The sequence below is a fragment of the Anomaloglossus baeobatrachus genome, chromosome 6, assembly GCF_048569485.1.
Source record: "Anomaloglossus baeobatrachus isolate aAnoBae1 chromosome 6, aAnoBae1.hap1, whole genome shotgun sequence".
Lineage (NCBI taxonomy): Eukaryota > Metazoa > Chordata > Amphibia > Anura > Aromobatidae > Anomaloglossus > Anomaloglossus baeobatrachus.
Genome location: NC_134358.1, coordinates 317,590,439 through 317,662,527, shown reverse-complemented (window position 1 = coordinate 317,662,527; position 72,089 = coordinate 317,590,439).

Here is a 72,089-nt window from a genome sequence, read left to right as displayed (position 1 = left end):
ACATTAGACCAGTGGAAATCTGTGCTTTGGTCTGATGAGTCCAAATTTGAGATCTTTGGATCCAACCACCGTGTCTTTGTAGAAAAGGTGAACGGATGGACTCTACATGCCTGGTTCTAACCGCGAAGCATAGAGGAGGAGGTGTGATGGTGTGGGGGTGCTTTGCTGGTGACACTGTTGGGGATTTATTCAAAATTGAAGGCATACAGAACCAGCATGGCTACCACAGCATCTTGCAGCGGTGTGCTATTCCATCCGGTTTGCGTTTAGTTGGACCATCATTTATTTTTCAACAGAACATTGACCCCAAACACACCTCCAGGCTGTGTAAGGGCTACTTGACTAAGAAAGAGAGTGATTGGGTGCTACACCAGATGACCTGGTCTCCACGGTCACCAGACCTGAACCCAATCGAGATGGTTTGGTGTGAGCTGGACCACAGAGTGAAGGTAAAAGGGCCAACTAATGCTAAGCATCTCTGTGAACTCCTTCAAGACTGTTGGAAAACCATTTCCGGTGACTACCTGTTGAAGATCATCAAGAGAATGCCAAGAGTGTGCAAAGTAATAATGAAAACAAAAGGTGGCTACTTTGAAGAACCTAGAATATAAGACATATTTTCAGTTGTTTCACAGTTTTTTAGGTATATCATTCCACATGTTTTAATTCATAGTTTTGATGCCTTCAATGTGAATCTACAATTTTTAGAGCCACATTTTTAGATTCCTTAGACCACATCCAGCCGGGAGCGGACTCCTGAGTTTCAGACTAGGGAGTCCACCTTACACAAACAGTGCAGAGCAAAAGGATAGAGACCACCAGCCGGGTGGGGGACCCCAAATGCAACCGGCCGCGGCACCGGCCACCAGCACTTTGGTTTACCAGAGACTTGTGTGATTTATTAACTGTGAGTAAATAAACATTCCCTGTGGTCGCTATACCCTGCACTGAGGCACCGGGTCCTGGGGCAACCATCCCTACCCACAGAGGGGTTAACAACTAGCTGCCACAACATCTCCCCCGGGTGCCCCACAACAGCAGCGGTGGTGTCCCACCTCACCACACACCATAGGAGGCGTCACAAACTTACTATGGCCTAGCCCGTACATCTACTTCCCCCCTTTTTATTCGGCGTGTCTGCGAGACCCCCGGGTCTGGAGACCCTCGAGCCACCACTCCAGAAGGCCCTGATCCGATAGATATAGATATATATATATATTATAGATATATATATATATATATATATATATACACAGTACAGACCAAAAGTTTGGACACACCTTCTCATTCAAAGAGTTTTCTTTATTTTCAGGACTCTGAAAATTGTAGATTCACATTGCGGGCATCAAAACTATGAATTTAAACATGTGGAATGAAATACTTAAAAGTGTGAAACAACAGAAAATATGTCTTATATTCTAGGTTCTTCAAAGTAGCCACCTTTTGCTTTCATTACTACTTTGCACACTCTTGGCATTCTCTTGATGAGCTTCAAGAGGTAAAAAAATGGTTTTCCAACAGTCATGAAGGAGTTCCCAGAGATGCTTAGCACTTGTTGGCCCTTTTGCCTTCACTCTGCGGTCCTGCTCACCCCAAACCATCTCGATTGGGTTCAGGTCTGGTGACCGTGGAGACCAGGTCATCTGGCGTAGCACCCCATCACTCTCTTTCTTAGTCAAATAGCCCTTACACAGCCTGGAGGTGTGTTTGGGGTCATTGTCCTATTGAAAAATAAATGATGGTCCAACTACACGCAAACCGGATGGAATAGCACGCCGCTGCAAGATGCTGTGGTAGCCATGCTGGTTCTGTATGCCTTCAATTTTGAATAAATCCCCAACAGTGTCACCAGCAAAGTACCCCCACACCATCACACCTTCTCCTCCATGCTTCACGGTGAGAACCAGGCATGTAGAGTCCATCCGTTCACCTTTTCTACAAAGACACGGTGGTTGGATCCAAAGATCTCACATTTGGACTCATCAGACCAAAGCACAGATTTCCACTGGTCTAATGTCCATTCCTTGTGTTCTTTAGCCCAAACAAGTGTCTTCTGCTTGTTGCCTGTCCTTAGCAGTGGTTTCCTAGCAGCTATTTTACCATGAAGGCCTACTGCACAAAGTCTCCTCTTAACAGTTGTTCTAGAGATGAGAAGGTGTGTCCACACTTTTGGTCTGTACTGTATATATATATATATATATATATATATATATATATATACATACACACACACACATTATTTATATTATATATATATATATATATACTGTATATAAAATGTGTGTGTATATATACAACAAACCATGAACAAATTCCTGTTAAAAATATATATCTTTAATTAGTCAACTAGCTAAAATAACTGTCAGTACAGTCACATGAAAAAATAGCCACTAAAAGGTGGATGAATGGTGAGATAGGGACAAGTGCGCCAAATATCAATATTCGGGATATTGTTAGTTAGGCGCGGGTAGGCTAATGCTCTCCCTTTAGCTTCCCCCTACCTACCAGCGGAGTGTAAACACCCTAACACTCGGTGCCCCTGCTCCTCGGCGGCTGTCCCTCACTGACCCTCAAATCCACAATACACTACCACCATCACCATAAATCGTGTACGTGAGATGTGCAGGTCATATAGTTGTCAGGTAACTGCTTTCTAAGGTCAATGAATATCATTCAAACATATAGATGTCAGTTAAACCCACTGGAGAATTCCAAATACAATAACTCCTTTCAGGAGAAAATATTAATCAGTCCCAGCGAGTCTTACATCCCATAAATCATGCTAATGCAGATCTATTCAAAAACCTGCAGTACCTCAATGCCTGCACATATATAAATAATACAAAATAGTACTTATCCCATCCCAACACGTTTCTCCCTCAGGGTATCTCCGGGTTTATAAGGAGATGTTCATATCTTTGGTCATGTAACCGGCCACACAGTGGAAGTCCGGGTGTTGTGACTGGTGGCATCACACAGGACCGCACAGTCGAGATCCTATCTCATTGATGGTGTCAGGTATAATGCCTCACCATACCATATACTACCTTACTTAAATAGACTCTCTTTTGCCCCATACCGCCCCGCCTCCAGGAAGCTTACCGTCCATGTACTTTTGACGTTCGCGCCAATTCGCGTGAGCTTGCTCCTGGGGCGGGTATGCCTGACGTCACACAGGAAATCAATGTTACCCACAAGGCCACGCTCCCAGTCACGGACCTCGGACGTCATACCGGAAGTTACTTCATGTGGAGCGCACTTTGCGTTCCACAATGAAACTTCCTCCATACCAACCCTGAAATAATGTTCTGTGGGGCAGTCATTGCATTCCACTGTAAGCATACTAGCAAACCATCAAAATTAGATAAATATAAAGGGCCTGAGGAGTCTAATCGGGCTATTCATAGTAATAAACAAAAATAATACAGGCAATATGATTTAATCGCCGCACAATAACAAATGCTCGTCCTATCAGGACAATCAGCAAAAGAAGCATTCCTGCCCATACCAATTTATAAATCATCCTTTATTAGTATGTGTGAAAAGAGATGTCCCCAGCACCACCGAATATTCTTTTAAGGAGAATGTTCATAGATTATATAAAGCTCGTGAAATTAAGCTGTTCATTAATCTCATCTGGGCTCATACTTCGCAACAGATAAATCCACCTAGTCTCCCTCTGGAGAATTAGCCTGTTCCAATCACCCAACCTTTCATGTTTCTGGACAGTCTCGATTACCTTAAAGAGGAAGAGGACACTTTTTGTGTCCCCATTATGATGTTGGACTACATGTCAGGCTAACGTAGTATCTCTTTTATGTAAGATGTCCCCAATATGTCATGGTTGAAAGTTTTGTCATCCTTGAAATTGTTCCTAAAAATGAAGAATTTCGCCTGCAAAATTATTGCAATACTGTTTTGTCATACATTTATTTATTTCCTTCGTGTGTATTGGAACAACACTTTCGACCATGACTATATGTATATATTTATCTACAGTGGAACCTCGCTTAACGAGTAACCCAGTTAACGAGTAATTCGCCTATCGAGCAAAACTTTCTGTAAATTTGTAACTCCGTTTACGAGACAGCCTTGCTGTACAAGCAAAATACCGCACACAGTTCTGGTTCCGTACATCCACCGCGCTCTAACCTGCTCTTCAAGTCTACACAAACACACACAAGCACGCACAAACACGCACGAACGCATACACACATATTATGCTCACCTTACCTTCCGTTCCCTCGCCGGCTTCCTGGAACTTGCATGTATCAGGTAACCAAGGCGACTGATGCTGGACCTTCAGCTCCCACCGCACTGACGTCAAAGGCAGGAGCCGCTTGCCTCTGATTGGCCAGCGCGCTGCCTTTGAGTAGCGGCTGTCAGGAGAAGGTCCTCCCTCCACAGGATGTGTATCCGGTAACTTCCCCTGTCAGGCGCTACTCAAAGGCAGCGCGCTGGCCAATCAGAGGCAAGCGGCTCCTGTCTTTGACGTCAGCGCACTGAGTGTGGAATGTCCGGCATCGGTCGCCTTGGTTACCCGATACACGTCTTATACGGGCGAACTGCAAGTTCCAGGAGACCGGCGAGGGAACGGAAGGTAAGGTGAGCATAATATGTTTGTGCATGCGTGTTTGTGCGTGTTTGTGCATGTGTGGAATGGCACAATAGGGCACCAGGATGGGACATTTAACAAGTTGTGGAACGAATTGTCTGCATTGCAATGATTTCTTATGGGAAATCTTGCTTTGCTGAACGAGTAACTTGGTTAATAAGCACACTCCCAGAATGGATTGTTCTCTTTAACCAAGGTTCCACTGTATATATATGAAAGTTTTCATACACAGGGAAATTTTCCACAATTTTTCACATTATACCAACCACAAATTTAAATTTATTTCATTGTAATTTTATGTGATATATAGAGATGGGCGCGCCTTCAGATGTTCGGGTCTGGCAGGACTGGAAAAAAAAAGTCCGGTTCGGGACTAAACTTGAATCTGAACATTGTGCTGTAAAATGGCGGTAGAAAGGGCTAGGGGATTGGAGCAGGACAGTTATGCTTATCGAGTCTCCCTACACATTGCTTCCAGGTTCACTCATTAACTCTCATACATATTCACTGCTTTCTCTACCCACCATCAGTTCCAGCATCTGTGATTGGTTGCAGTCAAACCACATCCCCACCCTGTGTGGCAGCGTCAGTGGTTGATTGGAATCCCACACACTGTCTGCATCTTTATAGTGGGGAAAAATAAATAGAGAACTTGGCATAGGGTCCCCCCATATTGTGATACGCAGTGTAAATAAAGTATATGGCTACAGGCTGCAGACCCCAGCCGTGTGCTTATAATTGCTGTGTATCAAAATAAAAGGTACCCCATGTGGCTTTTTTTTAATTATTTAAATAGATAATTTCAAAAAACAGCATGCGGTCCACCCAATTTTGATACTCAGCCATAATAAATCCAACAGCTGGGGGCTGGGATTCTCAGGCTGGGGAAGCTCATGGTTTTTGAGCTCCCAGCCTAAAAATAGCAGACTCCAGCCACCCAGAGTTGCTGCATCCATTAGATGTGACAAATCACAAATCTTTACCAGGCTCATCCAATTTGACCTGATGTGGTGGCAATCAGGGTAATATAAGGGGTTAATGACAGCTCACAGGTGCCACTAATCCATAGATTAGTAATGAGTAGGTTCTATGAGACCCCTTTATACTAATCCTGTAAGTGAAAAGAAAAATACACAAACCCCGAAAAAATCCTTTGTTTGAAATAAAATACAAAAATTACATTTCTCCAATTTATTAATCCACCAAATACCCAGGTCCAACGTAATCCACACAAGGTCCCACGATGATCCCAGCTATGCTACATCCTGAAGTTATAGCACAAGGGCACTTTACAGAATATGACCGACCACTGCAGCTTCAATCAGACACTGACTGAGCCACAGCTATAAGCAATAACGTCATTGAGTTTATTTGCAGCTACAGGTGGAGGTTCCCATCGTACCCCATCTATGACCGCAGGTAACTGACCTTAGGTGACCTCATTGAGCTCAGTGACCTCACCTCAGGTGAGGTCACTGAGTTCACAGACCTCTATCTCTTGGCAGAAAATCGTGTTTTTTTGCCAAGAGATGCAAATTGGTGCTGAAATTTATACACCATATTCCTGCACAAAGTCTGCATCTCCTGGCAAAAAATACCATCAAAACCACATGTATTATGATGCGGTTTTGATGCAATTCTTTTGCCAGGAGATGCAGTTTGGGTGCAGGAATATGGTACATAAATGTCAGCACCATATCTGCATCTCTTGGCAAAAAAAGCGGTTTTCTGTCAGGAGATGCAGGTCTGTAAAATCAGTTGACTCACCTAAGGTGAGGTTCCTGAGGTAAATGAGATCACCTGAGGTCAGAATATCTGCGGTCGTACAAGGTCGTACGATGATGCTGGCTCTGCTACATCCTGAGGTTGCAGCGAGTGGGCACATTACAGAACATGATCCCCATCTGTGGCTTCAGACAGACACTGAGTGAGCCACAGATGTGAGCGGTGACATCACTGAGTTTATCTGCAGTCACAGCTGGAGGTTCCCACAGTCTCTCTCCTTTGACTGTAGGTAAACTCACCTAAGGGAACTCATTTAACTCAGTGACCTCACCTTCGTGAACTCACTCAGTTCAATGAGACCTGCATCTCCTGGTAGAAAAATGCATTTTTTGACAAGAGATGAAGATTTGGTGCTAGAATTTATATTCCAAACTCCTGCACACTGCATCTTCTGGCAAAAAAAAGCAAAACATCAAAACATGATGCGGTTTTGATTCTATTTTTTCCAGGTGATGCACATTTGGTGCTAAAATTTCTGCATCAAATTTGCTTCTCCTGGCAAAAAAAAAAAAGCATCAAAATGCGATGCGGTGTTGATGTGATTTTTTTTTTGCCAGGAGATGCAGATTTGGTGCTGAAATTTATTTACCAAATTCCCGCAACAATACTGCATCTCCTGGAAAAAATGCATCTAAACGCAATGCAGTTTTGATGCAATTTTTTTTCCCAGGAGATGCAGATATGGTGCTGAAATTTATACAGCAAATACAAAAAAATCAAAACGTGATGCAGTTTTGATGTGATTTTTTGCCTGAATATGCAGATTTGGTGCAGGAATTTGGTGTATAAAATTTCAGCATCAAATCTGAATGTCCTGGCAAGAAATAAACACAAACCCTGAAAAAATCTTTTATTTGAAATGAAATACAAAACAAAAAGAAACATGGATACTAAAGATCCTACAATGCACTGCACATGAGATAAGTGATGTAGTGAATCATTAAAACTATACTACATTTCTAATTGGAAGTATTTGAGCATTTGCTAATATTAGTATTATTGCACCTACTACATATTGGGATAAGATCTTGGAGATGGGAATACCGCTTCATGTCCACGTAAATCTACCATGGTATTGTCATTCCATCTCCTTGATATCCAGATGAAATCTTTCTCCTTGCTCTTCACTAACAGCACCAAGTGTTTCAGTAAAGTAGTCCAAATGGGAATGTAAAAAATGTAACTTCAAATTCTGCAGACAACACAAAGCTTTGAAACATTACAGCATGTTCTCCATCATGGACTTAAATTTTGGAACTTTGATGTTACCTAAAAATTTCTTCACAACTTTTTTAAAAGAATCCCAAGCCCTCTCCTCAACAGCTTTCAATTTTGTTTTTAACACGTTGTCCTTTATGAGTTTCCACATATCCGGACACACAAAAATGCCTTCCTTTTAGTTTTGCTTCAGAGAGTCCGTGAAAGTTGACACAAAAATGCTTAAAAGACTCTCCTTTCAGTATTGCTTTCACAAACTGCTTCATCAGTTCAAACTTAATGTGGAGTGGTGGCAGGAGAACTTTAGTGGGACCAACTAAACTTTCTGAAACAATGTTCTTGAGTACAGGTTGCAAAGATGTCCTTGTTTGAAAACATTTTTAACTCCAATGATGAGTGCTATACGGCTGTCCCATTCTCAAGTATGGAAGGAATTCCTTTTTCCTGCTTCTGTAACAGGTAACAGGAGCTAGCAGGTTCTGTTCCTTTAGTCTAGAGCCTAAACGTTCTGCAGAATGTTTACTACGGTCTAGTCCCTTTAATTTGAGCTGTGAAAAAACTGTGGTCCGTTGGGACTAGCGTGAATGTCTTGGTCAGAATCTTGCTCTTCATTTTTAAGTTTCTCCAGAAGTCAAGGGACAAGTATTATTGGACCATGAGTCACAGGGTAAGTTGCTAATGGGAGGGGAGGTCTGGGTATATAAGTTCCTTCTTATTTTTTAATTTTGAATCCCTCCAAGTTGCATGTACAAAAGTAATAGTGATCACTATGGTTTTGCAGTTCCCTCCTGATCATAGATACGCCGAAACAAAGCTATTGTTCTTCCCTTTAGACCATGGTTGTAGTTCTTGTACACAAACACAGCACACTGCATGTGGAGCCAACGACTTGTCCTGATCTCCTAGGTTTACACCTAAGTAAGCATAATACAATTTTCTAACGAAGTCCAAAATGTTCCTTCACTATAAAACAACCACAAACATAGCAAAGGACATACTATGGTGAATTATGACACCCCCTTTTAGTCATTTTGTTCATGTTGTTAGAAGCAGAAGCTTAATCCACCGCAACCACTGGATTCTGAAAGGAATCATGGTGAGCACATCACCACACTCTTATGAACTGTGGGTTAAAGAAAATATGCCTTTGCTCCCAAAAGCAAAGTATGGTCTAAACAAAGCCTATGGAGTCTCTTTGTGAAAAACTGTTCTTGATGGAATTTTTTTTATATTTATACTGAGTTCAGCAATCAAAAGTATGTAAAAGTCGCCTTTAACTTTGCAAATAATTTTACCCTTGCAGACCTGTGTTGTTTGTTGTATGCTGCATAAAGGTCTTCTGACTGCCTTTTCAGTTAACCAACTCTGTATCTTACCGACATGTCATTCTATGCAGTCAGTTGACCACCACGTCATCAAGCAGTCACCTAAGAGCTGCATCACGATGCGATCACCTGACTGTCGTATTTTTTAATGCACTACTATGTCAGACATTTCTGATTAATCTATGAAAGCATGAAATGGTGCGAACTTTGATTACATGAGATACGCCTACGATAATATGAAAAACTTTTATTGCACATGCGTTTATGCGTTGGCATGTAATGGCTGCTGCAGGTCTCGCTACACTATATGCAGTGAGTTCATTTTTGTTTAACTACATCTGTTCATGTTATGTGTACTTTCATGTCATTGGTCATTTGAACCTTAAATACTGCACAATCCTCTTCACCAACCCCTCCTCCTACCTCCCTTGATGAAGCATTTTGAAACGTGCATCAGATGTCTGGTTGGGGCGCTTGCTATTATTTCTAATTTTAAATATGTAATATATGTATGTATGTAATATATGTAAATATACTTTATACAGTATATCTGCTAATTCATACTTACCTTTCTCATATTTATTCATATATCACAAATGTATTTTACATCATTGGGGTTCCCACTGTTTCTCACCCACCATACTTTGTCTTGGTCTGTCTTGCTGGACTTGTGTGTATATGTAGTTACAGTATATGTTGTTTTTAATCATTTGTATTTATTAAAACCTGATTTGTTTATAACCAAGGTATGCATATTTTTGTCCTGGCACGTATTCTCCCTTTTCTGGCATTCTTATTTAAATAGTGCTTTTTTGGCACTCCCACTTTTCTCCAGGATTGCAAACCTTGGTAGGTTATAATTTATTTGTAACATAACTTACTTTTTGAGCACTATTTTACAATTTATTTATAGATAAAATATTCATAAACAATTACCTACATAAGTCTATTGTTTTACAGAATAAATTATAGCAATTCCTTCTTGTGATATCAGTGCCAGTGCATATCCCATTTCTGTCTGCAGAGAGACAATATGGTAGCCTTGTATTTCCCCTAGAACTTGTGGCTGGAGGTCTGGGTGCTATTTCTAGGCTTGTTCGTGTTCCTCACTGTCTCCACTGTGGGAGGGGTTCCTCTCAATGCAAACTCTTGAAAGTCAGTTTTCAGTGCCAATTTGTGTTTCCCCGAAAATAGACCTATCCCTAAAATAAGCCCTAGCAGGATTTTTTGACCTTTTTGGTGTATGCTTATAATATAAGCCCTACTCCAAAAAGAAGCCTTATTTGCAGCTTATCATAGCATCGTGAAATAGGGATTGCGCAGACCTTTTAGGAGATGAAACCTTTATTGGTGAATGCTTCCTTGTTGTGTTTGTGTAAGCATAGGAAGTTTAAAGTCACATGCTGGCTAGTTAATGTAATGAATATTCACCCAATCCCCTGCCCACCCCCTCTGCACCGGCATCAGTTAATGGAATGTGTGTTAATGAAAAATGAATATTCACCTCCTTCCCCTGCCCATATACTCATCCACTCCTCTGTGCTAGCGTCAGTTACTGGACTCTGCGTTAATTGCAAATAAATATTCCCCCCTTCTCCGCCCATATTCTTGCCCGTCCCTCTGTGCTGCATCAATGATTAACTCAGACGGCCGTATTACTGACTGAGGATTGCATTGCTCAGACTGGCTGATGGCTCTTCTGACCTGAGCATGACAGCATGTATCTCTAGGCAGCTGTCATGCTCAGGTCAGAAGAGCTACCATCCAGTCAGAGCATTGCACTGCAATAATCAGTTAGTAATATGGCCATCTTAGTGAATCACTGATGCGGCACAGAGGGTTGGGCGAAAATATGGGCAGGGAATGGGTGAATATTCATTTGCATTTTCATATGTTCCAATCACTACCACCAGTGCAGAGGGATGGGCGGGAGAAGAGAGCGAATATTCATTTTTCACCCAATCGATGACACAATATAAATTATAAGACATCCATTGAAAATAAGCCCTAGCACATTTTTTTTTAAGTAAAAAAATATGAGGCCCTGTCTTTTTTTTGGTGAAACACGGTACTCTGGTTTTCCACAATTTGTTTTGACTGTATTTACTGTGGTTTGACCTTGACTTCTGCCTAAAGATTCTGTCTCTTACTTTGACCTCCTTGTGCCAATTTCACATGATGATACTTTTTGCTTGCTGCAACAGCCAGAAGCCAAATTAATGGCCCCAAAACAGGTGCCCCTGTTTAAGTCCCGATCCGTGTACCCAGTTTAAGGTTGAAGGCCCTGACAACCTCTGAGATCTGGTAGACAGACTGGTTTACAATAAGTCTGTCCATAGAAACCCTATTAGTTGCCAAGCTGCCATATACAGTGCCCCCATAACACTTGATACACAGAACTTGCTACAGTGACATGCATTCTATGAATATTAATTTATACACCATGTATGGTCCAATAATAACATATAGGAATATACTGATATAGTGAAGAAAACTGAAGAAAAAGAAAAAGTTCAGCTCACCCACTCTGAAGGAGACTTCAATGTAGGACAGGTGCATGGGAGGTAAGCTGGCCAGGCTGAAGTTTCCAAACAGGGAAGAAAAAGTTCCAGCATCCACGTCCAGTTGAATAAAAAGGTCTTTATTAGATACGCATTAAAAAAGTGATAAGCTCACATCCTGAGCAATAAAAATCCCCATGAAATTGAGGGGTGTGGTAGATGGTACGCGTTTCGAGCGTTCACCGCTCTTAGTCCCAATCCATAATATAACAACACACAAGGTGGGGATTTAAAGGAAAAAAGGTGTGTAAAAAAAATATGACATCACATCAATGAAAAAAGTCAGACAGGTAATCATTAAGCGGTTCTCAATATAGAACAATGGTAAAATGTAATACAAACACACAGAAAAAAACATGGAAAAAAAAAAATAACGAAAAAAAAAACAAAACAAGAAATATATGCAGGGAAGGCAAGATATCCCAATAACATTTGCACACAAAAAAATATAGTGAAGAACTATGAATATTTCTTAATTAGTAAGTTTCCTTGGAAAGGGGCAAAAGTCTGGACTCAGTAAAGAGATTGCACATTAAGCAATATGCAATGTGCCATGTGCTAGTTAAAACTTCCCAAAAACATTTTGATCCCGAGTCATTTAGAGGGTGACGATTAGGGTTGCAGTGCGTAAATACTGGAATAGAACAGGGCATGGCCTTTAAAAGATGCATGTCCAGTGTGGACACCACTTTTGCCCTCCCAAAAAACAGTCTCAGAATGTTGAAATGTATGGGACATATTTATCAACAAAATGACTCCATAATTGTGAATGCACCTGTGTATTTTGACGCAAGCTTTAACTCAGGTTTAGGCCTGTTTCACACGTCAGTGATTCTGGTATGTTTGTGCTTTTTTTTCTATGTACCAGAATCACTGACATACCCAGACACATTATAATGAATGGGTCTGCTCACACATCAGTGATTTTTCACTGACCGTGTCTCCGTGCGGCGTACCCGTGTGTCCGTGATTGCCGCACGGAGACATGTCCATTTTTTTCTGGCATCACTGATGTCCCACGGACCACGCAGTGGTGTCATCCGTGAAACACGTGCATATAAAATAAAAATTATTTTTACTCACCCGGCTTCAGCCGCGCTCTCTGCAGCCTGTGCTGCCTGCTGCTTCTGAGCCAGCTCATTACTGTCGTGGATATTCATGAATGCAAGACACAGCCGACCTGGAAGCAGCTGCTGCGGGTGTCAGCGCCGGCCAGATGCTGCACCGCGGGAGCGTTCAGCACCATGGAGAGCGGGAGCGGGCGCAGATGAGTTGATCTCTATGTGCAATCACGGACCACAGAGAACGGAGCCTGGGTTGCACTTAGACAACCCACTATGAATCACGGCACACGGAGGGACATGTGTGTGTTTTACACGTCAGTGAAAAACGTTTGTGTTTTTCACTGACGCGTGAAACGGGCCTTATTGTAAGGAAAGTAATGTCATATATTTACCAGGACATTTAGGCTGAAAGTATGTTAAAATTGTCAAATTACATTTTAGGTTAAATGCCTCATCCATAAACTTAAAATTTTCCCAGAAATGAATTCAACCTGACACCCAAAATGTATGGAAATTTCAATGCTCCAACACAGATAAACATGACCATCTGGCTTCATGAGAACGCGGTATGAAAAGTCATATTACTGATTAATTCACTAGATCCTTTATTATTGTCCCTTCCTGATAATAAACGTTGCTGTGAAGATCCTATTTATTCTGTGTGATTTATAAGCAGAGATGTGTTTGTAATACATAATAGTGTTGTTACGTTGCCTTACATTTTAGCTTTACTGAAGTGTTATGCAAACTCCATTAACAGTTTATCATATTGCTGCACTCACCTCCTTCAAGAGGTATGCAACAGTGAAATACTTAGTTTGTGATGTACCAGATTAAAATCTGTGCTCTCTAACCCTTGGGAAATATTTCAATATGATTAATATCTAAACCCTTTGGTGAAAACAAAGTGGAGCAAAGTGAAGAAGGAATGAGAAGTCCTTGATTCCGAGCACAGCTGACAGGGCTTGAGTTTCACTTTGTTGATAAGTGTACTTTCAACATGCGGCTAAATAAGAGACAGCTGAAATACTTCTTTCACAATATTGTTTTATTGCGATTGTTCCTTTGTGGTGTAACTGTAACCTCCATTTTGATATTTGCAGGGTTCAGGAAGTGCTTATCGGAGCCGTCTGAGTGATAGCCGTAGGATCCATTTTAATCAGGAAAATATGTTTTGAGACCTCAATGAACAAGCGATAAGTGATACTGTTGGCAAACCAAACGTGACTTTATCAGTAAATATGGCAGGTTACAAATAGATTTTGTACAAAACACATTATTTTAGAAATCCATAACATCTTTATGATCTTAGAAAGGTTCCACACCTATTATAAATTGAGTTATATAAAAAGAAACCTCCAGTGAAAGTCACGTTATAAAAGTAATGATGTAGGTAAGTGCACACTACTCATCTATATACTTATCTAATGTATTTCACAGACCATGGCAATGCCATGCTAGTACTTACTGCGGCAATATTCAGAAGGTTTCTGGACTATCCTTTCGTACATATTTACAGCATATCCAAATATAGACTCCAGTGCAGAGTTGTAAGTGGGAAAATAAATGGCAGCATGGACTATTCTCTTCAGTATTTTAGATGAGACTCCTCTATTAAAGTGTATGGATGCACAAAAAAAATTGTATTCTGTACAACTCATCCATATTGCATCTGATTTTTACAGATACATAACCTAGAAATCTGTATTTCATGTACACTTTAAACTGTTGATGTAAAAATACAGATGTCCCATGAATACTATACAATTGTAAAAAAATGGACACAAGTATGGCACAGATGGAACATGGATGATAATAGGGATGACATATGTCTGAGATTTCTAGATGAAAATTGGAAGATTTTTAATACGCTCGTTTGAATCTGGCCAAACTCCCATACGCTTCAATAAAGAGAGCCAAACACAAGCTGCGATGTAAGTACAGATTTGCATTAGGTCAGACTGGATTCAATGTGGGCTTATGGTTATTATATTTTAGAATAAAGTGCTAATACTTGACTACCCGGGCAGATATATCAGACACTGGCTGCATGATCTCAGCCAGGGATACCAAAGATATGGCTGGATGATAACTATGACTGGACTGTTAATTTACAGGGCACTAGTCTGCTCAAGTATGACCATACAAATAACCAAGCAGGAGTGGTATGCTTATATGTAAAATCTTTCTTGAAACTCAACCTGTTTGATAATAAATGTGAGGCCCATTAAAATGTCGGTGGTGTGACACATGTAAAGGGTATGGTGCTAAATGGGAGATATATTCCTCCTATCAAGTGCCTTTTGCATTGGTGAGCAGCAGGAAAGAGGTTAAACTTTGGCCTGGACCTTCTCTGCTATTCCGGGTTTTTAGGGACAATGCCCAAATTGCACAGCTGCAGGATTAGCACAGCATAAATAGGCAGCCAGACCGTCTCATTATGGTGGGTGGTTGGACTGAAAAGGTGAAGCAGGTTTTGTGGGAAAAAAATACCAGGTATGTCCAGGACCTATGCTATGTTGTTTGACAAGCTGGATTTTTCCTTTGTCCACCTGTCTGAAGTAAGACTGTGTTTTTCTGTTTGTTATCAGTGTTTGTTGTCAGTGTGAATAAAACACTGACTTTTTGGGCTGAAAACCTGTGTGTGCCTCTTTACTGAGCCACTGTCATTGCCTACCAGAGCTGATTCTCTACACTGGAAATAAGTGGATAGAGAAAGAATAATAAAATAATGATAGGGGGATGTAATAAATCTCCAAGTACATGCAACAATAAGAAAATATCCTCATAAATCAAAGAAATGAGCAACTAAATCAGGGAGAAATCATAAATATAGTGGCCTCCAACTACCCTGATACAAATCGGGGAGAAGAAACCTGCAGGTCCAGCAAAGGAAACGGGTTTCTTGACAATAACAAAAGATAAATACCTCTAAAAATTGGTGCAGAACCCAAAAATAACTTCTAGGCCTAACTTTAGCCAATAAGCCGGATACAATATTAAATGTATGGTTTGGGGTTCACTTAATATATGGGGCACATTATGGTTAGGTAAAGTCACAAATTTTGAACTCTATTTCACCTTTTAACATTTAAAGAAGGAGGAAATTTGCAGCTAGTATTACATTTGATTAGTAAAAATGTACTTTTTTATTGCCATAACCCAATGTTATAAAGTTCTGTGAAGCACCCCTAGGTTCTAAATACTCATTACATGACTAGATAAATTCCTTCAGCAGTGTAGTTTCCAAAATAGGGTCACTTGTGAGCTGTTTTTTGCTATTACAGCACCTCAAAACTCTGAAAATGGTAACTGTTACGAGGGGGACCCGGGGAAGCGTGCCAAGATGGGAAATGGACAGCTTCCGCTGGTCAAGGTCCACTGTGCGGTGTAAGGGACCGCTGCTATGGTGGGTGAAGAGTGAGCGGGTTGCTGCTAGCGATCGTCTGGAATGTCACAGACGATCTATGTACACCGGTCTGCCCTAACCCGTGAGGGTTGTATGGCACAGATCTCACGGCTCGGTGTACCTGTTGCACGGGGAAGCACAGAGGTGCCCACGCACGTGTGCCAGTGGAAGTCACGAGAATATGGCACGAGGGTAGCACAGAGGTGCCCACGCACGTGTGCTTTCAATAACCAGGTGAGTCCGGTGGAGACTTGAGGAGCTCACCTGGGACAGGAACACGGCCTGTTGAAGAGGATACTGCCGGAGCAGCAAGGCAGGGACATGGCCTGCAAACCAGGTGCTGCCTAAGCAGCAAGGGCCAAGCCCACAAAAGACAGTAATGCCTGAGCAGTGGCGTGGCAGCACGCTGCCAGACATCCAAACATAGAAGGACGGTCGCGCACCGCCATGATGGCAGGGGGAGCTTTTAGAGAGGTGTAGCTCCACCCAAGGGCGGGCGCGAGGCAGAGATGACGGACTTGACCCAATCAGGGTCCACGACGTCCCAGCCTGGCCAGTCAGGATTCACCACGTCACCAGCCTTGTCATCAAGCCATGTGACGTCAGTGGGCGAATCAGGACCCACCACACATTGCACATGCTCACCCTCCTGCCCCTGGGAAATAGAGGCGGGATCCTCGGTCTCACAATGTGCAGAGATAACGGGAGTCTCACTGCTTCCCTGAGTAGCAAACCTCTGCACATTGCGCAACCTCGCAGACCTTCGGGGCTGCTGAGCAGGAGGACCCGCGGCAGGCCAGGAATGGGAGACTGCTTCACTCCTTGTAACAGGAGAACCACTAGGTGTCACCCTTCTGCTGCCTCTCTGAGAAGGTATCTCCTGCAGTCTGGCAGACCTTCGGCGCTGCTGAGCAGGAGCGCTCGTGGCAGGCAAGGAATGGGAGACTGCCTCAGGAGAGCCACGAGGTGTAACATTACCCCCCCCCCGTCTAGGCCCCCTCCCCTGTCCGTGCTCGAAGGCTGCTATTAAACCCGGGGTGCGGATATGATCCTCCAGTTCCCAGGATCTATGCTCCGGACCACGGCCGGCCCACTCCACGAGGTAGTACCTCCGGCCCCGTATGACTTTTGTCTCCACAAGCTTCGCCACCTCAGGGTCGTCGGACGGGGAGTCGGTTTGAGCCGGCAGGGACCCCGAGAACTTATTAAGTCGTACGGGTTTCAGGAGGGACACGTGAAAGGTGTTGGCTATAGCCCAGCGTGGAGGGAGCTGGAGTCGGTATGCCACCGGGTTTACCTGCTGTAGTACTTTAAACGGACCCAGGTACCTAGGGGCGAACTTGGCTGCCTGTACCCGTAGGTTAACATTCTTAGAGGACAGCCATACTAGGTCACCAGGGGCGAAGGATGGTGCAGGGCGGCGGCGAACATCAGCCGTTGTCACCATCTGGTCTTTAGCCCTCTTAAGAGCCTCTTGGGTGTTATCCCAGATCTCCCGGGCCTTGGTCGCCCAATCCTCCACTCTAGGATCGGGTGACGTAATGGGCATCGGAACCGGGATTCTGGGATGTTGTCCGTTATTGAGCAGGAACGGAGTCTGGCTAGAGGATTCATGGACCGAATTGTTAATGGCAAATTCGGCCCAAGGAAGGAGGTTAGCCCAGTTGTCGTGGTGCGCGGAGATAAAATGGCGGAGGTAAGTTACCAAGGTCTGATTGGTCCTCTCCACCAGTCCAATGGTCTCGGGATGGTATGCGGAGGAGATGTTCAGCTCTATCTGCAGGAGCTTACAGAGCTCTCTCCAGAAGCGAGACGCGAACTGGGGACCCCGGTCGCTCACCACCTTGTCAGGCATGCCATGCAACCTAAATACATGCCGAATGAACAAGGTGGCGAGAGCACGTGACGTCGGGAGTCGTGGGAGAGGCACCAAGTGGACCATTTTAGAGAAGTGATCCGTGATGACCCATACGACCCTGTGCCCTGCTGACTTGGGCAGATCTCCCAGGAAGTCCATCCCCACCACTTCCCAGGGACGATCCGGCACTGGCAGTGGGTGAAGAAGACCTGCCGGTCTCTGCCGGGACGGCTTATTCCAAGCACACGACATACAAGCTCCCACATACTCCTCTATGTCCTGGGGTAGTCTCGGCCACCAATAATGCCTGGTCACAAGGTCTCTGGTCCTTTTGACCCCGAAGTGACCCCCGACCTTGGAGGCATGGGCCCACGATAGCACCTCGTTCCGTAGTTCAGGGGGAACGAGGGTCTTGCCAGGTGGCACCTGGTCCAAAGAAGTGGGAGTGACCATCCTCAAGCTGTCCGGGGGTAGTATAAGACGAGGCTCCTCCTCCAACACAACCATACAACGTGACAAGGGATCGGCCTGTACGTTCTTCTCACCGGCCAGGTGGCGGATAATAAAGCGGAACCGGGAGAAGAATAAAGACCAACGGGCCTGCCTTGGGTTCAGGCGTTGTGCTGTCTGGAGGTATGTGAGGTTTTTATGGTCAGAAAACACCTCAAATGGATGCTTCGCACCCTCCAGGAGATGCCGCCATTCCTGGAATGCTAGTTTCATCGCCAGTAACTCCCTATCCCCTATGGAGTAGTTCCTCTCGGCCGGAGAAAAGGCCTTGGAGAAAAAGAAACACGGATGCTTCCTTCCTCGTTCATTTTGCTGGTACAGGACTGCACCTGCACCGACCGAAGAGGTGTCTACCTCCAGTAGGAAGGGTTTGGAGATGTCTGGACGATGAAGGATGGGAGCTCTGGAGAAGTAAGTTTTGAGAGTGTGAAATGCCTCTACCGTTTCCCGTGTCCATGCTTTGGGATTAGCGCCCTTGCGGGTAAGGGCAATGATGGGTGCTGCCACCATCGAGAAGTTGGGAATGAACTGGCGATAATAATTGATAAACCCCAAGAATCGCTGGATCGCCTTCAGCGAGCGGGGCTCAGGCCAGTTCATCACTGTCTCCAACTTCCCTGGATCCATTGCTAACCCCTGACTGGACACGATATACCCCAGGAACGGCAAGGATTCACGTTCAAAAATGCACTTTTCCAGCTTAGCATATAACGAATGGGTGCGGAGCCTCTTCAGTACTCGGATGACATCCCTCCGATGGGTGGCAAGATCGGGGGAGAAGATAAGAATGTCATCCAGGTATGCAACCACGGAAAGATACAAATCCCGGAAAATGTCATTCACAAAGTCTTGAAATACAGCGGGGGCATTGCAGAGTCCGAAGGGCATTACTAGATACTCGTAGTGACCGTCCCTGGTGTTAAAGGCGGTCTTCCACTCATCGTCCTCTCGGACTCGCACTAGATTATACGCCCCGCGTAGATCCAGCTTTGTGAAGACCTTTGCCCCGCGGAATCGATCAAATAGCTCCGTAATGAGGGACAAAGGGTATTTGTTCTTGATCGTGATTGCATTTAATCCCCCTGTAATCGATACAGGGGCGCAGATCCCCTTCCTTCTTCTGCACGAAAAAGAACCCTGCACCGGCGGCCGGTCAAATAGACTTGCGAATGAACCCCTTCGCCAGGCTGTCCTGAATATATCTGGATATAGCCTCCGTCTCTGGAGCAGAGAGTGGATACACTCTGCCCCTAGGGGGCTCGGAGCCTGGCTTCAGGTCTATTCGGCAATCATATGGCCGGTGGGGAGGAAGGGTATCTGCGGCCCTTTTGGAAAAGACATCCCTGTAGGCCTCATAAGGTGTCGGTAAACCCGGCCCCCCTGTATTCCCTGAGGACCCAACCGACCTAATGGTAGCGGGTGGTTCGGTAGTCACGAGGTGCTCTCTACAGGATCCTGCCCAGGATGAGATCTCCCCTGTTGCCCAGTTGAGTATAGGAGCATGCTGTCTCAACCAGGGAAGACCCAGTAGGATCTCATCCGTCCCCCCTGGAAGCACCAGGAAGGACACCTGCTCATGGTGTCCCGGTGGTACATCCATCCTGAGAGGGATGGTGATCTGGGTGATGGGATCGAGTAGTATGGACCCGTCGACTACCCGGACCCTGAGTGGCTTGGGCAACAGAACCAGGGGAACTGAGTATCGGGTTGCCAGGGAGGTTGAAATGAAATTGCCTTCAGCGCCTGAGTCCAAGCAAGCCAGGGCAGAGAAGAGAGTAGTGCCGAACTGCAACTGGGCGCTGATAGTCAACCTAGAGGGAGAGGTAGCATCTAGAGTCCCCCCTCTGATAGAAACTAGACGCTGTCTTTTCCCGACGGTTTGGGACATCGGGTAGCTATGTGTCCCCTCTGCCCACATGAAAAGCAGATCACACAAGACCGAGAACCTGGGGCAGAGGAGACCGCCTTGAACACCTCCATTGACTCCACGGAGTCACCTACAGGACTGGCTGGAAGACCTGTCTGATGGAAGACGGGAGTCAGACGCTGTTTAGGCCGAGAAGACGTGGGTGCTGAAGAGACCTCGAGCCTCCACTCCGCCTGGCGGATGTCTATGCGAGAGGCAACCTGAATCAAGGACTCTAAAGTGGCAGGCACCTCACGCGTGGCCAGTGCGTCTTTGACAAACCCTGCCAGGCCCTCCCAGAACACAGGGACAAGGACCTTATCCGGCCAGTCCAGCTCTGCGGCAAGTGTCCTAAAGTGTACAGCAAAGTCACCGACTGAAGCGGACCCTTGCCGAAGTCGTAGGAGGCGCAGCGCGGAGTCGTGGGTGACTTGAGGCCCAAGGAACACCATTCTCAAGGCCCCAAGATAAGCTGTTAAGTTATTCACCACCCGATCTCCGCGCTCCCACAACGGCGTGGACCACTTCAGCGCTCTCCCTGTGAGCAGAGACTGGACGAAGGCTACCTTCGCCTTCTCGGTAGCGTAAAGAGTCGCGGACAGCTCTAAGTAGGTGGTAACCTGGTTTATAAAACCACGGTACTCAGAGCTGTCGCCGCTAAAGCGCTCTGGAAGCGCAAGGCGAGGAGACCTTCCACTCAATAGCACAGCCTGGGTAGCCGCCTGGGTGGCGACTGTCGTCAGAGTAGTCTTATCGGAGGAAGACTGCTCCACTGCTGCCAATCGTGACTCCAACTGCTGCACATAACGCAGCAACTGCTGATGCTCTACAGCCATAGCCAGACCTTTGGCGCGACCGTAATGTTACGAGGGGGACCCGGGGAAGCGTGCCAAGATGGGAAATGGACAGCTTCCGCCGGTCAAGGTCCACTGTGCGGTGTAAGGGACCGCTGCTATGGTGGGTGAAGAGTAAGCGGGTTGCTGCTAGCGATCGTCTGGAATGTCACAGACGATCTATGTACACCGGTCTGCCCTAACCCGTGAGGGTTGTATGGCACAGATCTCACGGCTCGGTGTACCTGTTGCACGGGGAAGCACAGAGGTGCCCACGCACATGTGCCAGTGGAAGTCACGAGAATATGGCACGAGGGTAGCACAGAGGTGCCCACGCACGTGTGCTTTCAATAACCAGGTGAGTCCGGTGGAGACTTGAGGAGCTCACCTGGGACAGGAACACGGCCTGTTGAAGAGGATACTGCCGGAGCAGCAAGGCAGGGACACGGCCTGCAAACCAGGTGCTGCCTAAGTAGCAAGGGCCAAGCCCACAAAAGACAGTAATGCCTGAGCAGTGGCGTGGCAGCACGCTGCCAGACATCCAAACATAGAAGGACGGTCGCGCGCCACCATGATGGCAGGGGGAGCTTTTAGAGAGGTGTAGCTCCACCCAAGGGCGGGCGCGAGGTGGAGATGACGGACTTGACCCAATCAGGGTCCACGACGTCCCAGCCTGGCCAGTCAGGATTCACCACATCACCAGCCTTGTCATCAAGCCATGTGACGTCAGTGGGCAAATCAGAACCCACCACACATTGCACATGCTCACCCTCCTGCCTCTGGGGAATAGATCCTCGGTCTCACAATGTGCAGAGATAACGGGAGTCTCACTGCTTCCCTGAGTAGCAAACCTCTGCACATTGCACAACCTCGCAGACCTTCGGGGCCGCTGAGCAGGAGGACCCACGGCAGGCCAGTAATGGGAGACCGCTTCACTCCTTGCAACAGGAGAACCACTAGGTGTCACCCTTCTGCTGCCTCTCTGAGAAGGTATCTCCTGCACACTGCGCAGTCTGGCAGACCTTCGGCGCTGCTGAGCAGGAGCACTCGTGGCAGGCAAGGAATGGGAGACTGCCTCAGGAGAGCCACGAGGTGTAACAGGTAACTCCAATCTATTCAAACAAAATCTTGGTTTTAAAAGCCAAATGGCATTCCTTCACTTCCTAGGTCTATAGTTTGGCCAAACAGGACAACTACATATGGGGCATTGCCACGTTTGGTAAAAATGGCATGTGTTCCACCCCGCTGTTAGTCGGGCTGCTCGGATTCGGGATCGTGGCTCGAGGGGGTCGTCCGGACCCAGCTTGGTGGACACTTTGATTTGTATACAGGGGGTATTTACAGGGGATAAGTTCGAGACACCACCTGTGGGTTGCGGTAATGGGAGTACCGCAAATGCTGTAAGGAGTACCGGGGCAGATGTAGATAAGCAGCCTGATGTTAGTTCCTCCACAGGTAGGGATGGCCCCGGGCTCAGGGGTTTTGGTGGTTGTTTGGGAGAGCAGGGTGCAGGGGTAGTCGTGGTGCTGGATGAGGATTATAAAGGAGACACACACACTGCAAGTAAGCAAAATTCTCTGTGTACCACAGTCACTGCGAGGAGCCCGTCCAGGTATCCTCTCCCACCAGTGTCACTTGGTAGTCCAGAGCCTACCTCCGTGCACAATTTAATTGTCTGTTTGTGGCCCCGTGGCTTGAAGCTGTTAGGGCCCCACTCACTATGTGAAGTGTAGCTGTGCTCTTGAGGGCTGGCACTTGGGAGGGACTTCAGTGGGCTGCTTTTTGGCTGGAAAAACCTGTTCCCCACGTTGTGCTGATGCCCCCAATCTCTGAGCTCTGTGGGAAAGTCCCTGATGGTCTCCTTCCTCTGCAGGTTAATTGCCAGGACGTTGACTCGGCTTCTGACCTAGGGTCTTGTACCCCATCGTGCTCAGTACCGGTCAGTTCCTTTGGGCATGCTGGTGCCGACAGTTCTCCTAGGCTATGTCCATCGCACCCTTTTCTAATGTCACTGCTACCGATCCCCGACTCCTCTGGTCCTGAACCACCATCTGCGACCCAGCCTAAGTCTAGTTCCCCGGGAGCTAACTCTCCCCAGCTCCTCTCTCTTTGAGGGCTCTCACTGCTCTCCTGCTTCCTCCCTCCCACCAGTCTGCCTGACCCCTAGGTGGGTGGCCCTTTTTCAGCTAGACCAACCCACTGGTGTGTCTGACAGGTCATGATGTGAGTTGTTGATTGGGATTTGTGGTGCTGATGGTAGTGACACCGATTTCTTAGGAACCTGGAACCATGAGTGGTAGGCCCTGTGCCCTGGGTAAGGATGCAGTACCCTATGGCACCCTGATATTCTCAGGGGCGCCACACATGCAAAACACATTACTGTTCCATTTTCTTCCAATTACTCCATCCAGGTGAGAATAAAAAAAATTGAGGCTGAAGTAAAATATTTTTTCTATTCCACTGCTTACTCATATTACATTCTGTGAAATACCTGTGGGTTAAAAATTAAACCCTATATGAATTATATAACATCACTTTGGGTCAGTTTTCCAGAGATTTCTGCTTTTTTGGCACCTGTGGAGCTCTGCAAATGCAGCATGGTATTCGAAATCAATTCCAACCAAATTTGCACTCAAAATCCTTATAGAGCACTCTTTAATTTCCATGCCCTGCCATATACTTAAATATTAGTTTTTAACCACATTTGGGGTATCTCTGTGTTCTTGAAAAATTGCCTAACAAATATTGGGCCTAGTTTTTCCCAACAGCCCTTGAAAAATGATAGATTTACAGCTAAACGTAATTTTACTGTAAAAAAACATGATTTTCCATTTGCAAACTCCAATCTTATAAAGATCTAAAAAGCAACTCTGGGTTTAAAATGCTTAGTATACCCCTAGATTAACTCCTTATGGAGTCTAGTTTCCAAAATGGAGTAACTATTCCCAGGTTTTTGTTATATTGGCACTTCAGGTACACTGCAAATGCAACAAGGCATCCGCAATCTATTACAGACACATTTTCACTGCAAACATTAAATTGTGCTTATGCCATTCTGAGCACTGATGTGTTCAAACAGCAGTTTTTGACAACATAGAGAGAAGTTGTGTAAGAAACAGTGGATTCCATTTTCTGCTATTACCTGTCACGATGGCAGCTGGAGACCCACTACACCATGACTGGGATTACCCTGAAGGGGCGTGACTAAGTGTCTACTGTATCTTCACCAGAGCCTCTGATGAACATGATGGCTGCTGGAAGAAACCAGGTACCACTGCAGAGCAGTCCCTGTTACGGCAGCAGCTGACTAGAGGGTCAGGGATGCAGGTATGGGAGAACAGGTAGGATGAAGTACTGGAGGCTAGCAGAACAGAGTCAGAGCAACTAGCAGGAGTCGGTACTGGAGGCTGGCAGGACAGAGTCGGAACAGCAAGCAAGAGACTGTTATACTATTGTGAAGTAGACAAGCTAGGAACCTAATTGCTCAGGCACCTCCCCACAGAGAAAGGTGCCTTAAATAGTCAGAGACACTCAGGCATAGGTTGGGGACACATTAGGGTGCATGCTGTCCCTTGAAAAGGTGGGGAGTGTGCGTGTGCCATAAGTATTCTGCCAAGAGACTTGAGTGACTCACGCAAGACCTGAAACCTGGAGACCCAAAGGTGAGAGTGCTCCCCAAATACAGAAGGAGAGGAGAGCAGGGAGGACACAGATTGCAAGCTGTGGTGGTCAGCACGTCAGCATCCCTACCGGGAGGAGGTAATTTTTAATTCCACATTACAATAATTCCAGTGAAGCACCTGAAGGGTTAAGAAATTTCCTACAAGAGTTTTGAATAATTTGAGCAGTCCAATTTTTACAGGTGTTACTTTTGGAGGTTTTCCAATATGTAGACCTCTCAAAGTCACTTTAAATTTACATGGGTTCAAAACAATTAGGATTTGAAAATCTCTGTCAAAAATGAAAAAACTTTGCTAAATTTTAACCCTTTTAACAAAATAAAAGAACACTCAAAAATTATACTGACATAAAGTAGACATATGGAAAAGGGTGAGTAATAACTAAATTGCATGGTAGAACTATATTGTAGAAATGAGCAGATTATTTCCAAAAATTGAATTGGGAATAATTTACTGCAAAGCCTCTAATGAAACATAGAGGTCTCATAGGACTATATTGAATTCCTTTTGAGCTCCTTCATGCAAAATAATGTCCAAGTGACTTTACGCTAAAGGCCTAGGAGAAAATGGATGGTAACTTGTAGAAAAACAGCCTATTTAACAATACACTGCAGTATCAGACTTTATAGGTTAGTTAAATTGTAAACATGATCCAAAAATGATCCCTTTTTGGGGAAGAAGCCTGCTTTGTTGCTGATTATGCATTGGTGGTACAAAGGGAAGAAGTGGTAGAAGGGATAGAGGAATGGGAGCACGCGTGGTGAACTTACCAAGGCTCCAGCATGGCTGTACGCTGCTCCCAGGCCTTGCATTCACTGCCTGGGCTGCTGATTACAGTCAGACTCGCAGTCAGACACATCCCCTCCCTAAGTAGCAGCGTGTCAGCTGACTGCAACCAATCAAATGCTCCAAGACAGCCGATGAAAGGAGATAGCAGTGTAACTGAAGGAGCCTGTACACTCTAGCATCTACCATGAGCCTAGAATGTATAGGCTCATTCCAGGTTAGTGGGCATGGTGAAGTTTCCTCTCGCCCATCATAACCATGCAAAGGGGGCTTCACCCCTCCCCTGAACTCCCCTATCTGGGAGTCTCACCCCCAGACCCCTGCTTCTATTATAAACAAGGCCATGCCCATGTGGACTTATAAAAAGAATGTTTATTGTGGCTGTAAACATCGGATGTCATTTTGAACATGCCCCTATCATGTGATAGGGGGTGTGTTGAAATGACATCATACCTGGAAGGAGAAAGAACACTCTAGCATCTACCGTCAGTATCGTGGTATAAAAAAATTAAATAAAACAAAACAATTGGTGCAGGGTTCCCCCCGCTATTCTGATACCCAGCACAGATAAGCAGGCTGCAGCCACAGCCCTGTGCTTATCTTGGATGTGTATCAAAAGAAGAGGGACTGCATGCGGCTTTTTTTTTTTGTTTATTTAAATAAAAAAATTTAAAAAATGGCGCACAGTCCTCCCCAATATTGATACCCAACCAAGATAAAGCCCCACAGCTGGGAGCTGGTATTCTCAGTCTGGAGAGACCCAGCCTAAAAACATCAGCCTTCAGCTACACAGAAATGCCACATCATTTAGATGTGACAAGCCCGGTGGTTTACCGACTCTTCCCGAATGCCCTGGTGCGGTGACAATGAGGTAATGAGGGATTAATAGCAGTGCACAGCTGCTACTAAACCCTAGATTAATAATGGCAGGCACCTATGGGACACCCCCTCATCATTAATCTGTAAATGAAAGTAAACAAACACAAACACCGAAAAAATACTTTATTTGGAATAAAATACAAAAAACACCCTCTTTCACCACTTTATTAACCCCAACACAACTGTAGGTCTGATGTAATCCACACGAGGTCCCGCTCTGCTACATCTGAATATTGCAGGCACAGCCATAAATATATATCAATTCTTGATTTTTTTTAATATGGTCATTACTATAAATTTTATAATCATAAAGTCACTTTTTATATTTATATTGATATGGAATCACTATCAACTTCATTATTTATTGGTATAAATATGCCTTTAGAAATACCAGCTCTTTGTAGCTATAGCAATATCTTGATATTTGATTTTTTTGCAACATGTTATTATTAGTATTTTTACTTTATTTATTTATATGTATATATATATTCCCATCAGTGTGCACGTTCCCGACATTTGTTAGGATATTTATAATGAGATCTAGTGTTATCGTTTCTCCATTTTTCATTTTCTGTTACATAATAATAATAATTTTTTATGAACATACCTTTTTCCCATATGGCTGGAATTTACACTATACTTGTCCATTATACTACTTGCAGTTTATATAGATCTATGATATATTCCACACATGAATACTTTTTTTCTATGTGAATTTACATTCTGTCTTAATACTGGAGCACTACCATGTCAGTTCTGAGATTATTATCATTTCATCCCATTTCATCTGATGATAACAGATGATCACCCCCGCCCCGCTAGCAATTACCACATTTCCGCCCGATCTCTGATTCTTGCTAGCTTGTCTATATTAGCAGCTTTCCGTCCAGCATAGGACCCTTATGATTAAGGACTCTGTTGGTTTTAATTTTAAGTCCGAAACGCGTTAAGAACTCCTATGCGTTAATGTATGCCTTTTATTTTTCAGTCTTCACAGGTTTTTAATACATTAATAAAGGAAGAAAAAAACTTTTCATTTTAAAGAAGGAATTTGTGCTGGATCCCTCCTTTCCTTTTCTGCTGTCCATTGTATGCTGGTTTGGACCTACCAGCGGATCCGTGCACCCGGAGGATCAAACAGTTCGGGCGACAGGTGAGCTCAATATTTTTTCTTTTTTCCTACAGCCATAAAGCATGACTGCCCGCTGTGAGTGTAGAGAATGAATGAGCAGCAATAAGCGATTAATGCAAGCAGATGCCATCAGACAAACTGGAGGTGCGTCTGACTGCAATCAGTCACAGAAGCCAGGCCACCCGGTGGATGGGGAAAGCCGTGCATATGAAATGGATGAGAAACAGTGGAAAGAAAAGCGCAATAGGGTCTTACCCCAAAAAGGGGAGGAAGATATGTAATAAAAACACACTCACCTATAATGGTTGTGCCAGTCAAAACCACTATACAGGCATATATAAGATCCAGGTCCAGGCAGCAGTCCCAAAGTTGGCTGATACCAGAGAGTGATAGAAGAAGGGTCTTAATTCCGCGCCAAGGACTCAATGGATCCAGGCAGAGATTAATGCTTCTTTAATAACATGCAAAAGTCTACGCGTTTCTGGAGACACAGCTCCCTTCATCAGGACATTGGCAAGAGAACATCAAATCTGGTTTCAAGTGAGATGGTGAAGTATAAAAGCATACAATGATGTCATTGGAAACACCCATCCTGAAAAAAACACTAACTCCGTACTGCATTTCATTGAAGGTTCCACAATATACTCCACACATAGCCCTCGGCCATCCGCTCTCTTCTAGCAATTCTTTGACAGCAATTTGAGCTCCATCATTATACCCTTAGGCTGCCTGCCTAATAGGAAACCACTTTAGGATGATGATAAATTACGACTCGGGGCGGTAGTCCTGTGGTTGATGTCTCTGCTCCTCCATGACATCGTGCTGTTTTTCTTCCTTTTACACCAGGTTCTAACCCCGTATATGTCGTTCAGTATATCTATTATATATCTATTTTATTTTTTCTTTTGTCAGGATTATTGTACATATTTACTGTATGTTTGTAGAAGTGTATATAACTGTTTTTGATCATAATTCAATATTCAGGGAACTGTTGGAACATACAGATTTCTAGAATGATCAGGATCCCGCCCGCTTTCAAAGTTTTTTTTCAGGATGGGTGTTTCCTATGACATCATTGCATGCTTTTATACTTCACCATCTTACTTGAAGCCAGATTTGATGTTCTCTTGCCAATGTCCTGATGAAGGGAGCTGTGTCTCCAGAAACACGTAGACTTGTGCATGTTATTAAAGAAGCATTAATCTCTTCCTGGATCCATTGAGTCCTTGGCACGGAATTAAGACCCTTCTTCTATCACTCTCTGTGCATATGAAATGAGCAGCCCAGGGAGGCCACAGGAGCAGCGTACAGCAGCGCGGGAGCAGCGTACAGCCAGGCCGGAGCGTGGTAAGTATGAAGCACTCACTTCATTCTTATTTTATTTATTTTTCCTTTATTTATTTATTCCCCTATACTCTGCCCTGGTCAGACCCCACTTGGAATACTGTGTACAGTTCTGGGCTCCCTAATTCAAGAAAGACATCGATATATTGGAGCAAGTCCAGAGAAGAGCAACCAAGATGGTAGAAGGTCTGCAAACCATGTCCTATGAAGAACGGCTAAAAGAACTAGGGTTTTTAAGTTTGAAAAAGAGAAGGCTGAAAGGAGACTTAATAGCGGTCTACAAATATCTGAAAGGTAGTCACAATGTAGAGGGAATTACCCTATTCTCATTAGCAGAAGGGAGTACAAGAAGCAATGGGATGAAACTTAAAGGAAGGAGATTCAGATTTCACATTAGGAAAAACTTTCTGACAGCGAGGGCAGTCAGGGAGTGGAACAGGCTACCACGGGAGGTAGTGAGCTCTCCATCAATGGCAATTGTCAAGTGGAAACTGGATAAACATATAGCTGGGATGATTTAGGAAAGACTGTATTCGCAGGGGGTTGGACCCAATGGCCCTTGAGGTCCCTTCCAACTCTAGATCCGGATTAAACACCCAGAATGCCTGGCTCGTGTCAAGCACCCAGGCAACTTTGAAACCATGCGGATCCAGACTTTTACAGTTTGGGTCCACCCAGCACTACAGATAACAGATTGCCAGTCAGGCATACAAATAGTATGGACAATTTCATTTTTGGCATTAGCTGTAGGTAAATAAAATTCAGCACTAACTCATATCTGATTTATTTGACTAACATAAAGTTTTCCACACTTGCGGTGGATATCCTGATTGAATTGGGACAGGCCAATACCCTCTCTGATATTACACTAGAGACGGGAAGTTACCATAAGCCAATAGCAAACTGGACTTACCACTTGTACAATATACGGACTCCATGTCCATTGGTACATGGAATCTGACCTTAGAGTTTGAGCCTGAGAAAGGACACAGTCTAGGTGCAACTTAATCTGCCATTGTGTCTTTGCTCAAGTTTGTCACTTGAAAAAATGACACAAAACATTTGGTCCATCATGTCATATACAGTCATGGTCAAAAGTGTTGGCACTCTTGAAATTCTTCCAGAGATTGAAATATTATTATTATTATTATTATTATTATTGCAATTACAATTGTTTTATCATACACATGTTTATTACCTGTGTATGTATTGGAGCAACACAAAACAACAGAAAAAAAGATAAATTGGACATACAATATATCATAAAAGAGAATACAATATTATTATATCTTTTCAAGGGACATCACTGAAAATACGACACTTCGATACAATGTAAAATAGTCGGTATAGAAGCACATGGTCTCTAACATCCACCAATTCTGTGATGTTATCATGGAGGAGTGGAAGAGGATCCAGTGACTCCTGTGAAGCTCTAGTGAACTCCATGCCCAAGAGAGTTAAGGCATTGCGTGAAAAAATTTACACTCTGTTCACAATTTGGCCAGTTTCACTTGGCGGTGTACTCACTTTTCTTGCCACCTGTTCAGACATTAATGGTTGTGCGTTGAGTTATTTAGATGGCCTCCCAAATTTACACTGCTATACAGGCTGTACACTAACTAGTTTAATTGTATCAAACTGTCGTATCTTCAGTATTGTCCCATGAATACGTATAATAAAATATTTATAAAAAAGTGAGAGATATATTTACTTTCATGATATACTGTAATTTCACACAAAAGCCAAAAAATCGTTCTGACAAAATTGTTGGCACCTTTCCAGAAATGTGGGTAAACAACTTTGTTTCACACATATGATGCTCATTCAAACTCACCTGTGGCACGTAAGGCTGCTTTCACACATCCGGTTTTTGCAGTGCGGCACAATACGGCGCTCTGCAGAAAAAACGCAACTGGTATTTTTTGCTGCCGGTTGCGTTTTTTCCCCGCATAGACTTGCATTAGCGCCGTATTGTGCCACATGGACTTGCGCTGCGTCCGTTTTTTGCCGGATGCGGCATATTTAGCCCATGCGGCGGCCGGATGGAACGTTGCCTGGCACGTTTTTTTGGGCGGCGAAAAAACCGCATCGCGCCAGATCCGGCGTGATGTGGCGCGATTCACAATGCAAGCCTATGGACGCCGGATGCGGCGTCCTGGGGCAAAAACCGCATCCGGCCGCCGGATGCGGTTTTTTGTACTGCGCATGCTCACTATCAAGCCGCATCCGTCAAACACCGGACGGGATACATGGAAAAACTTATGCAACGAATCCGTTTTTTTCGCCGCATCCGTTGCATAGGTTTTTGAGCCAGATTGTGCCGCTCAGCACAAACCGGATGTGTGAAAGCAGCCTATAGCCTGCTTTACATACTGCAATGTATCTTACAAGGTGTCGGCGGGGTCACGTCGTAAGTGACGCACATCTGGCATCGTAAGTTACATTCCAGTGTGTGACAGGTACCTGTGATTGCGATTGAACGTTAAAACGTTAATCGCATACACATCGTACCTTTCTCTAGAATTGCACGTCAGATTGTTCATCGTACCCGGGGTAGCACACATTGCAGTGTGTGACACCCCGGGAACGATGAACAGATCTTACCTGCGTCCTGCGGCTCCAGGCCCACAATGCGGAATGAAGGAGGTGGGCAGGATGTTTATGTCCCACTCAGCTCCACCCCTCTGCTTCTATTGGCCGGCTGCCATGTGACGTCGATGTGACGCCAAACGTCCCTCCCACTCCAGGAAGTGGACATTCGCAGCCCACATCGAGGTCTTATGGAAGGTAAGTACGTGTGACGGGGGTTAATCGTTTGTGCGGCACGTTCAGCAAATTGAACGTGCCACACATACGATGGAAGCGTTGCAAATTGCATACGATATCGTATGCGAAATTGCAACGTGTAAAGCGGGCTTAAGAGGTGAGTGCAGTATGAAATCCTGAAACCAGATAAAAGGGAGAATTTGACTAAATCTTGCTTTATTTGTATGAGAGTGCTAAACTAAGCATGGAGAACAGAAAAAAAAACAGAACTGTCTGAGGACTTGAGATTAGAGTTGAGCGCGGTTCGTGGTTCGTGGTTCTCCAGTTCGCAGTTCGAGTGATTTTGGGGGCTGTTCTAGATCGAACTAGAACTCGAGCTTTTTGCTAAAGCTTGATAGTTCTAGTTACGTTCGAGAATGGTTCTAGCAGCAAAAAGCCAAGCTAATTACTAGCTGGCTATCCGCTGTAATAGTGCAAGTCACTCTGTGACTCACACTATTATGAAATTTCAGCGTATAGTGTGCCGGAAAAGCGCATTCAGATCACTGCTGCTGGGATAATGGCGATAGCCATTTTTTTTTTTCTTTGTCTTCCTTCCCTAAGCGCGCGCGTTTAGTGGGCGGGCCAGCATGTCAGCCAATCCCAGACACACACACACAGCTAAGTGGACTTTTAGCCAGAGAAGCAACGGCATGTGTGATAGGATGTCCATGCCACATGTCCCTGCATTATAAAAACGGGTATCTGCCCGTCCAGACGCCATTATCTCTTCTACATCTGGGTGTCAGTCACCGCTGGCGTAGCTCCTATCTCCAATACTGCTGTGTACGCTCTACACACAGCGCTATACAGTATAGGGATAGAAGTTTCTATTAGCTCTTGTAAGGGCTAATAACAGCAGGCTCAGAGCCATAGGTGACAGTCAGGTCCGTGGAAACAGATTTTAACAGCTGCAGAAGATAACAGCGTCTGTGTAAGGTCAGGGACTTCCTCGCTGTATGTCCCCATTAGGAGGGATAGAAAGTGAGGCTTCCTTTCCGGTACACTGACCCACAACCCTGCCACTTTACCCTCCTGCCCTTTGCACACTCAAGCTCATTGTTACTAAGCCATTTTACTTGCAAACACTGAGTAAACTTAGTGGCATCCTAAAAGTGACTGTTGGACTTCCATTAGTGTCCCACTAGTGCAAATCTATTTGCAGCACCTCTGCATTGCACACTCAAACTCATTGTTACTAAGCCATTATACTTGCAAACACTGAGTAAACTTAGTGGCATCCTAAAAGTGGCTGTTGGACTTCCATTAGTGTCCCAATAGTGCAAATCTATTTGCAGCACGTCTGTATTGCACACTCAAACTCCTTGTTACTAAGCCAATATACTAGCAAACACTGAGTAAACTTAGTGGCATCCTAAAAGTGGCTGTGTGACTTCCATTAGTGTCCCACTGGTGCAAATCTATTTGGAGCACCTCTGCATTGCACACTCAAGCTCATTGTTACTAAGCCATTATACTAGCAAACACTGAGTAAACTTAGTGGCATCCTAAAAGTGGCTGTTGGACTTCCATTAGTGTCCCACTGGTGCAAATCTATTTGCAGCACCTCTGCATTGCACAATCAAGCTCATTGTTAATAAGCCATTATACTAGAAAACAGTAAGTAAACTTAGTGGCATCCTAAAAGTGGCTGTGTGACTTCCATTAATGTCCCACTAGTGCAAAGCTATTTGCAGCACCACTGCATTGCACACTCAAATTCATTGTTACCAAGCCATTATACTAGCAAACACTGAGTAAACTTAGTGGCATCATAAAAGTGGCTGTTGGACTTCCATTAGTGTCCCACTAGTGCAAATCTATTTGCAGCACCACTGCATTGCAAACTCAAGCTCATTGTTACTAAGCCATTATACTAGCAAACACTGAGTAAACTTAGTGGCATCGTAAAAGTGGCTGTTGGACTTCCATTACTGTCCCACTAGTGCAAATCTATTTGCAGCACCACTGCATTGCACACTCAAACTCATTGTTACTAAGCCATTATACTAGCAAATACTAAGTAAACTTAGTGGCATCCTAAAAGTGGCTGTTTGACTTCCATTAGTGTCCCACTAGTGCAAATCTATTTGCAGCTCCTCTGCATTGCAAACTCAAGCTCATTGTTACTAAGCCATTATACTAGCAAACACTGAGTAAACTTAGTGGCATCCTAAAAGTGGCTGTTGGACTTCCATTAGTGTCCCACTAGTGCAAATCTATTTGCAGCACGTCTGTATTGCACACTCAAACTCCTTTTTACTAAGCCATTATACTAGCAAACACTGAGTAAACTTAGTGGCATCCTAAAAGTGGCTGTGTGACTTCCATTAGTGTCCCACTGGTGCAAATCTATTTGTAGCACCTCTGCATTGCACACTCAAGCTCATTGTTACTAAACCATTATACTAGCAAACACTGAGTAAACTTAGTGGCATCCTAAAAGTGGCTGTTGGACTTCCATTAGTGTCCCACTAGTGCAAGTCTATTTGCAGCACGTCTGTATTGCACACTCAAACTCCTTGTTACTAAGCCATTATACTAGCAAACACTGAGTAAACTTAGTGGCATCCTAAAAGTGGCTGTGTGACTTCCATTAATGTCCCACCAGTGCAAAGCTATTTGCAGCACCACTGCATTGCACACTCAAATTCATTGTTACTAAGCCATTATACTAGCAAACACTGAGTAAACTTAGTGGCATCCTAAAAGTGGCTGTTGGACTTCTATTAGTGTCCCACTAGTGCAAATCTATTTGCAGCACCACTGCATTGCACAATCAAACTCATTGTTACTAAGCCATTATACTAGCAAACACTGAGTAAACTTAGTGGCATCCTAAAAGTGGCTGTTGGACTTCCATTAGTGTCCCACTAGTGCAAATCTATTTGCAGCATCACTGCATTGCACACTCAAGCTCATTGTTACTAAGCCATTATACTAGCAAACACTGAGTAAACTTAGTGGCATCCTAAAAGTGGCTGTTGGACTTCCATTAGTGTCCCACTAGTGCAAAGATATTTGACGCACCACTGCATTGCACACTCAAACTCATTGTTACTAAGCCATTATACTAGCAAACACTGAGTAAACTTAGTGGCATCCTAAAAGTGGCTGTTTGACTTCCATTAGTGTCCCACTAGTGCAAATCTATTTGCAGCTCCTCTGCATTGCAAACTCAAGCTCATTGTTACTAAGCCATTATACTAGCAAACACTGAGTAAACTTAGTGGCATCCTAAAAGTGGCTGTTGGACTTCCATTAGTGTCCCACTAGTGCAAATCTATTTGCAGCACGTCTGTATTGTACACTCAAACTCCTTTTTACTAAGCCATTATACTAGCAAACACTGAGTAAACTTAGTGGCATCCTTAAAGTGGCTGTGTGACTTCAATTAGTGTCCCACTGGTGCAAATCTATTTGTAGCACCTCTGCATTGAACACTCAAGCTCATTGTTACTAAACCATTATACTAGCAAACACTGAGTAAACTTAGTGGCATCCTAAAAGTGGCTGTTGGACTTCCATTAGTGTCCCACTAGTGCAAGTCTATTTGCAGCACGTCTGTATTGCACACTCAAACTCCTTGTTACTAAGCCATTATACTAGCAAACACTGAGTAAACTTAGTGGCATCCTAAAAGTGGCTGTGTGACTTCCATTAATGTCCCACTAGTGCAAAGCTATTTGCAGCACCACTGCATTGCACACTCAAATTCATTGTTACTAAGCCATTATACTAGCAAACACTGAGTAAACTTAGTGGCATCCTAAAAGTGGCTGTTGGACTTCCATTAGTGTCCCACTAGTGCAAATCTATTTGCAGCACCACTGCATTGCACACTCAAACTCATTGTTACTAAGCCATTATACTAGCAAACACTGAGTAAACTTAGTGGCATCCTAAAAGTGGCTGTTGGACTTCCATTAGTGTCCCAGTAGTGCAAATCTATTTGCAGCATCACTGCATTGCACACTCAAGCTCATTGTTACTAAGCCATTATACTAGCAAACACTGAGTAAACTTAGTGGCATCCTAAAAGTGGCTGTTGGACTTCCATTAGTGTCCCACTAGTGCAAAGATATTTGACGCACCACTGCATTGCACACTCAAACTCATTGTTACTAAGCCATTATACTAGCAAACACAAAGTAAACTTAGTGGCATCCTAAAAGTGGCTGTTTGACTTCCATTAGTGTCCCACTGGTGCAAAGCTATTTGCAGCACCACTGCATTGCACACTCAAACTCATTGTTACTAAGCCATTATACTAGCAAACACTGAGTAAACTTAGTGGCATCCTAAAAGTGGCTGTTGGACTTCCATTAGTGTCCCAATGGTGCAAATCTATTTGCAGCACCTCTGCATTGCACACTCAAACTCATTGTTACTAAGCCATTATACTAGCAAACACTGAGTAAACTTAGTGGCATCCTAAAAGTGGCTGTTGGACTTCCATTAGTGTCCCACTGGTGCAAATCTATTTGCAGCACCTCTGCATTGCACAATCAAGCTCATTGTTAATAAGCCATTATACTAGAAAACAGTAAGTAAACTTAGTGGCATCCTAAAAGTGGCTGTGTGACTTCCATTAATGTCCCACTAGTGCAAAGCTATTTGCAGCACCACTGCATTGCACACTCAAATTCATTGTTACCAAGCCATTATACTAGCAAACACTGAGTAAACTTAGTGGCATCATAAAAGTGGCTGTTGGACTTCCATTAGTGTCCCACTAGTGCAAATCTATTTGCAGCACCACTGCATTGCAAACTCAAGCTCATTGTTACTAAGCCATTATACTAGCAAACACTGAGTAAACTTAGTGGCATCGTAAAAGTGGCTGTTGGACTTCCATTACTGTCGCACTAGTGCAAATCTATTTGCAGCACCACTGCATTGCACACTCAAACTCATTGTTACTAAGCCATTATACTAGCAAATACTAAGTAAACTTAGTGGCATCCTAAAAGTGGCTGTTTGACTTCCATTAGTGTCCCACTAGTGCAAATCTATTTGCAGCTCCTCTGCATTGCAAACTCAAGCTCATTGTTACTAAGCCATTATACTAGCAAACACTGAGTAAACTTAGTGGCATCCTAAAAGTGGCTGTTGGACTTCCATTAGTGTCCCACTAGTGCAAATCTATTTGCAGCACGTCTGTATTGCACACTCAAACTCCTTTTTACTAAGCCATTATACTAGCAAACACTGAGTAAACTTAGTGGCATCCTAAAAGTGGCTGTGTGACTTCCATTAGTGTCCCACTGGTGCAAATCTATTTGTAGCACCTCTGCATTGCACACTCAAGCTCATTGTTACTAAACCATTATACTAGCAAACACTGAGTAAACTTAGTGGCATCCTAAAAGTGGCTGTTGGACTTCCATTAGTGTCCCACTAGTGCAAGTCTATTTGCAGCACGTCTGTATTGCACACTCAAACTCCTTGTTACTAAGCCATTATACTAGCAAACACTGAGTAAACTTAGTGGCATCCTAAAAGTGGCTGTGTGACTTCCATTAATGTCCCACTAGTGCAAAGCTATTTGCAGCACCACTGCATTGCACACTCAAATTCATTGTTACTAAGCCATTATACTAGCAAACACTGAGTAAACTTAGTGGCATCCTAAAAGTGGCTGTGTGACTTCCATTAATGTCCCACTAGTGCAAAGCTATTTGCAGCACCACTGCATTGCACACTCAAATTCATTGTTACTAAGCCATTATACTAGCAAACACTGAGTAAACTTAGTGGCATCCTAAAAGTGGCTGTTGGACTTCTATTAGTGTCCCACTAGTGCAAATCTATTTGCAGCACCACTGCATTGCACAATCAAACTCATTGTTACTAAGCCATTATACTAGCAAACACTGAGTAAACTTAGTGGCATCCTAAAAGTGGCTGTTGGACTTCCATTAGTGTCCCACTAGTGCAAATCTATTTGCAGCATCACTGCATTGCACACTCAAGCTCATTGTTACTAAGCCATTATACTAGCAAACACTGAGTAAACTTAGTGGCATCCTAAAAGTGGCTGTTGGACTTCCATTAGTGTCCCACTAGTGCAAAGATATTTGACGCACCACTGCATTGCACACTCAAACTCATTGTTACTAAGCCATTATACTAGCAAACACAAAGTAAACTTAGTGGCATCCTAAAAGTGGCTGTTTGACTTCCATTAGTGTCCCACTAGTGCAAATCTATTTGCAGCTCCTCTGCATTGCAAACTCAAGCTCATTGTTACTAAGCCATTATACTAGCAAACACTGAGTAAACTTAGTGGCATCCTAAAAGTGGCTGTTGGACTTCCATTAGTGTCCCACTAGTGCAAATCTATTTGCAGCACGTCTGTATTGTACACTCAAACTCCTTTTTACTAAGCCATTATACTAGCAAACACTGAGTAAACTTAGTGGCATCCTTAAAGTGGCTGTGTGACTTCAATTAGTGTCCCACTGGTGCAAATCTATTTGTAGCACCTCTGCATTGAACACTCAAGCTCATTGTTACTAAACCATTATACTAGCAAACACTGAGTAAACTTAGTGGCATCCTAAAAGTGGCTGTTGGACTTCCATTAGTGTCCCACTAGTGCAAGTCTATTTGCAGCACGTCTGTATTGCACACTCAAACTCCTTGTTACTAAGCCATTATACTAGCAAACACTGAGTAAACTTAGTGGCATCCTAAAAGTGGCTGTGTGACTTCCATTAATGTCCCACTAGTGCAAAGCTATTTGCAGCACCACTGCATTGCACACTCAAATTCATTGTTACTAAGCCATTATACTAGCAAACACTGAGTAAACTTAGTGGCATCCTAAAAGTGGCTGTTGGACTTCCATTAGTGTCCCAGTAGTGCAAATCTATTTGCAGCATCACTGCATTGCACACTCAAGCTCATTGTTACTAAGCCATTATACTAGCAAACACTGAGTAAACTTAGTGGCATCCTAAAAGTGGCTGTTGGACTTCCATTAGTGTCCCACTAGTGCAAAGATATTTGACGCACCACTGCATTGCACACTCAAACTCATTGTTACTAAGCCATTATACTAGCAAACACAAAGTAAACTTAGTGGCATCCTAAAAGTGGCTGTTTGACTTCCATTAGTGTCCCACTGGTGCAAAGCTATTTGCAGCACCACTGCATTGCACACTCAAACTCATTGTTACTAAGCCATTATACTAGCAAACACTGAGTAAACTTAGTGGCATCCTAAAAGTGGCTGTTGGACTTCCATTAGTGTCCCAATGGTGCAAATCTATTTGCAGCACCTCTGCATTGCACACTCAAACTCATTGTTACTAAGCCATTATACTAGCAAACACTGAGTAAACTTAGTGGCATCCTAAAAGTGGCTGTTGGACTTGCATTACTGTCCCACTAGTGCAAATCTATTTTCAGCACCACTGCATTGCACACTCAAACTCATTGTTACTAAGCCATTATACTAGCAAACACTAAGCAAACTTAGTGGCATCCTAAAAGTGGCTGTTGGACTTTCATTAGTGTCCCACAGGTGCAAAGCTATTTGCAGCACCACTGCATTGCACATTCAAACTCATTGTTACTAAACCATTATACTAGCAAACACTGAGTAAACTTAGTGGCATCCTAAAAGTGGCTGTTGGACTTCCATTAGTGTCCCACTGGTGTAATTCTATTTGCAGCACCTCTGCATTGTACACTCAAGCTAATTGTTACTAAGCCATTATACTAGCAAACACTGAGTAAACTTAGTGGCATCCTAAAAGTGGCTGTTGGACTTCCATTAGTGTCCCACTAGCGCAAATCTTTTTGCAGCACGTCTGTATTGCACACTCAAACTCCTTGTTACTAAGCCATTATACTAGCAAACACTGAGTAAACTTAGTGGCATCCTAAAAGTGGCTGTTGGACTTCCATTAGTGTCCCACTAGTGCAAATCTATTTGCAGCACCACTGCATTGCACACTCAAGCTCATTGTTACTAAGCCAATATACTAGCAAACACTGAGTAAACTTAGTGGCATCGTAAAAGTGGCTGTTGGACTTTCATTACTGTCCCACTAGTGCAAACCTATTTGCAGCACCACTGCATTGCACACTCAAACTCATTGTTACTAAGCCATTATACTAGCAAACACTAAGTAAACTTAGTGGCATCCTAAAAGTGGCTGTTGGACTTCCATTAGTGTCCCACTAGTGCAAATCTATTTGCAGCTCCTCTGCATTGCACACTCAAGCTCATTGTTACTAAGCCATTATACTAGCAAACACGAAGTAAACTTAATGGCATCCTAAAAGTGGTTGTTGGACTTCAATTAGTGTCCCACTAGTGCAAATCTATTTGCAGCTCCTCTGCATTGCACACTCAAGCTCATTGTTACAAAGCCATTATACTAGTAAACACTGAGTAAACTTAGTGGCATCCTAAAAGTGGCTGTTGGACTTCCATTAGTGTCCCACTAGTGCAAATCTATTTGCAGCACATCTGTATTGCACACTCAAACTCCTTTTTACTAAGCCATTATACTAGCAAACACTGAGTAAACTTAGTGGCATCCTAAAAGTGGCTGTGTGACTTCCATTAGTGTCCCACTGGTGCAAATCTATTTGCAGCACCTCTGCATTGCACACTCAAGCTCATTGTTACTAAACCATTATACTAGCAAACACTGAGTAAATTTAGTGGCATCCTAAAAGTGGCTGTTGGACTTCCATTAGTGTCCCACTGGTGCAAATCTATTTGCAGCAACTCTGCATTGCACACTCAAGCTCATTGTTACTAAGCCATTATACTAGCAAACAGTGAGTAAACTTAGTGGCATCCTAAAAGTGGCTGTTGGACTTCCATTAGTGTCCCACTAATGCAAGTCTATTTGCAGCACGTCTGTATTGCACACTCAAACTCCTTGTTACTAAGCCATTATACTAGCAAACACTGAGTAAACTTAGTGGCATCCTAAAAGTGGCTGTGTGACTTCCATTAATGTCCCACTAGTGCAAATCTATTTGCAGCACCACTGCATTGCACACTCAAGCTCATTGTTACTAAGTCATTATACTAGCAAACACTGAGTAAACTTAGTGGCATCCTAAAAGTGGCTGTTGGATTTCCATTAGTGTCCCACTAGTGCAAAGATATTTGACGCACCACTGCATTGCACACTCAAACTTATTGTTACTAAGCCATTATACTAGCAAACACAAAGTAAACTTAGTGGCATCCTAAAAGTGGCTGTTGGACTTCCATTAGTGTCCCACTGGTGCAAAGCTATTTGCAGCACCACTGCATTGCACACTCAAACTCATCGTTACTAAGCCATTATACTAGCAAACACTGAGTAAACTTAGTGGCATCCTAAAAGTGGCTGTTGGACTTCCATTAGTGTCCCACTGGTGCAAATCTATTTGCAGCACCTCTGCATTGCACACTCAAGCTCATTGTTACTAAGCCATTATACTAGCAAACACTGAGTAAACTTAGTGGCATCCTAAAAGTGGCTGATGGATTTCCATTAGTGTCCCACTAGTGCAAATCTATTTGCAGCACCTCTGGATTGCACACTCAAACTCATTGTTACTAAGCCATTATACTAGCAAACACCGAGTAAACTTAGTGGCATCCTAAAAGTGGCTGTTGGACTTCCATTAGTGTCCCACTGGTGCGAAGCTATTTGCAGCACCACTGCATTGCACACTCAAACTCATTGTTACTAAGCCATTATACTAGCAAACACTGAGTAAACTTAGTGGCATCCTAAAAGTGGCTGTTGGACTTCCATTAGTGTCCCACTGGTGGAAATCTATTTGCAGCACCTCTGCATTGCACACTCAAACTCATTGTTACTAAGCCATTATACTAGCAAACACTGAGTAAACTTAGTGGCATCCTAAAAGTGGCTGTTGGACTTCCATTACTGTCCCACTAGTGCAAATCTATTTTCAGCACCACTGCATTGCACACTCAAGCTCATTGTTACTAAGCCATTATACTAGCAAACACTAAGCAAACTTAGTGGCATCCTAAAAGTGGCTGTTGGACTTTCATTAGTGTCCCACAGGTGCAAAGCTATTTGCAGCACCACTGCATTGCACACTCAAACTCATTGTTACTAAGCCATTATACTAGCAAACACTGAGTAAACTTAGTGGCATCCTAAAAGTGGCTGTTGGACTTCCATTAGTGTCCCACTGGTGTAATTCTATTTGCAGCACCTCTGCATTGTACACTCAAGCTAATTGTTACTAAGCCATTATACTAGCAAACACTGAGTAAACTTAGTGGCATCCTAAAAGTGGCTGTTGGACTTCCATTAGTGTCCCACTAGTGCAAATCTATTTGCAGCACCACTGCATTGCACACTCAAGCTCATTGTTACTAAGCCAATATACTAGCAAACACTGAGTAAACTTAGTGGCATCGTAAAAGTGGCTGTTGGACTTTCATTACTGTCCCACTAGTGCAAATCTATTTGCAGCACCACTGCATTGCACACTCAAACTCATTGTTACTAAGCCATTATACTAGCAAACACTAAGTAAACTTAGTGGCATCCTAAAAGTGGCTGTTGGACTTCCATTAGTGTCCCACTAGTGCAAATCTATTTGCAGCTCCTCTGCATTGCACACTCAAGCTCATTGTTACTAAGCCATTATACTAGCAAACACTAAGTAAACTTAATGGCATCCTAAAAGTGGTTGTTGGACTTCCATTAGTGTCCCACTAGTGCAAATCTATTTGCAGCTCCTCTGCATTGCACACTCAAGCTCATTGTTACAAAGCCATTATACTAGTAAACACTGAGTAAACTTAGTGGCATCCTAAAAGTGGCTGTTGGACTTCCATTAGTGTCCCACTAGTGCAAATCTATTTGCAGCACATCTGTATTGCACACTCAAACTCCTTTTTACTAAGCCATTATACTAGCAAACACTGAGTAAACTTAGTGGCATCCTAAAAGTGGCTGTGTGACTTCCATTAGTGTCCCACTGGTGCAAATCTATTTGCAGCACCTCTGCATTGCACACTCAAGCTCATTGTTACTAAACCATTATACTAGCAAACACTGAGTAAATTTAGTGGCATCCTAAAAGTGGCTGTTGGACTTCCATTAGTGTCCCACTGGTGCAAATCTATTTGCAGCAACTCTGCATTGCACACTCAAGCTCATTGTTACTAAGCCATTATACTAGCAAACAGTGAGTAAACTTAGTGGCATCCTAAAAGTGGCTGTTGGACTTCCATTAGTGTCCCACTAATGCAAGTCTATTTGCAGCACGTCTGTATTGCACACTCAAACTCCTTGTTACTAAGCAATTATACTAGCAAACACTGAGTAAACTTAGTGGCATCCTAAAAGTGGCTGTGTGACTTCCATTAATGTCCCACTAGTGCAAAGCTATTTGCAGCACCACTGCATTGCACACTCAAATTCATTGTTACTAAGCCATTATACTAGCAAACACTGAGTAAACTTAGTGGCATCCTAAAAGTGGCTGTTGGACTTCCATTAGTGTCCCACTAGTGCAAATCTATTTGCAGCACCACTGCATTGCACACTCAAACTCATTGTTACTAAGCCATTATACTAGCAAACACTGAGTAAACTTAGTGGCATCCTAAAAGTGGCTGTTGGACTTCCATTAGTGTCCCACTAGTGCAAATCTATTTGCAGCATCACTGCATTGCACACTCAAGCTCATTGTTACTAAGCCATTATACTAGCAAACACTGAGTAAACTTAGTGGCATCCTAAAAGTGGCTGTTGGACTTCCATTAGTGTCCCACTAGTGCAAAGATATTTGACGCACCACTGCATTGCACACTCAAACTCATTGTTACTAAGCCATTATACTAGCAAACACAAAGTAAACTTAGTGGCATCCTAAAAGTGGCTGTTTGACTTCCATTAGTGTCCCACTAGTGCAAATCTATTTGCAGCTCCTCTGCATTGCAAACTTAAGCTCATTGTTACTAAGCCATTATACTAGCAAACACTGAGTAAACTTAGTGGCATCCTAAAAGTGGCTGTTGGACTTCCATTAGTGTCCCACTAGTGCAAATCTATTTGCAGCACGTCTGTATTGTACACTCAAACTCCTTTTTACTAAGCCATTATACTAGCAAACACTGAGTAAACTTAGTGGCATCCTTAAAGTGGCTGTGTGACTTCAATTAGTGTCCCACTGGTGCAAATCTATTTGTAGCACCTCTGCATTGCACACTCAAGCTCATTGTTACTAAACCATTATACTAGCAAACACTGAGTAAACTTAGTGGCATCCTAAAAGTGGCTGTTGGACTTCCATTAGTGTCCCACTAGTGCAAGTCTATTTGCAGCACATCTGTATTGCACACTCAAACTCCTTGTTACTAAGCCATTATACTAGCAAACACTGAGTAAACTTAGTGGCATCCTAAAAGTGGCTGTGTGACTTCCATTAATGTCCCACTAGTGCAAAGCTATTTGCAGCACCACTGCATTGCACACTCAAATTCATTGTTACTAAGCCATTATACTAGCAAACACTGAGTAAACTTAGTGGCATCCTAAAAGTGGCTGTTGGACTTCCATTAGTGTCCCACTAGTGCAAATCTATTTGCAGCACCACTGCATTGCACACTCAAACTCATTGTTACTAAGCCATTATACTAGCAAACACTGAGTAAACTTAGTGGCATCCTAAAAGTGGCTGTTGGACTTCCATTAGTGTCCCAGTAGTGCAAATCTATTTGCAGCATCACTGCATTGCACACTCAAGCTCATTGTTACTAAGCCATTATACTAGCAAACACTGAGTAAACTTAGTGGCATCCTAAAAGTGGCTGTTGGACTTCCATTAGTGTCCCACTAGTGCAAAGATATTTGACGCACCACTGCATTGCACACTCAAACTCATTGTTACTAAGCCATTATACTAGCAAACACAAAGTAAACTTAGTGGCATCCTAAAAGTGGCTGTTTGACTTCCATTAGTGTCCCACTGGTGCAAAGCTATTTGCAGCACCACTGCATTGCACACTCAAACTCATTGTTACTAAGCCATTATACTAGCAAACACTGAGTAAACTTAGTGGCATCCTAAAAGTGGCTGTTGGACTTCCATTACTGTCCCACTAGTGCAAATCTATTTTCAGCACCACTGCATTGCACACACAAGCTCATTGTTACTAAGCCATTATACTAGCAAACACTAAGCAAACTTAGTGGCATCCTAAAAGTGGCTGTTGGACTTTCATTAGTGTCCCACAGGTGTAATTCTATTTGCAGCACCTCTGCATTGTACACTCAAGCTAATTGTTACTAAGCCATTATACTAGCAAACACTGAGTAAACTTAGTGGCATCCTAAAAGTGGCTGTTGGACTTCCATTAGTGTCCCACTAGCGCAAATCTTTTTGCAGCACGTCTGTATTGCACACTCAAACTCCTTGTTACTAAGCCATTATACTAGCAAACACTGAGTAAACTTAGTGGCATCCTAAAAGTGGCTGTTGGACTTCCATTAGTGTCCCACTAGTGCAAATCTATTTGCAGCACCACTGCATTGCACACTCAAACTCATTGTTACTAAGCCATTATACTAGCAAACACTAAGTAAACTTAGTGGCATCCTAAAAGTGGCTGTTGGACTTCCATTAGTGTCCCACTAGTGCAAATCTATTTGCAGCTCCTCTGCATTGCACACTCAAGCTCATTGTTACTAAGCCATTATACTAGCAAACACTAAGTAAACTTAATGGCATCCTAAAAGTGGTTGTTGGACTTCCATTAGTGTCCCACTAGTGCAAATCTATTTGCAGCTCCTCTGCATTGCACACTCAAGCTCATTGTTACAAAGCCATTATACTAGTAAACACTGAGTAAACTTAGTGGCATCCTAAAAGTGGCTGTTGGACTTCCATTAGTGTCCCACTAGTGCAAATCTATTTGCAGCACATCTGCATTGCACACTCAAACTCCTTTTTACTAAGCCATTATACTAGCAAACACTGAGTAAACTTAGTGGCATCCTAAAAGTGGCTGTGTGACTTCCATTAGTGTCCCACTGGTGCAAATCTATTTGCAGCACCTCTGCATTGCACACTCAATCTCATTGTTACTAAACCATTATACTAGCAAACACTGAGTAAATTTAGTGGCATCCTAAAAGTGGCTGTTGGACTTCCATTAGTGTCCCACTGGTGCAAATCTATTTGCAGCAACTCTGCATTGCACTCTCAAGCTCATTGTTACTAAGCCATTATACTAGCAAACAGTGAGTAAACTTAGTGGCATCCTAAAAGTGGCTGTTGGACTTCCATTAGTGTCCCACTAATGCAAGTCTATTTGCAGCACGTCTGTATTGCACACTCAAACTCCTTGTTACTAAGCCATTATACTAGCAAACACTGAGTAAACTTAGTGGCATCCTAAAAGTGGCTGTGTGACTTCCATTAATGTCCCACTAGTGCAAATCTATTTGCAGCACCACTGCATTGCACACTCAAGCTCATTGTTACTAAGTCATTATACTAGCAAACACTGAGTAAACTTAGTGGCATCCTAAAAGTGGCTGTTGGATTTCCATTAGTGTCCCACTAGTGCAAAGATATTTGACGCACCACTGCATTGCACACTCAAACTTATTGTTACTAAGCCATTATACTAGCAAACACAAAGTAAACTTAGTGGCATCCTAAAAGTGGCTGTTGGACTTCCATTAGTGTCCCACTGGTGCAAAGCTATTTGCAGCACCACTGCATTGCACACTCAAACTCATCGTTACTAAGCCATTATACTAGCAAACACTGAGTAAACTTAGTGGCATCCTAAAAGTGGCTGTTGGACTTCCATTAGTGTCCCACTGGTACAAATCTATTTGCAGCACCTCTGCATTGCACACTCAAGCTCATTGTTACTAAGCCATTATACTAGCAAACACTGAGTAAACTTAGTGGCATCCTAAAAGTGGCTGTTGGATTTCCATTAGTGTCCCACTAGTGCAAATCTATTTGCAGCACCTCTGGATTGCACACTCAAACTCATTGTTACTAAGCCATTATACTAGCAAACACCGAGTAAACTTAGTGGCATCCTAAAAGTGGCTGTTGGACTTCCATTAGTGTCCCACTGGTGCAAAGCTATTTGCAGCACCACTGCATTGCACACTCAAACTCATTGTTACTAAGCCATTATACTAGCAAACACTGAGTAAACTTAGTGGCATCCTAAAAGTGGCTGTTGGACTTCCATTAGTGTCCCACTGGTGGAAATCTATTTGCAGCACCTCTGCATTGCACACTCAAACTCATTGTTACTAAGCCATTATACTAGCAAACACTGAGTAAACTTAGTGGCATCCTAAAAGTGGCTGTTGGACTTCCATTACTGTCCCACTAGTGCAAATCTATTTTCAGCACCACTGCATTGCACACTCAAGCTCATTGTTACTAAGCCATTATACTAGCAAACACTAAGCAAACTTAGTGGCATCATAAAAGTGGCTGTTGGACTTTCATTAGTGTCCCACAGGTGCAAAGCTATTTGCAGCACCACTGCATTGCACACTCAAACTCATTGTTACTAAGCCATTATACTAGCAAACACTGAGTAAACTTAGTGGCATCCTAAAAGTGGCTGTTGGACTTCCATTAGTGTCCCACTGGTGTAATTCTATTTGCAGCACCTCTGCATTGTACACTCAAGCTAATTGTTACTAAGCCATTATACTAGCAAACACTGAGTAAACTTAGTGGCATCCTAAAAGTGGCTGTTGGACTTCCATTAGTGTCCCACTAGTGCAAATCTATTTGCAGCACCACTGCATTGCACACTCAAGCTCATTGTTACAAAGCCAATATACTAGCAAACACTGAGTAAACTTAGTGGCATCGTAAAAGTGGCTGTTGGACTTTCATTACTGTCCCACTAGTGCAAATCTATTTGCAGCACCACTGCATTGCACACTCAAACTCATTGTTACTAAGCCATTATACTAGCAAACACTAAGTAAACTTAGTGGCATCCTAAAAGTGGCTGTTGGACTTCCATTAGTGTCCCACTAGTGCAAATCTATTTGCAGCTCCTCTGCATTGCACACTCAAGCTCATTGTTACTAAGCCATTATACTAGCAAACACTAAGTAAACTTAATGGCATCCTAAAAGTGGTTGTTGGACTTCCATTAGTGTCCCACTAGTGCAAATCTATTTGCAGCTCCTCTGCATTGCACACTCAAGCTCATTGTTACAAAGCCATTATACTAGTAAACACTGAGTAAACTTAGTGGCATCCTAAAAGTGGCTGTTGGACTTCCATTAGTGTCCCACTAGTGCAAATCTATTTGCAGCACATCTGTATTGCACACTCAAACTCCTTTTTACTAAGCCATTATACTAGCAAACACTGAGTAAACTTAGTGGCATCCTAAAAGTGGCTGTGTGACTTCCATTAGTGTCCCACTGGTGCAAATCTATTTGCAGCACCTCTGCATTGCACACTCAAGCTCATTGTTACTAAACCATTATACTAGCAAATACTGAGTAAATTTAGTGGCATCCTAAAAGTGGCTGTTGGACTTCCATTAGTGTCCCACTGGTGCAAATCTATTTGCAGCAACTCTGCATTGCACACTCAAGCTCATTGTTACTAAGCCATTATACTAGCAAACAGTGAGTAAACTTAGTGGCATCCTAAAAGTGGCTGTTGGACTTCCATTAGTGTCCCACTAATGCAAGTCTATTTGCAGCACGTCTGTATTGCACACTCAAACTCCTTGTTACTAAGCAATTATACTAGCAAACACTGAGTAAACTTAGTGGCATCCTAAAAGTGGCTGTGTGACTTCCATTAATGTCCCACTAGTGCAAATCTATTTGCAGCACCACTGCATTGCACACTCAAGCTCATTGTTACTAAGTCATTATACTAGCAAACACTGAGTAAACTTAGTGGCATCCTAAAAGTGGCTGTTGGATTTCCATTAGTGTCCCACTAGTGCAAAGCTATTTGACGCACCACTGCATTGCACACTCAAACTCATTGTTACTGAGCCATTATACTAGCAAACACAAAGTAAACTTAGTGGCATCCTAAAAGTGGCTGTTGGACTCCATTAGTGTCCCCCTGGTGCAAAGCTATTTGCAGCACCACTGCATTGCACACTCAAACTCATCGTTACTAAGCCATTATACTAGCAAACACTGAGTAAACTTAGTGGCATCCTAAAAGTGGCTGTTGGACTTCCATTAGTGTCCCACTGGTGCAAATCTATTTGCAGCACCTCTGCATTGCACACTCAAGCTCATTGTCACTAAGCCATTATACTAGCAAACACTGAGTAAACTTAGTGGCATCCTAAAAGTGGCTGTCGGACTTCCATTAGTGTCCCACTAGTGCAAATCTATTTGCAGCACCTCTGCATTGCACACTCAAACTCATTGTTACTAAGCCATTATACTAGCAAACACTGAGTAAACTTAGTGGCATCCTAAAAGTGGCTGTCGGACTTCCATTAGTGTCCCACTAGTGCAAATCTATTTGCAGCACCTCTGCATTGCACACTCAAACTCATTGTTACTAAGCCATTATACTAGCAAACACCGAGTAAACTTAGTGGCATCCTAAAAGTGGCTGTTGGACTTCCATTAGTGTCCCACTAGTGCAAAGATATTTGACGCACCACTGCATTGCACACTCAAACTCATTGTTACTAAGCCATTATACTAGCAAACACAAAGTAAACTTAGTGGCATCCTAAAAGTGGCTGTTGGACTTCCGTTAGTGTCCCACTGGTGCAAAGCTATTTGCAGCACCACTGCATTGCACACTCAAACCCATTGTTACTAAGCCATTATACTAGCAAACACTGAGTAAACTTAGTGGCATCCTAAAAGTGGCTGTTGGACTTCCATTAGTGTCCCACTAGTGCAAATCTATTTGCAGCATCACTGCATTGCACACTCAAGCTCATTGTTACTAAGCCATAATACTAGCAAACACTGAGCAAACGTAGTGGCATCCTAAAAGTGGCTGTTGGACTTCCATTAGTGTCCCACAGGTGCAAAGCTATTTGCAGCACCACTGCATTGCACACTCAAACTTATTGTTACTAAGCCATTATACTAGCAAACACTGACTAAACTTAGTGGCATCCTAAAAGTGGCTGTTGGACTTCCATTAGTGTCCCACTAGTGCAAATCTATTTGCAGCATCAATGCATTGCACACTCAAGCTCATTGTTACTAAGCCATTATACTAGCAAACACTGAGTAAACTTAGTGGCATCCTAAAAGTGGCTGTTGGACTTCCATTAGTGTCCCACTAGTGCAAAGATATTTGACGCACCACTACATTGCGCACTCAAACTCACTGTTACTAAGCCATTATACTAGCAAACACAAAGTAAACAGTGGCATCCTAAAAGTGGCTGTTGGACTTCCATTAGTGTCCCACTAGTGCAAATCTATTTGCAGCACCTCTGCATTGCACACTCAAACTCATTGTTACTAAGCCATTATACTAGCAAACATTGAGTAAACTTAGTGGCATCCTAAAAGTGGCTGTTGGACTTCCATTAGTGTCCCACCGGTGCAAAGCTATTTGCAGCACCTCTGCATTGTACACTCAAACTCATTGTTACTAAGCCATTATACTAGCAAACACTAAGTAAACTTAGAGGCATCCTAAAAGTGGCTGTTGGACTTCCATTAGTGTCCCACTAGTGCAAATCTATTTGCAGCTCCTCTGCATTGCACACTCAAGCTCATTGTTACTAAGCCATTATACTAGCAAACACTAAGTAAACTTAATGGCATCCTAAAAGTGGTTGTTGGACTTCCATTAGTGTCCCACTAGTGCAAATCTATTTGCAGCACATCTGTATTGCACACTCAAACTCCTTTTTACTAAGCCATTATACTAGCAAACACTGAGTAAACTTAGTGGCATCCTAAAAGTGGCTGTGTGACTTCCATTAGTGTCCCACTGGTGCAAATCTATTTGCAGCAACTCTGCATTGCACACTCAAGCTCATTGTTACTAAGCCATTATACTAGCAAACAGTGAGTAAACTTAGTGGCATCCTAAAAGTGGCTGTTGGACTTCCATTAGTGTCCCACTAATGCAAGTCTATTTGCCGCACGTCTGTATTGCACACTCAAACTCCTTGTTACTAAGCCATTATACTAGCAAACACTGAGTAAACTTAGTGGCATCCTAAAAGTGGCTGTGTGACTTCCATTAATGTCCCACTAGTGCAAATCTATTTGCAGCACCACTGCATTGCACACTCAAGCTCATTGTTACTAAGTCATTATACTAGCAAACACTGAGTAAACATAGTGGCATCCTAAAAGTGGCTGTTGGATTTCCATTAGTGTCCCACTAGTGCAAAGATATTTGACGCACCACTGCATTGCACACTCAAACTCATTGTTACTGAGCCATTATACTAGCAAACACAAAGTAAACTTAGTGGCATCCTAAAAGTGGCTGTTGGACTCCATTAGTGTCCCCCTGGTGCAAAGCTATTTGCAGCACCACTGCATTGCACACTCAAACTCATCGTTACTAAGCCATTATACTAGCAAACACTGAGTAAACTTAGTGGCATCCTAAAAGTGGCTGTTGGACTTCCATTAGTGTCCCACTGGTGCAAATCTATTTGCAGCACCTCTGAATTGCACACTCAAGCTCATTGTTACTAAGCCATTATACTAGCAAACACTGAGTAAACTTAGTGGCATCCTAAAAGTGGCTGTCGGACTTCAATTAGTGTCCCACTAGTGCAAATCTATTTGCAGCACCTCTGCATTGCACACTCAAACTCATTGTTACTAAGCCATTATACTAGCAAACACCGAGTAAACTTAGTGGCATCCTAAAAGTGGCTGTTGGACTTCCATTAGTGTCCCACTAGTGCAAAGATATTTGACGCACCACTGCATTGCACACTCAAACTCATTGTTACTAAGCCATTATACTAGCAAACACAAAGTAAACTTAGTGGCATCCTAAAAGTGGCTGTTGGACTTCCGTTAGTGTCCCACTGGTGCAAAGCTATTTGCAGCACCACTGCATTGCACACTCAAACCCATTGTTACTAAGCCATTATACTAGCAAACACTGAGTAAACTTAGTGGCATCCTAAAAGTGGCTGTTGGACTTCCATTAGTGTCCCACTAGTGCAAATCTATTTGCAGCATCACTGCATTGCACACTCAAGCTCATTGTTACTAAGCCATAATACTAGCAAACACTGAGCAAACTTAGTGGCATCCTAAAAGTGGCTGTTGGACTTCCATTAGTGTCCCACAGGTGCAAAGCTATTTGCAGCACCACTGCATTGCACACTCAAACTCATTGTTACTAAGCCATTATACTAGCAAACACTGACTAAACTTAGTGGCATCCTAAAAGTGGCTGTTGGACTTCCATTAGTGTCCCACTAGTGCAAATCTATTTGCAGCATCACTGCATTGCACATTCAAGCTCATTGTTACTAAGCCATTATACTAGCAAACACTGAGTAAACTTAGTGGCATCCTAAAAGTGGCTGTTGGACTTCCATTAGTGTCCCACTAGTGCAAAGATATTTGACGCACCACTACATTGCACACTCAAACTCACTGTTACTAAGCCATTATACTAACAAACACAAAGTAAACTTAGTGGCATCCTAAAAGTGGCTGTTGGACTTCCATTAGTGTCCCACTAGTGCAAAGCTATTTGCAGCACCACTGCATTGCACACTCAAACTCATTGTTACTAAGTTATTATACTAGCAAACACTGAGTAAACTTAGTGGCATCCTAAAAGTGGCTGTTGGACTTCCATTACTGTCCCACTAGTGCAAATCTATTTGCAGCACCACTGCATTGCACACTCAAATTCATTGTTACTAAGCCATTATACTAGCAAACACTGAGTAAACCTAGTGGCATCCTAAAAGTGGCTGTCGGACTTCCATTAGTGTCCCACTAGTGCAAATCTATTTGCAGCACCTCTGCATTGCACACTCAAACTCATTGTTACTAAGCCATTATACTAGCAAACATTGAGTAAACTTAGTGGCATCCTAAAAGTGGCTGTTGGACTTCCATTAGTGTCCCACCGGTGCAAAGCTATTTGCAGCACCACTGCATTGCACACTCAAACTCATTGTTACTAAGCCATTATACTAGCAAACACTGAGTAAACTTAGTGGCATCCTAAAAGTGGCTGTTGGACTTCCATTAGTGTCCCACTGGTGCAAATCTATTTGCAGCACCTCTGCATTGTACACTCAAACTCATTGTTACTAAGCCATTATACTAGCAAACACTGAGTAAACTTAGTGGCATCCTAAAAGTGGCTGTTGGACTTCCATTACTGTCCCACTAGTGCAAAGCTATTTGCAGCACCTCTGCATTGCACACTCAAGCTCATTGTTACTAAGCCATTATACTAGCAAACACTGAGTAAACTTAGTGGCATCCTAAAAGTGGCTGTCGGACTTCCATTAGTGTCCCACTAGTGCAAATCTATTTGCAGCACCTCTGCATTGCACACTCAAACTCATTGTTACTAAGCCATTATACTAGCAAACACCGAGTAAACTTAGTGGCATCCTAAAAGTGGCTGTTGGACTTCCATTAGTGTCCCACTAGTGCAAAGATATTTGACGCACCACTGCATTGCACACTCAAACTCATTGTTACTAAGCCATTATACTAGAAAACACCGAGTAAACTTAGTGGCATCCTAAAAGTGGCTGTTGGACTTCCATTAGTGTCCCACTAGTGCAAAGATATTTGACGCACCACTGCATTGCACACTCAAACTCATTGTTACTAAGCCATTATACTAGCAAACACAAAGTAAACTTAGTGGCATCCTAAAAGTGGCTGTTGGACTTCCATTAGTGTCCCACTGGTGCAAAGCTATTTGCAGCACCACTGCATTGCACACTCAAACCCATTGTTACTAAGCCATTATACTAGCAAACACTGAGTAAACTTAATGGCATCCTAAAAGTGGCTGTTGGACTTCCATTAGTGTCCCACTAGTGCAAATCTATTTGCAGCATCACTGTATTGCACACTCAAGCTCATTGTTACTAAGCCATTATACTAGCAAACACTGAGCAAACTTAGTGGCATCCTAAAAGTGGCTGTTGGACTTCCATTAGTTTCCCACAGGTGCAAAGCTATTTGCAGCACCACTGCATTGCACATTCAAACTCATTGTTACTAAGCCATTATACTAGCAAACACTGAGTAAACTTAGTGGCATCCTAAAAGTGGCTGTTGGACTTCCATTAGTGTCCCACTAGTGCAAATCTATTTGCAGCATCACTGCATTGCACACTCAAGCTCATTGTTACTAAGCCATTATACTAGCAAACACTGAGTAAACTTAGTGGCATCCTAAAAGTGGCTGTTGGACTTCCATTAGTGTCCCACTAGTGCAAAGATATTTGACGCACCACTGCATTGCACACTCAAACTCATTGTTACTAAGCCATTATACTAGCAAACACAAAGTAAACTTAGTGGCATCCTAAAAGTGGCTATTGGACTTCCATTAGTGTCCCACTGGTGCAAAGCTATTTGCAGCACCACTGCATTGCACACTCAAACCCATTGTTACTAAGCCATTATACTAGCAAACACTGAGTAAACTTAATGGCATCCTAAAAGTGGCTGTTGGACTTCCATTAGAGTCCCACTAGTGCAAATCTATTTGCAGCACCTCTGCATTGCACACTCAAGCTCATTGTTACTAAGCCATTATACTAGCAAACACTGAGTAAACTTAGTGGCATCCTAAAAGTGGCTGTTGGACTTCCATTAGTGTCTCACTAGTGCAAAGATATTTGACGCACCACTGCATTGCACACTCAAACTCATTGTTACTAAGCCATTATACTAGCAAACACTGAGTAAACTTAGTGGCATCCTAAAAGTGGCAGTTGGACTTCCCTTAGTGTCCCAGTAGTGCAAATCTATTTGCAGCATCACTGCATTGCACACTCAAGCTCATTTTTACTAAGCCATTATACTAGCAAACACTGAGTAAACTTAGTGGCATCCTAAAAGTGGCTGTTGGACTTCCATTAGTGTCCCACTAGTGCAAAGATATTTGACGCACCACTGCATTGCACACTCAAACTCATTGTTACTAAGCCATTATACTAGCAAACACAAAGTAAACTTAGTGGCATCCTAAAAGTGGCTGTTTGACTTCCATTAGTGTCCCACTGGTGCAAAGCTATTTGCAGCACCACTGCATTGCACACTCAAACTCATTGTTACTAAGCCATTATACTAGCAAACACTGAGTAAACTTAGTGGCATCCTAAAAGTGGCTGTTGGACTTCCATTAGTGTCCCACTGGTGCAAATCTATTTGCAGCACCTCTGCATTGCACACTCAAACTCATTGTTACTAAGCCATTATACTAGCAAACACTGAGTAAACTTAGTGGCATCCTAAAAGTGGCTGTTGGACTTCCATTACTGTCCCACTAGTGCAAATCTATTTTCAGCACCACTGCATTGCACACTCTAGCTCATTGTTACTAAGCCATTATACTAGCAAACACTAAGCAAACTTAGTGGCATCCTAAAAGTGGCTGTTGGACTTTCATTAGTGTCCCACAGGTGCAAAGCTATTTGCAGCACCACTGCATTGCACATTCAAACTCATTGTTACTAAGCCATTATACTAGCAAACACTGAGTAAACTTAGTGGCATCCTAAAAGTGGCTGTTGGACTTCCATTAGTGTCCCACTGGTGTAATTCTATTTGCAGCACCTCTGCATTGTACACTCAAGCTAATTGTTACTAAGCCATTATACTAGCAAACACTGAGTAAACTTAGTGGCATCCTAAAAGTGGCTGTTGGACTTCCATTGGTGTCCCACTAGTGCAAATCTATTTGCAGCACCACTGCATTGCACACTCAAGCTCATTGTTACTAAGCCAATATACTAGCAAACACTGAGTAAACTTAGTGGCATCGTAAAAGTGGCTGTTGGACTTTCATTACTGTCCCACTAGTGCAAACCTATTTGCAGCACCACTGCATTGCACACTCAAACTCATTGTTACTAAGCCATTATACTAGCAAACACTAAGTAAACTTAGTGGCATCCTAAAAGTGGCTGTTGGACTTCCATTAGTGTCGCACTTGTGCAAACCTATTTGCAGCTCCTCTGCATTGCACACTCAAGCTCATTGTTACTAAGCCATTATACTAGCAAACACTAAGTAAACTTAATGGCATCCTAAAAGTGGTTGTTGGACTTCCATTAGTGTCCCACTAGTGCAAATCTATTTGCAGCTCCTCTGCATTGCACACTCAAGCTCATTGTTACAAAGCCATTATACTAGTAAACACTGAGTAAACTTAGTGGCATCCTAAAAGTGGCTGTTGGACTTCCATTAGTGTCCCACTAGTGCAAATCTATTTGCAGCACATCTGTATTGCACACTCAAACTCCTTTTTACTAAGCCATTATAATAGCAAACACTGAGTAAACTTAGTGGCATCCTAAAAGTGGCTGTGTGACTTCCATTAGTGTCCCACTGGTGCAAATCTATTTGCAGCACCTCTGCATTGCACACTCAAGCTCATTGTTACTAAACCATTATACTAGCAAACACTGAGTAAATTTAGTGGCATCCTAAAAGTGGCTGTTAGACTTCCATTAGTGTCCCACTGGTGCAAATCTATTTGCAGCAACTCTGCATTGCACACTCAAGCTCATTGTTACTAAGCCATTATACTAGCAAACAGTGAGTAAACTTAGTGGCATCCTAAAAGTGGCTGTTGGACTTCCATTAGTGTCCCACTAATGCAAGTCTATTTGCAGCACGTCTGTATTGCACACTCAAACTCCTTGTTACTAAGCCATTATACTAGCAAACACTGAGTAAACTTAGTGGCATCCTAAAAGTGGCTGTGTGACTTCCTTTAATGTCCCACTAGTGCAAATCTATTTGCAGCACCACTGCATTGCACACTCAAGCTCATTGTTACTAAGTCATTATACTAGCAAACACTGAGTAAACTTAGTGGCATCCTAAAAGTGGCTGTTGGATTTCCATTAGTGTCCCACTAGTGCAAAGATATTTGACGCACCACTGCATTGCACACTCAAACTCATTGTTACTAAGCCATTATACTAGCAAACACAAAGTAAACTTAGTGGCATCCTAAAAGTGGCTGTTGGACTTCCATTAGTGTCCCACTGGTGCAAAGCTATTTGCAGCACCACTGCATTGCACACTCAAACTCATCGTTACTAAGCCATTATACTAGCAAACACTGAGTAAACTTAGTGGCATCCTAAAAGTGGCTGTTGGATTTCCATTAGTGTCCCACTAGTGCAAATCTATTTGCAGCACCTCTGGATTGCACACTCAAACTCATTGTTACTAAGCCATTATACTAGCAAACACCGAGTAAACTTAGTGGCATCCTAAAAGTGGCTGTTGGACTTCCATTAGTGTCCCACTGGTGCAAAGCTATTTGCAGCACCACTGCATTGCACACTCAAACTCATTGTTACTAAGCCATTTTACTAGCAAACACTGAGTAAACTTAGTGGCATCCTAAAAGTGGCTGTTGGACTTTCATTAGTGTCCCACAGGTGCAAAGCTATTTGCAGCACCACTGCATTGCACACTCAAACTCATTGTTACTAAGCCATTATACTAGCAAACACTGAGTAAACTTAGTGGCATCCTAAAAGTGGCTGTTGGACTTCCATTAGTGTCCCACTGGTGTAATTCTATTTGCAGCACCTCTGCATTGTACACTCAAGCTAATTGTTACTAAGCCATTATACTAGCAAACACTGAGTAAACTTAGTGGCATCCTAAAAGTGGCTGTTGGACTTCCATTAGTGTCCCACTAGTGCAAATCTATTTGCAGCACCACTGCATTGCACACTCAAGCTCATTGTTACTAAGCCAATATACTAGCAAACACTGAGTAAACTTAGTGGCATCGTAAAAGTGGCTGTTGGACTTTCATTACTGTCCCACTAGTGCAAATCTATTTGCAGCACCACTGCATTGCACACTCAAACTCATTGTTACTAAGCCATTACACTAGCAAACACTAAGTAAACTTAGTGGCATCCTAAAAGTGGCTGTTGGACTTCCATTAGTGTCCCACTAGTGCAAATCTATTTGCAGCTCCTCTGCATTGCACACTCAAGCTCATTGTTACTAAGCCATTATACTAGCAAACACTAAGTAAACTTAATGGCATCCTAAAAGTGGTTGTTGGACTTCCATTAGTGTCCCACTAGTGCAAATCTATTTGCAGCTCCTCTGCATTGCACACTCAAGCTCATTGTTACAAAGCCATTATACTAGTAAACACTGAGTAAACTTAGTGGCATCCTAAAAGTGGCTGTTGGACTTCCATTAGTGTCCCACTAGTGCAAATCTATTTGCAGCACATCTGTATTGCACACTCAAACTCCTTTTTACTAAGCCATTATACTAGCAAACACTGAGTAAACTTAGTGGCATCTTAAAAGTGGCTGTGTGACTTCCATTAGTGTCCCACTGGTGCAAATCTATTTGCAGCACCTCTGCATTGCACACTCAAGTTCATTGTTACTAAACCATTATACTAGCAAACACTGAGTAAATTTAGTGGCATCCTAAAAGTGGCTGTTGGACTTCCATTAGTGTCCCACTGGTGCAAATCTATTTGCAGCAACTCTGCATTGCACACTCAAGCTCATTGTTACTAAGCCATTATACTAGCAAACAGTGAGTAAACTTAGTGGCATCCTAAAAGTGGCTGTTGGACTTCCATTAGTGTCCCACTAATGCAAGTCTATTTGCAGCACGTCTGTATTGCACACTTAAACTCCTTGTTACTAAGCCATTATACTAGCAAACACTGAGTAAACTTAGTGGCATCCTAAAAGTGGCTGTGTGACTTCCATTAATGTCCCACTAGTGCAAAGCTATTTGCAGCACCACTGCATTGCACACTCAAGCTCATTGTTACTAAGTCATTATACTAGCAAACACTGAGTAAACTTAGTGGCATCCTAAAAGTGGCTGTTGGATTTCCATTAGTGTCCCACTAGTGCAAAGATATTTGACGCACCACTGCATTGCACACTCAAACTCATTGTTACTGAGCCATTATACTAGCAAACACAAAGTAAACTTAGTGGCATCCTAAAAGTGGCTGTTGGACTCCATTAGTGTCCCCCTGGTGCAAAGCTATTTGCAGCACCACTGCATTGCACACTCAAACTCATCGTTACTAAGCCATTATACTAGCAAACACTGAGTAAACTTAGTGGCATCCTAAAAGTGGCTGTTGGACTTCCATTAGTGTCCCACTGGTGCAAATCTATTTGCAGCACCTCTGCATTGCACACTCAAGCTCATTGTTACTAAGCCATTATACTAGCAAACACTGAGTAAACTTAGTGGCATCCTAAAAGTGGCTGTCGGACTTCCATTAGTGTCCCACTAGTGCAAATCTATTTGCAGCACCTCTGCATTGCACACTCAAACTCATTGTTACTAAGCCATTATACTAGCAAACACCGAGTAAACTTAGTGGCATCCTAAAAGTGGCTGTTGGACTTCCATTAGTGTCCCACTGGTGCAAAGATATTTGACGCACCACTGCATTGCACACTCAAACTCATTGTTACTAAGCCATTATACTAGCAAACACAAAGTAAACTTAGTGGCATCCTAAAAGTGGCTGTTGGACTTATGTTAGTGTCCCACTGGTGCAAAGCTCTTTGCAGCACCACTGCATTGCACACTCAAACCCATTGTTACTAAGCCATTATACTAGCAAACACTGAGTAAACTTAGTGGCATCCTAAAAGTGGCTGTTGGACTTCCATTAGTGTCCCACTAGTGCAAATCTATTTGCAGCATCACTGCATTGCACACTCAAGCTCATTGTTACTAAGCCATAATACTAGCAAACACTGAGCAAACTTAGTGGCATCCTAAAAGTGGCTGTTGGACTTCCATTAGTGTCACACAGGTGCAAAGCTATTTGCAGCACCACTGCATTGCACACTCAAACTCATTGTTACTAAGCCATTATACTAGCAAACACTGACTAAACTTAGTGGCATCCTAAAAGTGGCTGTTGGACTTCCATTAGTGTCCCACTAGTGCAAATCTATTTGCAGCATCACTGCATTGCACACTCAAGCTCATTGTTACTAAGCCATTATACTAGCAAACACTGAGTAAACTTAGTGGCATCCTAAAAGTGGCTGTTGGACTTCCATTAGTGTCCCACTAGTGCAAAGATATTTGACGCACCACTACATTGCACACTCAAACTCACTGTTACCAAGCCATTATACTAGCAAACACAAAGTAAACTTAGTGGCATCCTAAAAGTGGCTGTTGGACTTCCATTAGTGTCCCACTAGTGCAAAGCTATTTGCAGCACCACTGCATTGCACACTCAAACTCATTGTTACTAAGTTATTATATTAGCAAACACTGAGTAAACTTAGTGGCATCCTAAAAGTGGCTGTTGGACTTCCATTACTGTCCGACTAGTGCAAATCTATTTGCAACACCACTGCATTGCACACTCAAATTCATTGCTACTAAGCCATTATACTAGCAAACACTGAGTAAACCTAGTGGCATCCTAAAAGTGGCTGTCGGACTTCCATTAGTGTCCCACTAGTGCAAATCTATTTGCAGCACCTCTGCATTGCACACGCAAACTCATTGTTACTAAGCCATTATACTAGCAAACATTGAGTAAACTTAGTGGCATCCTAAAAGTGGCTGTTGGACTTCCATTAGTGTCCCACCGGTGCAAAGCTATTTGCAGCACCACTGCATTGCACACTCAAACTCATTGTTACTAAGCCATTATACTAGCAAACACTAAGTAAACTTAGTGGCATCCTAAAAGTGGCTGTTGGACTTCCATTAGTGTCCCACTAGTGCAAATCTATTTGCAGCACCACTGCATTGCACACTCAAATTCATTGTTACTAAGCCATTATACTAGCAAACACTGAGTAAACCTAGTGGCATCCTAAAAGTGGCTGTTGGACTTCCATTAGTGTCCCACTAGTGCAAATCTATTTGCAGCTCCTCTGCATTGCACACTCAAGCTCATTGTTACTAAGCCATTATACTAGCAAACACTAAGTAAACTTAATGGCATCCTAAAAGTGGTTGTTGGACTTCCATTAGTGTCCCACTAGTGCAAATCTATTTGCAGCTCCTCTGCATTGCACACTCAAGCTCATTGTTACAAAGCCATTATACTAGTAAACACTGAGTAAACTTAGTGGCATCCTAAAAGTGGCTGTTGGACTTCCATTAGTGTCCCACTAGTGCAAATCTATTTGCAGCACATCTGTATTGCACACTCAAACTCCTTTTTACTAAGCCATTATACTAGCAAACACTGAGTAAACTTAGTGGCATCCTAAAAGTGGCTGTGTGACTTCCATTAGTGTCCCACTGGTGCAAATCTATTTGCAGCAACTCTGCATTGCACACTCAAGCTCATTGTTACTAAGCCATTATACTAGCAAACAGTGAGTAAACTTAGTGGCATCCTAAAAGTGGCTGTTGGAATTCCATTAGTGTCCCACTAATGCAAGTCTATTTGCAGCACGTCTGTATTGCACACTCAAACTCCTTGTTACTAAGCCATTATACTAGCAAACACTGAGTAAACTTAGTGGCATCCTAAAAGTGGCTGTGTGACTTCCATTAATGTCCCACTAGTGCAAATCTATTTGCAGCACCACTGCATTGCACACTCAAGCTCATTGTTACTAAGTCATTATACTAGCAAACACTGAGTAAACTTAGTGGCATCCTAAAAGTGGCTGTTGGATTTCCATTAGTGTCCCACTAGTGCAAAGATATTTGACGCACCACTGCATTGCACACTCAAACTCATTGTTACTGAGCCATTATACTAGCAAACACAAAGTAAACTTAGTGGCATCCTAAAAGTGGCTGTTGGACTCCATTAGTGTCCCCCTGGTGCAAAGCTATTTGCAGCACCACTGCATTGCACACTCAAACTCATCGTTACTAAGCCATTATACTAGCAAACACTGAGTAAACTTAGTGGCATCCTAAAAGTGGCTGTTGGACTTCCATTAGTGTCCCACTAGTGCAAATCTATTTGCAGCACCTCTGCATTGCACACTCAAACTCATTGTTACTAAGCCATTATACTAGCAAACACCGAGTAAACTTAGTGGCATCCTAAAAGTGGCTGTTGGACTTCCATTAGTGTCCCACTAGTGCAAAGATATTTGACGCACCACTGCATTGCACACTCAAACTCATTGTTACTAAGCCATTATTCTAGCAAACACAAAGTAAACTTAGTGGCATCCTAAAAGTGGCTGTTGGACTTCCGTTAGTGTCCCACTGGTGCAAAGCTATTTGCAGCACCACTGCATTGCACACTCAAACCCATTGATACTAAGCCATTATACTAGCAAACACTGAGCAAACTTAGTGGCATCCTAAAAGTGGCTGTTGGACTTCCATTAGTGTCCCACTAGTGCAAATCTATTTGCAGCATCACTGCATTGCACACTCAAGCTCATTGTTACTAAGCCATAATACTAGCAAACACTGAGCAAACTTAGTGGCATCCTAAAAGTGGCTGTTGGACTTCCATTAGTGTCCCACAGGTGCAAAGCTATTTGCAGCACCACTGCATTGCACACTCAAACTCATTGTTACTAAGCCATTATACTAGCAAACACTGACTAAACTTAGTGGCATCCTAAAAGTGGCTGTTGGACTTCCATTAGTGTCCCACTAGTGCAAATCTATTTGCAGCATCACTGCATTGCACACTCAAGCTCATTGTTACTAAGCCATTATACTAGCAAACACTGAGTAAACTTAGTGGCATCCTAAAAGTGGCTGTTGGACTTCCATTAGTGTCCCACTAGTGCAAAGATATTTGACGCACCACTACATTGCACACTCAAACTCACTGTTACTAAGCCATTATACTAACAAACACAAAGTAAACTTAGTGGCATCCTAAAAGTGGCTGTTGGACTTCCATTAGTGTCCCACTAGTGCAAAGCTATTTGCAGCACCACTGCATTGCACACTCAAACTCATTGTTACTAAGTTATTATACTAGCAAACACTGAGTAAACTTAGTGGCATCCTAAAAGTGGCTGTTGGACTTCCATTACTGTCCCACTAGTGCAAATCTATTTGCAGCACCACTGCATTGCACACTCAAATTCATTGTTACTAAGCCATTATACTAGCAAACACTGAGTAAACCTAGTGGCATCCTAAAAGTGGCTGTCGGACTTCCATTAGTGTCCCACTAGTGCAAATCTATTTGCAGCACCTCTGCATTGCACACTCAAACTCATTGTTACTAAGCCATTATACTAGCAAACATTGAGTAAACTTAGTGGCATTCTAAAAGTGGCTGTTGGACTTCCATTAGTGTCCCACCGGTGCAAAGCTATTTGCAGCACCACTGCATTGCACACTCAAACTCATTGTTACTAAGCCATTATACTAGCAAACACTGAGTAAACTTAGTGGCATCCTAAAAGTGGCTGTTGGACTTCCATTAGTGTCCCACTGGTGCAAATCTATTTGCAGCACCTCTGCATTGTACACTCAAACTCATTGTTACTAAGCCATTATACTAGCAAACACTGAGTAAACTTAGTGGCATCCTAAAAGTGGCTGTTGGACTTCCATTACTGTCCCACTAGTGCAAAGCTATTTGCAGCACCTCTGCATTGCACACTCAAGCTCATTGTTACTAAGCCATTATACTAGCAAACACTGAGTAAACTTAGTGGCATCCTAAAAGTGGCTGTCGGACTTCCATTAGTGTCCCACTAGTGCAAATCTATTTGCAGCACCTCTGCATTGCACACTCAAACTCATTGTTACTAAGCCATTATACTAGCAAACACCGAGTAAACTTAGTGGCATCCTAAAAGTGGCTGTTGGACTTCCATTAGTGTCCCACTAGTGCAAAGATATTTGACGCACCACTGCATTGCACACTCAAACTCATTGTTACTAAGCCATTATACTAGCAAACACCGAGTAAACTTAGTGGCATCCTAAAAGTGGCTGTTGGACTTCCATTAGTGTCCCACTAGTGCAAAGATATTTGACGCACCACTGCATTGCACACTCAAACTCATTGTTACTAAGCCATTATACTAGCAAACACTGAGTAAACTTAGTGGCATCCTAAAAGTGGCTGTTGGACTTCCATTAGTGTCCCACTAGTGCAAATCTATTTGCAGCATCACTGCATTGCACACTCAAGCTCATTGTTACTAAGCCATTATACTAGCAAACACTGAGTAAACTTAGTGGCATCCTAAAAGTGGCTGTTGGACTTCCATTAGTGTCCCACTAGTGCAAAGATATTTGACGCACCACTGCATTGCACACTCAAACTCATTGTTACTAAGCCATTATACTAGCAAACACAAAGTAAACTTAGTGGCATCCTAAAAGTGGCTGTTGGACTTCCATTAGTGTCCCACTGGTGCAAATCTATTTGCAGCACCTCTGCATTGCACACTCAAGCTCATTGTTACTAAGCCATTATACTAGCAAACACTGAGTAAACTTAGTGGCATCCTAAAAGTGGCTGTCGGACTTCCATTAGTGTGCCACTAGTGAAAATCTATTTGCAGCACCTCTGCATTGCACAATCAAACTCATTGTTACTAAGCCATTATACTAGCAAACACCGAGTAAACTTAGTGGCATCCTAAAAGTGGCTGTTGGACTTCCATTAGTGTCCCACTAGTGCAAAGATATTTGACGCACCACTGCATTGCACACTCAAACTCATTGTTACTAAGCCATTATACTAGCAAACACAAAGTAAACTTAGTGGCATCCTAAAAGTGGCTGTTGGACTTCCATTAGTGTCCCACAGGTGCAAAGCTATTTGCAGCACCACTGCATTGCACACTCAAACTCATTGTTACTAAGCCATTATTCTAGCAAACACTGAGTAAACTTAGTGGCATCCTAAAAGTGGCTGTTGGACTTCCATTAGTGTCCCACTAGTGCAAATCTATTTGCAGCATCACTGCATTGCACACTCAAGCTCATTGTTACTAAGCCATTATACTAGCAAACACTGAGTAAACTTAGTGGCATCCTAAAAGTGGCTGTTGGACTTCCATTAGTGTCCCACTAGTGCAAAGATATTTGACGCACCACTGCATTGCACACTCAAACTCATTGTTACTAAGCCATTATACCAGCAAACACAAAGTAAACTTAGTGGCATCCTAAAAGTGGCTGTTGGATTTCCATTAGTGTCCCACTAGTGCAAAGATATTTGACGCACCACTGCATTGCACACTCAAACTCATTGTTACTGAGCCATTATACTAGCAAACACAAAGTAAACTTAGTGGCATCCTAAAAGTGGCTGTTGGACTCCATTAGTGTCCCCCTGGTGCAAAGCTATTTGCAGCACCACTGCATTGCACACTCAAACTCATCGTTACTAAGCCATTATACTAGCAAACACTGAGTAAACTTAGTGGCATCCTAAAAGTGGCTGTTGGACTTCCATTAGTGTCCCACTGGTGCAAATCTATTTGCAGCACCTCTGCATTGCACACTCAAGCTCATTGTTACTAAGCCATTATACTAGCAAACACTGAGTAAACTTAGTGGCATCCTAAAAGTGGCTGTCGGACTTCCATTAGTGTCCCACTAGTGCAAATCTATTTGCAGCACCTCTGCATTGCACACTCAAACTCATTGTTACTAAGCCATTATACTAGGAAACACCGTGTAAACTTAGTGGCATCCTAAAAGTGGCTGTTGGACTTCCATTAGTGTCCCACTAGTGCAAAGATATTTGCAGCACCACTGCATTGCACACTCAAACCCATTGTTACTAAGCCATTATACTAGCAAACACTGAGTAAACTTAGTGGCATCCTAAAAGTGGCTGTTGGACTTCCATTAGTGTCCCACTAGTGCAAATCTATTTGCAGCATCACTGCATTGCACACTCAAGCTCATTGTTACTAAGCCATTATACTAGCAAACACTGAGCAAACTTAGTGGCATCCTAAAAGTGGCTGTTGGACTTCCATTAGTGTCCCACAGGTGCAAAGCTATTTGCAGCACCACTGCATTGCACACTCAAACTCATTGTTACTAAGCCATTATACTAGCAAACACTGACTAAACTTAGTGGCATCCTAAAAGTGGCTGTTGGACTTCCATTAGTGTCCCACTAGTGCACATCTATTTGCAGCATCACTGCATTGCACACTCAAGCTCATTGTTACTAAGCCATTATACTAGCAAACACTGAGTAAACTTAGTGGCATCCTAAAAGTGGCTGTTGGACTTCCATTAGTGTCCCACTAGTGCAAAGATATTTGACGCACCACTACATTGCACACTCAAACTCACTGTTACTAAGCCATTATACTAGCAAACACAAAGTAAACTTAGTGGCATCCTAAAAGTGGCTGTTGGACTTCCATTAGTGTCCCACTAGTGCAAAGCTATTTGCAGCACCACTGCATTGCACACTCAAACTCATTGTTACTAAGTTATTATACTAGCAAACACTGAGTAAACTTAGTGGCATCCTAAAAGTGGCTGTTGGACTTCCATTACTGTCCCACTAGTGCAAATCTATTTGCAGCACCACTGCATTGCACACTCAAATTCATTGTTACTAAGCCATTATACTAGCAAACACTGAGTAAACCTAGTGGCATCCTAAAAGTGGCTGTCGGACTTCCATTAGTGTCCCACTAGTGCAAATCTATTTGCAGCACCTCTGCATTGCACACTCAAACTCATTGTTACTAAGCCATTATACTAGCAAACATTGAGTAAACTTAGTGGCATCCTAAAAGTGGCTGTTGGACTTCCATTAGTGTCCCACCGGTGCAAAGCTATTTGCAGCACCACTGCATTGCACACTCAAACTCATTGTTACTAAGCCATTATACTAGCAAACACTGAGTAAACTTAGTGGCATCCTAAAAGTGGCTGTTGGACTTCTATTAGTGTCCCACTAGTGCAAATCTATTTGCAGCTCCTCTGCATTGCACACTCAAGCTCATTGTTACTAAGTCATTATACTAGCAAACACTAAGTAAACTTAATGGCATCCTAAAAGTGGTTGTTGGACTTCCATTAGTGTCCCACTAGTGCAAATCTATTTGCAGCTCCTCTGCATTGCACACTCAAGCTCATTGTTACAAAGCCATTATACTAGTAAACACTGAGTAAACTTAGTGGCATCCTAAAAGTGGCTGTTGGACTTCCATTAGTGTCCCACTAGTGCAAATCTATTTGCAGCACATCTGTATTGCACACTCAAACTCCTTTTTACTAAGCCATTATACTAGCAAACACTGAGTAAACTTAGTGGCATCCTAAAAGTGGCTGTGTGAATTCCATTAGTGTCCCACTGGTGCAAATCTATTTGCAGCAACTCTGCATTGCACACTCAAGCTCATTGTTACTAAGCCATTATACTAGCAAACAGTGAGTAAACTTAGTGGCATCCTAAAAGTGGCTGTTGGACTTCCATTAGTGTCCCACTAATGCAAGTCTATTTGCAGCACGTCTGTATTGCACACTCAAACTCCTTGTTACTAAGCCATTATACTAGCAAACACTGAGTAAACTTAGTGGCATCCTAAAAGTGGCTGTGTGACTTCCATTAATGTCCCACTAGTGCAAATCTATTTGCAGCACCACTGCATTGCACACTCAAGCTCATTGTTACTAAGTCATTATACTAGCAAACACTGAGTAAACTTAGTGGCATCCTAAAAGTGGCTGTTGGATTTCCATTAGTGTCCCACTAGTGCAAAGATATTTGACGCACCACTGCATTGCCCACTCAAACTCATTGTTACTGAGCCATTATACTAGCAAACACAAAGTAAACTTAGTGGCATCCTAAAAGTGGCTGTTGGACTCCATTAGTGTCCCCCTGGTGCAAAGCTATTTGCAGCACCACTGCATTGCACACTCAAACTCATCGTTACTAAGCCATTATACTAGCAAACACTGAGTAAACTTAGTGGCATCCTAAAAGTGGCTGTTGGACTTCCATTAGTGTCCCACTGGTGCAAATCTATTTGCAGCACCTCTGCATTGCACACTCAAGCTCATTGTTACTAAGCCATTATACTAGCAAACACTGAGTAAACTTAGTGGCATCCTAAAAGTGGCTGTCGGACTTCCATTAGTGTCCCACTAGTGCAAATCTATTTGCAGCACCTCTGCATTGCACACTCAAACTCATTGTTACTAAGCCATTATACTAGCAAACACCGAGTAAACTTAGTGGCATCCTAAAAGTGGCTGTTGGACTTCCATTAGTGTCCCACTAGTGCAAAGATATTTGACGCACCACTGCATTGCACACTCAAACTCATTGTTACTAAGCCATTATACTAGCAAACACAAAGTAAACTTAGTGGCATCCTAAAAGTGGCTGTTGGACTTCCGTTAGTGTCCCACTGGTGCAAAGCTATTTGCAGCACCACTGCATTGCACACTCAAACCCATTGATACTAAGCCATTATACTAGCAAACACTGAGTAAACTTAGTGGCATCCTAAAAGTGGCTGTTGGACTTCCATTAGTGTCCCACTAGTGCAAATCTATTTGCAGCATCACTGCATTGCACACTCAAGCTCATTGTTACTAAGCCATAATACTAGCAAACACTGAGCAAACTTAGTGGCATCCTAAAAGTGGCTGTTGGACTTCCATTAGTGTCCCACAGGTGCAAAGCTATTTGCAGCACCACTGCATTGCACACTCAAACTCATTGTTACTAAGCCATTATACTAGCAAACACTGACTAAACTTAGTGGCATCCTAAAAGTGGCTGTTGGACTTCCATTAGTGTCCCACTAGTGCAAATCTATTTGCAGCATCACTGCATTCACACTCAAGCTCATTGTTACTAAGCCTTTATACTAGCAAACACTGAGTAAACTTAGTGGCATCCTAAAAGTGGCTGTTGGACTTCCATTAGTGTCCCACTAGTGCAAAGATATTTGACGCACCACTACATTGCACACTCAAACTCACTGTTACTAAGCCATTATACTAACAAACACAAAGTAAACTTAGTGGCATCCTAAAAGTGGCTGTTGGACTTCCATTAGTGTCCCACTAGTGCAAAGCTATTTGCAGCACCACTGCATTGCACACTCAAACTCATTGTTACTAAGTTATTATACTAGCAAACACTGAGTAAACTTAGTGGCATCCTAAAAGTGGCTGTTGGACTTCCATTACTGTCCCACTAGTGCAAATCTATTTGCAGCACCACTGCATTGCACACTCAAATTCATTGTTACTAAGCCATTATACTAGCAAACACTGAGTAAACCTAGTGGCATCCTAAAAGTGGCTGTCGGACTTCCATTAGTGTCCCACTAGTGCAAATCTATTTGCAGCACCTCTGCATTGCACACTCAAACTCATTGTTACTAAGCTATTATACTAGCAAACATTGAGTAAACTTAGTGGCATCCTAAAAGTGGCTGTTGGACTTCCATTAGTGTCCCACCGGTGCAAAGCTATTTGCAGCACCACTGCATTGCACACTCAAACTCATTGTTACTAAGCCATTATACTAGCAAACACTGAGTAAACTTAGTGGCATCCTAAAAGTGGCTGTTGGACTTCCATTAGTGTCCCACTGGTGCAAATCTATTTGCAGCACCTCTGCATTGTACACTCAAACTCATTGTTACTAAGCCATTATACTAGCAAACACTGAGTAAACTTAGTGGCATCCTAAAAGTGGCTGTTGGACTTCCATTACTGTCCCACTAGTGCAAAGCTATTTGCAGCACCTCTGCATTGCACACTCAAGCTCATTGTTACTAAGCCATTATACTAGCAAACACTGAGTAAACTTAGTGGCATCCTAAAAGTGGCTGTCGGACTTCCATTAGTGTCCCACTAGTGCAAATCTATTTGCAGCACCTCTGCATTGCACACTCAAACTCATTGTTACTAAGCCATTATACTAGCAAACACCGAGTAAACTTAGTGGCATCCTAAAAGTGGCTGTTGGACTTCCATTAGTGTCCCACTAGTGCAAAGATATTTGACGCACCACTGCATTGCACACTCAAACTCATTGTTACTAAGCCATTATACTAGCAAACACCGAGTAAACTTAGTGGCATCCTAAAAGTGGCTGTTGCACTTCCATTAGTGTCCCACTAGTGCAAAGATATTTGACGCACCACTGCATTGCACACTCAAACTCATTGTTACTAAGCCATTATACTAGCAAACACAAAGTAAACTTAGTGGCATCCTAAAAGTGGCTGTTGGACTTCCATTAGTGTCCCACTGGTGCAAAGCTATTTGCAGCACCTCTGCATTGCACACTCAAACTCATTGTTACTAAGCCATTATACTAGCAAACATTGAGTAAACTTAGTGGCATCCTAAAAGTGGCTGTTGGACTTCCATTAGTGTCCCACCGGTGCAAAGCTATTTGCAGCACCACTGCATTGCACACTCAAACTCATTGTTACTAAGCCATTATACTAGCAAACACTGAGTAAACTTAGTGGCATCCTAAAAGTGGCTGTTGGACTTCTATTAGTGTCCCACTAGTGCAAATCTATTTGCAGCTCCTCTGCATTGCACACTCAAGCTCATTGTTACTAAGTCATTATACTAGCAAACACTAAGTAAACTTAATGGCATCCTAAAAGTGGTTGTTGGACTTCCATTAGTGTCCCACTAGTGCAAATCTATTTGCAGCTCCTCTGCATTGCACACTCAAGCTCATTGTTACAAAGCCATTATACTAGTAAACACTGAGTAAACTTAGTGGCATCCTAAAAGTGGCTGTTGGACTTCCATTAGTGTCCCACTAGTGCAAATCTATTTGCAGCACATCTGTATTGCACACTCAAACTCCTTTTTACTAAGCCATTATACTAGCAAACACTGAGTAAACTTAGTGGCATCCTAAAAGTGGCTGTGTGAATTCCATTAGTGTCCCACTGGTGCAAATCTATTTGCAGCAACTCTGCATTGCACACTCAAGCTCATTGTTACTAAGCCATTATACTAGCAAACAGTGAGTAAACTTAGTGGCATCCTAAAAGTGGCTGTTGGACTTCCATTAGTGTCCCACTAATGCAAGTCTATTTGCAGCACGTCTGTATTGCACACTCAAACTCCTTGTTACTAAGCCATTATACTAGCAAACACTGAGTAAACTTAGTGGCATCCTAAAAGTGGCTGTGTGACTTCCATTAATGTCCCACTAGTGCAAATCTATTTGCAGCACCACTGCATTGCACACTCAAGCTCATTGTTACTAAGTCATTATACTAGCAAACACTGAGTAAACTTAGTGGCATCCTAAAAGTGGCTGTTGGATTTCCATTAGTGTCCCACTAGTGCAAAGATATTTGACGCACCACTGCATTGCCCACTCAAACTCATTGTTACTGAGCCATTATACTAGCAAACACAAAGTAAACTTAGTGGCATCCTAAAAGTGGCTGTTGGACTCCATTAGTGTCCCCCTGGTGCAAAGCTATTTGCAGCACCACTGCATTGCACACTCAAACTCATCGTTACTAAGCCATTATACTAGCAAACACTGAGTAAACTTAGTGGCATCCTAAAAGTGGCTGTTGGACTTCCATTAGTGTCTCACTGGTGCAAATCTATTTGCAGCACCTCTGCATTGCACACTCAAGCTCATTGTTACTAAGCCATTATACTAGCAAACACTGAGTAAACTTAGTGGCATCCTAAAAGTGGCTGTCGGACTTCCATTAGTGTCCCACTAGTGCAAATCTATTTGCAGCACCTCTGCATTGCACACTCAAACTCATTGTTACTAAGCCATTATACTAGCAAACACCGAGTAAACTTAGTGGCATCCTAAAAGTGGCTGTTGGACTTCCGTTAGTGTCCCACTGGTGCAAAGCTATTTGCAGCACCACTGCATTGCACACTCAAACCCATTGATACTAAGCCATTATACTAGCAAACACTGAGTAAACTTAGTGGCATCCTAAAAGTGGCTGTTGGACTTCCATTAGTGTCCCACTAGTGCAAATCTATTTGCAGCATCACTGCATTGCACACTCAAGCTCATTGTTACTAAGCCATAATACTAGCAAACACTGAGCAAACTTAGTGGCATCCTAAAAGTGGCTGTTGGACTTCCATTAGTGTCCCACAGGTGCAAAGCTATTTGCAGCACCACTGCATTGCACACTCAAACTCATTGTTACTAAGCCATTATACTAGCAAACACTGACTAAACTTAGTGGCATCCTAAAAGTGGCTGTTGGACTTCCATTAGTGTCCCACTAGTGCAAA